The sequence below is a fragment of the Vigna unguiculata genome, chromosome 9 (genome assembly GCF_004118075.2).
Source record: "Vigna unguiculata cultivar IT97K-499-35 chromosome 9, ASM411807v1, whole genome shotgun sequence".
NCBI lineage: Eukaryota > Viridiplantae > Streptophyta > Magnoliopsida > Fabales > Fabaceae > Vigna > Vigna unguiculata.
The window spans coordinates 13,027,078-13,099,166 of NC_040287.1; the positions used below are offsets into that span (position 1 = coordinate 13,027,078).

General features: G+C 35.3%; 2 protein-coding genes across 2 annotated transcripts; both read left to right on the forward strand.

The window, feature by feature from the left end:
* Nucleotides 1-13,730: 13,730 nt before the first annotated feature.
* LOC114163466 lies at nt 13,731-15,978 on the forward strand. Its single transcript, XM_028047776.1, has 9 exons — nt 13,731-13,917; nt 14,009-14,099; nt 14,177-14,304; nt 14,379-14,478; nt 15,039-15,162; nt 15,243-15,413; nt 15,504-15,563; nt 15,663-15,722; nt 15,808-15,978. The coding sequence occupies exons 1-9, from the start codon at nt 13,731-13,733 to the stop codon at nt 15,976-15,978; spliced, it is 1,092 nt and encodes a 363-aa protein (XP_027903577.1).
* Nucleotides 15,979-18,394: 2,416 nt separating this feature from the next.
* Nucleotides 18,395-23,721, forward strand: LOC114163467. The gene is made up of 8 exons (XM_028047777.1): nt 18,395-18,830; nt 19,086-19,518; nt 19,599-20,512; nt 20,595-20,788; nt 20,855-21,815; nt 21,906-22,124; nt 22,196-23,056; nt 23,144-23,721. Exons 1-8 carry the CDS (start codon nt 18,395-18,397, stop codon nt 23,719-23,721), a joined length of 4,596 nt encoding a protein of 1,531 aa, XP_027903578.1.
* Nucleotides 23,722-72,089: the final 48,368 nt, after the last annotated feature.

Sequence of the window (72,089 nt, forward strand, 5' to 3'; positions counted from 1 at the left end):
GAAAAGAATATTGGTTGGAATGAATTATCATTATCTTATCTTGATCCTCGTACAAAAGAATATGAACTAGAAGTTCAAAGGATAATTCATTTACAAAATTAGTCAATCAATTACCAAATGTTCTTACTGATAGAAAGGGTAATCAAATCATATATACCAGTTGCTAATACTTCGAGTATATTTGATATTAATTAATAACACGCTTGAAGCGTGGTAGGCTTGTTAGTTCCAAAGACACGTTTGAAGCGTGGTAGGCCTATTGGTTCCAAAGATAAAAATTCTTGAATGAGAAAGGGATCTAAAATGCAAGATGACCTAATCGAAAAGGTTGAAATCCCAAAAGATTCATTTGACATAATTAATGACTTTATTCCAGAAGAACCTCAAGTACCTGAAATTGTTGAAAATAATGAGATCTTAATAAATTATATCATGAATCATATAATATGGAACCAAAATGAAGTCAACATTGACGAAACTTTTACATATAATATAGCGATGAATGACAGTGAAGATCAATAATCAATGATCATTGAAGATTGTCGATAAAGAAATGATCGGCCAAAATGAAAATATGCAAAGAAGCATAACTAGATTTGCTTGCTAAACGAAAGGTTTTTGGACTTATAGTTCGCACACCTTAAGGTGTCAAACCCGTTGGGTACGTATGGGTTTTTGCGCAAAAAAAATCAAATTAAGAATGATGAAATTATTAGATACAAAGCACAATTGGTTGCTCAAGGTTTTTCACAAAACCCGATATTGATTTGTGAAAAGACATATTCACTAGTATTGGATGCAACTGTTAGGAACAAGGCAATAAAGGAAAGAATAAAGAAGAGAAAAATAGACACAGAGAATTTAACGTGGTTTGGCGTACAATGTGTATGCCTATGTCCACGACTACACTAGGAAGTATTTTTATTTCTAGTGTATCTCAAAGCTTTACATAGGGTCTCTTATATAGTAAAATAGAGAACCACATCTCACAATTCTAAGCGATATGGGACTAAATCAAGCACCATAATACTAACAACAACAACATTGCAATATTTGGTTATCCTAGTTGCACAACAAGGTTTGCATTTACATCTAATGGATGATGTTACAACCTATATGAATGGTTCTTTTGTGAATCATATTTATATAAAAAATCCCTGAAGGATTTTATTTGCCCAACAAGATAAATTCTAAAGATGGTTTTCAATAAAATTGAATAAGCTCTTTTATTGATTAAAGCAATCGGGACGTGTTTGGTATAATTGTCTTATTGAGTAATTATTAAAAGAAGGATATAGAAATGATCATATTTGTTCTTGTATTTATATGAAAAGATCCGAGAATGAATTTTCCATAATTATTCATAAACATCGTTGGAACTCTTAATGAGCTAACAAAGGCAATTGATTACTCAAAGAAAGAATTTGAGATGAAGGATCTTTGGAGGGCATAGTCTTGTTTGAAATTAGAAATTGAGTATTTAAATAAAGGTTTTTGTATACATCAAGAGGCTTATATAATTAAGGTCTGTAAAAATGTTCTAAATGGACAAGTCACATCTATTATGCACTCTAATAGTTGTGAGGTCGTTAAATGCTCTTCTTAGACCTCAAGAAAATGATAGGATCTTATTGATCTAGAAGCACCATATCTTCGTTAGAGATGACAAAAATACCCGCGCCCAAAGATATCCGCGGATAAAATCCGCGATGGATAGTTACTACCTGCGGGTATTTATTACCCGCGGGTAGCGAGTATTTTAATACCCGCTTATAAACGGGTCGGGTACGGGTATCATACTATCCGTACCCGTAGGTACCCGTTACGCACAAAAAATTAAAATTAAAATTTAATTTATATTTTATTAAGTTAAATTTAATTTAAATTAAAATTAACAATATATTTTATTATGTCAAATTTAATTATAATTATAATTTAATTTAATATATATTTTATTTTTATAATTTTTATATTAAAAGATTTATAAAATATATTTTTTAAAAATATTTGCGTGTATCGGGTATCCACGGGTACCCGCGGGAATTAAAAATATCCGCGGATATTTTTTAAACGGATACTCGACAGGTAAACGGACAGGTAATAGGCAGATTTTTTTTTTGTAGGTCGGGTTGCGGGTAGGCACTATCCGTGCCCGACCCGTTGCCATCCTTAATCTTAGTGTTATAGAAACACTAATGTATCTTGCTAATTATACTCGACCTGATACTGCATTTGTTGTAAATTTGTTAAGCAATATATAGTTCTTCAACTACAAGAAGAAAATAGTTGGAGTAAAATATATACTTTGTTACCTTAAGGGTACTATGAATATGAGATTATTTCATCCAAATGATTCAGAATTAGACCTAATGGGTTATGTATATGCATGTTATTTTACATATTCTCACAATGTCACAATGGTTGATAAAAATAAGATGTTTGTTCACATGTGGTAGCATAATGGTTTCATGATGGTATATGAAACAAACCATAGTAGCAACATCGTCTAATCATACAAAATTATGAGAAAAGTTGTGAATATGTTTGGTCAAGGTTTATAATTCAACATGAGCATGAAACTTGTGGCTATCCTCGAAAAAGAGGGAATCAACAACCATACATAAAGACAATAGTGTATTGTTCAATTGAAAGAATGATATAGATATCCAAAAATTCATTCATGTGAAAATCTGACAAGTCTATTTATAAAGTCTTTGTCAAAAAGAACTTTTGAGCAAATGATTCACAAGTTCGGACTCCGTCACCTTAATGATGTAAGTTTACATGAGGGGATGAAATAGAATACGCGGTGAACAATATTGTATTAAAGAATACAAAATGTTGTACTCTTTTTTCTTTAATAATTTTTTATTCCAAAGGGTTTTTCCTAGTAAGGTTTTAACGAGGCACATTCTCTTATCAATGGACACTCAAGGGGGAGTGTTATGAATTAATGATTGTCCATTGATTTGATACATTTACTCATATGATTCATTACTCTTTATGTAAATATTTGTATTAACCAATTGATTTGTTTCCTTTATGGATTACATGTTATATCTATAAATAGTACTTTTCCTATCAGTAATGAAATACTCACACAAGTTGCTCCCTATTCTCTCATTGTTTATTCTTTCTTCTATTTTTTTCTTTTTTCTTCTCTTTTATTATTAGCTTTATTTTATAATACAAACGAGTATTTAAACCTAATTTTTATATGAATTTAGTTTTAAAAATTTAAAAAGATATTATACATTTAATATTTTTCTTTAATTTTGTAACGTCCCATTTAATTGTTAAACGAAATAAAAGGAAACGTCACGCGATAAAAGTATAGCAACGTAGTCTTGGGGTCCTTAACACAACCCCTACAACCTGGGCACACCACGGTGCCAGCATAAACCAGATACAATTCTAACAAAGAGTGTAGAGTAGGAAAGCATAAAACGATACAGAGGTCGTAGCCCTAATGAAATTGTGAATAAAATAACTCCAGCCCAGATGGCTAAGCAGCGGTTACGATGGATCAATTTTCCCTCACCACAAGGTTAGCCCTTAATGAATTTCAGGCCTCCTGCTACTCTCACCACAGGAGTCAGTCTGCTCTAAGTGAGACTAACTGGCTCCTTAGAGTGTCAGGATGCAACCTTAACTTGAATCCTTACTTAGTTATACAGATGAGGCACCACCATGAACACCCACTAACAGGGGCCATGGAATTGCGTCCCGACCACTGAAGCGCGGCCCTGAATGCCTCACTTAGAGACCCCCAAGGAGTTATTCACTGACACATACAAAACATGATCACGCAGCCAAAACAATACTCACCATGCACGTATATGTTAGTTGTGCCAACCTTTAAAGTCAACGCCTTTCATGTTCCAGGCCCAACCCATTTCAACTCGTCATACCATTCATGCTCATAGGATCTCAACCCATCTCATTTTCATGCCACTTTAACAATAACCAACTCACTTAGTTCACATGCCAACTTTCATACCAGACCCATCATCCACAATTCATGATTCAAGCCAAGCATGCATAATACTACATTATATACATATTTCTCATCACACAATTCACCCCCAAACCAATATCATTCATCCAAGAATAGACAGACACCCAAACAGCGGACTGCCTTGCCCAACCCCTCGCTCAGGCTGAAAGGTCTCGCTCAGGCGAGACGTGCTCGCTCAAGCGAACCTCCTTCGCCTAGGCGAGGGCTCGAAAAGGGAGGCAGGAGCACATGCGGGATCTCGCTTAGGCGAGAACCCTCTCGCTTGGGCGAGATGCTCGCTCGCTCAAAAAGCCGAGCTGGTCGCCTGGGCGACCTTTCGCACAAAAGTCCTAGGCGAGCTCCCTGTTCATCTCGCTTAGGCGAGACTGGCTCGCTTGGGCGAGATTAACAAGTCTCGCCACTGGTCTTCACTGTCCTCAACACAGTTCATGTCCAAACAACACCCAAATCATGCCATACACTCACAGTCACATATACACTCGAAAATTACAGAACACCATACAAAACTAACGACATTGCATCAGACAGTAGGGTTCTAGCTTCCCTTACCTGAAAATAGCTAGCAAAACGACCCGACGCGCCCTTTATACCGAACACACGAGCACAGCAACTCAAGGAGCGAATGGAAGAGCTGAAAAGATGGCGGGACAGAAGCACGATATAGTCACTAGGAACCCTAGCTGGGAAAAGAACGAAATGAACAATAGAGGCGAGTATGGGCTAGCCACAACACTTACATGGAGTAGGAAAACAACTTCGAACTAGCTCGAAGACGGCAGAACCCTAACCCTAGCAGAGCGTCCTGTGAGAGCAAGGGGTGACGGCTGGTTTTCTGAAAGTGAATGAAAATGTGGAATTAGGACAACACGAAGGGTTCTTATATCATGGGCCAGCCTTTAGGCCCACTGCTGCAGGGCATCCCTAAAGATTAAGGGCGCCTTCTCCCTGCACCTCCAAGAAATCTCCTGTACCCCCAAAATTGACGCTTATGCCCTTATTTAATATTATGTGAGAATGGGTGAAAGTGGGTAACGACGCAGTAAATTTCATTTACTGCGTCAACGCCCCTGCACCCCCAAACGTTACTATACTCTTGTACTCCGTTTCTTCTCCCATCATCCAGTTTCATTAAAAATTTTTGCCCAATTTCATCGTGGTCCTGAGAGCTGTGCTTCTTCAATCGTTCATTCTCTCTGTAGTGGTCCCTCTTGTCTTCATTCGTTCATTCTGTGTGTGGTGTGGTGGTCCCTGGTTTGTATGACTTTCATTTTTTTTTAAGGAATCCTGCTTTGTTTATTGTGTCACTCAGTATGCATTGTTGTATTATTGTGATTGAAGGTTAATTCTTTGAAGGAAGGTCTTGTGAGTAAGTGCCTTATCTCCTCTCCAAGTGGTACTTCCGTCAATCCAGGTTAGCCTTCATACCATTTAAGTTCTTTGTAAACAGAATTTGTTTGAAGGGATTGTCTGGGTTTCAAAACGCAATATTCAAAATGTATGGGAAACGGAATACAAAATCCGTTTCAAAATATTATGAAGCGGTTTCTGTAATCCGTTTCTAAAAAAATTTGCAAATTTTTTTATGAAATGGAATACAGAATCCGTTTCATAATATTTTGAAACGGATTCTGTATTCCGTTTCATAAAAAAATTTGCAATTTTTTTGAAACGGAATACAGAAACCGTTTCAAAACGTTATGAAACGGATTCTGTATTCCGTTTCATAAAAAAATTTGCAAATATTTGTTGCATACCAATAAACAATTATTGATGCTGATGAAGGCAATTTCCTGTACTGGTTTGTAAATTTTACATGCTAGACTTGGAAGAAATATTTGTTGAATTTAATGCTTAAATTGGTGACGGACCAACCATGAATCACCTCATTTTAATGCGAGCTACCTGTGTTCTCTCTTCTTTATACCCCTCTAACCATTCTTTCTTTTTCCATTTCACACACACACATAATGCTCCAAAGACTCAGCCCTTAATTACATTGAACAAGTAACTGCTAAAACGGATTTCACGAAAAAAACACCAAAAAAAACCCAAAACGGATACTAAAATCCGTTTCACCAAAATTCAAAAAAAAAAACAAGAAATGGAATGTGTATTCCGTTTCATACACCTCTGACACGAAATCCACAATCCGTTTCAGCAATATTAAAAAAAAAAAACAAAAAACGGAATGTGTATTCCGTTTCATACGCATCCGACATGGCATTCAAAAGCCGTTTCAATAAAATTGAAAAAAAAATTAAGAAACGGAATGTGTATTCCGTTTCATACACAAAATTATTTTCAATGGAAAGCGAGAACCTAACTTATCTGACTTAATAAAATTTCACTCGCACTAGTTTTAGTATTTAGCTTTGTAAATAATTAAAATTTATAGGTAAAATACTAAGTTACTTTTTTTTTTCAAAAGATATATAATATTTATGATTAACCAAACAAATTTTAATAATTTCTGGAGATTATGATTTATAATATAAAAAAAATCACACATAAAATGTCTTATAAACATAACATAATAAGTTTAATGTTCTAATTTTTATTCATTAGTAGAAATACTATATGATTATTATCTAAGTTTAAAAATTTACTTTATGTATTTCTCTCTTTCGCCCCAAACCTCAAGCAGTTATTATCCCCATCACATGAATTGGTGCAGTTCAATTAATACAGTAACTGAAATATAGGAGACAAGACATGTAGAAAGTGAAAGAAAAGGAAGAAAGTGGAGAGTGCATATACCATAAGAATTTTTCGATACTCAGAGATTAGGTATCTTCCGACACGGCTTACAAAAGCCGTTTCAGTTTGAAAAAAAAAATTCCAAACGGAATGTGTATTCCGTTTCTCACAGTTCACACGGCTTACAAAAGTCGTTTCAGTAACAATTGAAAAAAAAAGAACAAAATAGATGAACAAGATATGGGATAGTGAGAGATATAGAAGATGAGATGTGGGCATTTAGTGGTGTGAAAGAAAGCATAAATGCAGGAAAAGTAGGAAAAACAAAAGGAGGGTTTGCAGGGTTTGATGGCAGCTTAAGTTGCGGCATGGTGGGTGAAACTAATAATATCTTTCAACGTTTAGGGCTGCGTATATTAATTGGTGAGTTCTACTTTGGTGGCTGATTCATGCAGTGGCGGCTGCAACATGTGTGTGAAAAGTAAGTCTGAAGTATAAAGTATAAAAAACTTTGCAAATTTTTTTACGAAACGGATTACAGAATCCGTTTCATACACTGTGAAACGGATTCTGTAATCTGTTTCGTAAAAAAATTTGCAAATTTTTTTATGAAACGGATTACAGAATCCGTTTCACAAATTTTTTTTTTCAGAAACGGAATTTGTAATCCGTTTCAGAAAAGTTTAAAACGGATTCCAAAATCCGTTTCTTAAATTTTTAAGTTTTTTTATTAAACGGATTTCAAGATCCGTTTCCTACAGATGCATGACGCCCATGAAGTGGCAGACATGAACCACATTCACGATCTGCCTCATCACTGTCGCCGCCTCACGCTCTGAGTAGTTTCCTTTGGCAATGATGCGGTCGAAGAGTTCGCCTCCGCTGCAGAGCTCCATGACTAGGTGCACGTGGTTTCTGTCCTGTAAGGCCCTCTGAACTCCACGATGTTGGGTTGCCGCGACAGATGCTGCAGGATCATAACCTCTCTTCTCACGTCCTCAATCTCCTGCGCACTCACCAGCTTCGTCTTCGCAATGGACTTGCATGCGTACTCTCTCTGCGTCATCTTCTCCACGCACAGATAAGTCACACCCCATTGTCCGCTTCCTAGCTCTTTCTTCATCTCGTACATTTGCTCTATCTTTACGTACGGTTTTCCCAGAATAGCCCCCGATTGCGGCGTGCTCCTCTTCTTCTCAACAACACCATCTGATTTCCTTTTTCCACTATCTTCTTTCGAGCTATGCTCCGGAGAGGACTCCCATGACTCCTCGATTTCAATTTGACGGGCCTTGCTTGCTGCAGCAAAACAACGCCTTGAACAATCCCAACCCCATTTTTTTTTTATTTTCTGGTATCAGACCTTCTTTTTTATCTTGATCTTTCTGGGTACGTGGTGATAGTTCTGCTTTGCTTTGCTTTTTATATCAGACCAATTAACTATTCATTTCAATGGGGTTGATTACAATTGCCAATTTTTTTGGTGCTTTACTGTGTTGAAGGGTGTGGTTACAGATGATCGTGTGTTTGCCCATATCAAAACTTTCCAAACTTATTAAGTGTCCGAAGATACGTGCCTTGTTGTATTCAACTTTATATCTTTCATCTTTTATTTAATCCAATTTATTCGTTTTCCATATTATAATAATTTGGAATATGAAATTATGATGCTTAACGCGTGGAATAATGTGTAAAAGCCATATGGGACGTTTGGACCATGCAGAAAAAGAGAAAATCCATTGACTCACCATTCTAACTCCAACCATCATCTTCATAATATTCCTGCCAACTCCATCCCATGGCAGGTTCAAAGGATGTGAAGCACACTATATGGATATGGAATTTACGGCTGCTGCTGCACGAGTAAAGCAAACAGAAGAAAGAAGAAAGAAGAGAGAATGAGCTAGGTCAAATGGTTTTAAAATATTAGGGTGCATTGCAGGAGCAGGAGCAAGAGCAAGAGAGAAGTAGTGGTTTCGAAATATTGGAGGTGCAGGAGGTGGTCTGCTGGATCAAGTATAAAAAGAGAAAATTTACCGCTTAATATTTACATTTTACTGTAAGAACAAAACTGGAATTAAAAAACGTTTTGGGGTACAGGAGAAGCTATTGGAGATGGAGGGAGAAGCCTTCAAGATTAAGATGGCAAAAATAAAAGGGGCTTACAAATTTTGTGGCTGCAGTTACCAAGTATTTAAACAAGGATTAAGTTTATTATTTTAAAATAAAAAAAATAAATCAAACTTAACTAAAATACATCATCCTTTCTAAAAGTCTTTGGACTCCTACATGAGTGGTGACATGACATGAGTGATGTGTTTGCATTGTTATCCTCATGTTTTTGGCTAAAATTAATAATATTTTCTATTTAACAAATTTATAATATATTTAAATCATTATAAATCACTTCTTATAAAAAAATCATTTATGTTTCTTTAAGTAATTTCTATCAAGCCCCGATTAATATTCATTTATCTATCTGAATACTTATATTTTAAATCTAAAGAAAACAAACACTCTGAACAATTATTTTTCTTGAATTCTCCTATCTTCTTATATTATGCACTAATTTTCATATTTATAGTGTGTTTTCTTTCTTGTCCTCTCATTAGATATCTTTATCCATGCATCATTTTCCTATTGCATGTGTCAATTTATAAATAAAAGGTTGAAGGATAATAAAGGTTAATCAATAATAAAGCAGAGCCACGTGGACCATACTTGAATCATAAGAATATTAATGAGGGTGCTTCGTAGTCCAACTCATTTCCGTACACCTTTTCGAGAATGAACATCATATTGTTTTTTTTTTTTCAAATTATAAATCTCATGCCAAATATAATATAATAAATTGTTAAAAGTTGCAAATCTTTAAATAATTTTCGTGACAGATTGTTTTTTCTTGATCAATGATGTGTTGTCGTTCTTTATTTTCAGAAATTATTTACAAAAAAAAAACCGACATGTATCCATCAATATTTATGCGGTAATAAATAAATATAATATTAAAACATTTCTCTCATCGTTGATTTCATCCGATAAGTAGTTAAGATGGAACACAAATGTAGCGTAACATTGGTTTATATAGTAGACCAAAAACAAAACAAATGAAACATTTAAATCTATTTTTGTGTCCACTTTTCAAAATATCGATTTTACCCTTTAAATATAATAATTTATTAAATTTTTAAAAATTGACCGTAATTTTTACAAACTTTTTATAAAATCAGATATTTCTACTTCTTCTCTTCTTTTTTATTTATCAATGGTTATTCTTTTATTTATTCTGATATATTTCACTTTATTTTTAATATATAATTTATATATATATATATATATATATATATATATATATATATATATATATATATATATATTTAAAAAATACATACACACAGACGCGATAACGCCTGTGTTACACTAGTAAAAATTAAAGTGAATACGTTTCCAAATTTGAAATTTAGAGAATTAATAAAAGTAATTATATTAAAAAGATGAATATCACTTATAAATGAAAATATGAAAAAAAAATAGTGAAGCTAAATGGTTTATAAAAATTGTAATAATTTATTCTAGACGCAAGTAAATAAAATGCTTCCAATTATGTCTAAATGAATTTAAAGTAAATCTGGAATATGATCAGAATGAATTCTATGAGCTAATATAAATAAACAAACTTGAATAAAATAGATCATATTATATTTAGATAACAAATTAATTTTTTTAGCATCTAATCTAATAATAAGAAGTAATATTTTAATATTTATGAGTATATTTTAATTTTCTTAATATGATAATTTTTTTAAAATTTAATAATAAGTAAAATAAAATTATAGTATGCATAAAAGTAATTATTGAAATCATGTAATTTTTTTTTCAAAATTTAATAAGTTTATTTTATTCATTTAAAATTAAAATAATTAATTTAATATAAATCTGTAATATAAATAATCCAACCAAATTAATATTAATGTACAACCTAAATTGTTCACATTCTACTAATCCATTAAATTTTTATCTCAGTGAAATTTGAAATTTGTCTCTCTTCGAAACTTTAATTTAGTCTTATAACTTTATAAATATTTGAATTTAATCATTTTAACCAAATTTTATTAAGTTTATTTGATGTTTCAAACATGTTTCAAATGTGATTCTCAACTAATATTGAAGCGGTTAAATAGTATAAACAATTCCAATGCTATCATGGAGTGAGCAATTATCAACTAATATTGAAACGGAAATGTGTTAAACAATATAAACAACTTCAATGTTATCATGGGATAAACGATACTCAACTAATATTGAAGCGGAAATGTATTAAACAATATAAACAACTCCAATGCTATCATGGGGTGAGTTTAAAACGTTAAATAAATTTAACAAAATTTGATCAAACTAAATTCACGTATTTATAAAGATATGAGATTAAAGTGGTACAAAATTTCAAAAAAAAAAACTAATTTTAACTTTCGCTCAAAACTAAGAAAAAAAAATTTAACCTAATAAAAAAATAAAAAAATATGATATAAATTTTAAAATATTAAACTTTCAATTAAACCGATGATTCGAATCTGACCAATTCTAAAGGACTAATTCATATTAAAGTTATATAACCTTTGTTTTTACTCAAAAGATATATTGCTAACTGGACCCCAATTTGTGTTTTTGTTGAATTAGGAGCTTATGGAACTTTAATTACGTGGCTAGGTCTAATCTCTCAACCTATAAATTATTGATTAGACATGATGAGAAAGGTTTCTCTTCTCAAGGCACTCTAATTACAACTTTTGACTTGTTTGATAGTGGAATCAGAGGGACCAAAAGAATCTTCAAACTTTCCATCCTAATCAACCATCGAAACTTGTTCATAACCCCAACTTCAAGTTAACAATGAAAACAATGTAACAAGATTCATGTTTTCCTCAATAATCTCACACCAAAACAGATCACCATCCACTAATTCAAACAATCTTGTCAATTAATTGTAAAATAGATTTAAATATTACTTTTATAATTTTATCTTACGTGTTAATATATTGTACAGACATTGTTTCATAAAGATCTGAACCTAATCATCAACTTCCTAATGTATTGAATAAGTTATACATTTAGACTAATCACTTTCCTTGGATACGTAAGAATTATAATTAATATAATACTATAAATTAATCTAAGAATATTAATGTTTAATTATTTTTAATTTTGGTTTTAAAATCATATTTAAGAAATTTATAAGATTTTGATTATTTTATGTTTAAGATTAATATATATATATATATATATATATATATATATATATATATATATATGATAGATTATTTAAATTTTTCCGTTTTATTTTTTTATGACTATTTATAACCATAAAACAATATTCGTATAATCTTTTAATTATTTAAATTTTAAATATGTAAATGAAATTGATCATAGAAGAGTTTTTAATAGAGTTACAACGTCAATTTAGTACAAAATTATCAGAATTTTTAACTACATAAAATCAATTACATTTTATGAAATTAAAATATCAATATTTAGAACCATAAAGGAACTATATTTTAATTAATGAATGAAGAATTACGGGATGAATATATTTCACGGAGACACCAAAAATACTGTAATACTTCGAATTTAAGGTACTCATCCTTTTGGCTTTATGTTATCGTCTTCGTAGCATCATGTAGGGATATCTACTTTAAAATTAAGAAAACAAACTACTAGGGATGTTATCTTAATACCCCTATCTGATGCGCTGACACGTGTCCAATTAAATGGCTTTTTCGTCAATTTGGTTCCTTTTATGAATGGTTTGAGCAGCTGAAGACGGAATTCCAAATTTGTCCCTGTTTTCTGGTCCGTAGTTTAATTGGGTTAGGTTATTTCGTAATTTTGCATAGTTTTAAATGCATCTGAGACTGATTTGACGAGCTTTCATTTCCAGTGCAGGCCTTCTACTTGGTTTGAATGCGGAAGCTTGCTGTGGAAGGAAGTTTCACAGATAAATGTGGAGGAAGTTGTGTATTTATATTGTGTTTGTTGTTTTCCATTTCTTTCTTCGTTTACTGTCTTTGCCTTACTCCAGGTATTTCTGTATTTTTTCTGTGTTGCAGTGTTTATGTTCATCATGGAATATTGCTTGGACAGAAGTTTTCGTGATAAATATGAAGATGCTTTGTTTTTTCTCTGTATTTCTGTTTATTTTGGTTTGTTTAATGTTTATGGGTAATGATAGAATGTGTTCTGTTCAACTTTACGTGATAAATATCGAAGAAGTTTTTTGTGTTCTGTTCAAATTGTGTTTTTTTGTTTCACTTTTTTTCCAGTTTATTTTTTTGTGTTTGGATTGTTGTTTTTCTGTGTTTATGTTCATCATGGAATGATATTTGGAAAGAAGTTTATATTTTCTGTGCTCTGTGTTAAGATTGTTTTTTTTCCGGTCATTGTTTTCGTTTTGGTTTTAATTAGTTTGATAATTTTATTCTGTCGTTAATCGTTTCTATAGTTCTTTGTTGTTTTTTATTTAGTTTTATTTTTCTGATGTTAGTTTATTTACTCCAGTTTATATTTTTGTTCTTGAATTTCCAATTTATTTACTGTTTAAATTTTCCGTTTTGGTTTTTTGTATTTTCATATTTTTAATATGTAGTTAATGGTTGGTTTTTACGTAGGCTACATCATGAAGTTTGACTGATTTTATGGTGTTTTTAGGAAGTGCAATGGCGAAGAAGTTGGATATGATTAAAGATATTGATGGTAAGAGGGAAACTCTGAAGTTGGGAGTTAGAGTTGTTGATCATTGGTATGTTCAGTCCCGTGATTCTACTCTTCAATTGGAGATGATTCTGATGGATGAAAATGTAAGTATTTCTTCATTAAACATTTGAGTTAGTTTTTGGATGTCTTATGTATTTTAATTTGTTCTGTTGATTTTTTATTGTAGGCGGACAAAATACATTGCATTGTTCGCAGGGAAGAGTTTGATTTATGGGATAGCAAGTTGATTGAGGGAGAAACATATATCATGCACAATTTCAAGATACTGAAAAATGAAGGGCAGTATAGGGTATGTGAGCATCCTTACAAGTTACTGTTTATTGGTGCTACATCCGTGAAGTTGCAAGCTATTGCTAAACTTCCAATGAAAGCTTACAACTTTAAAAGTATAAAAGATATTGTTAGTGGCAATTTTATTCCTGACTTGCTTATAGGTATGACAAATATAATAACTGTTTTATTTTTATTTAGAAAAATTTCGTATGATTTTCATACTAATCATATTTTATATATTATGTCATTGAGACTTGATTGGTGTCGTTGAGAATGTGAGAATTAAGCCTCAGTTTAAAAGTGTAGAGTCAAAAAACGTGGTGTTTACTTTGGTGGATCTCAGGTAAATTAATATAATTGTACTGTATTATTATGTTAATATTTTGATTTATTTGAACTGAAAAATTTGTATTTTTGCAGTGGTGCTGCTATTTGTTGTACATTGTGGGATGAATATTGCAAGAAGTTTATACAGAGGTACAATGACGTAGCTAATTCGGAAAAGCTTGTGGTTGTCATTACTCAAGCAAAAATCAAACCAGCTGCAGGTATAAATCTTTATGAAATCTCTTCTTCGTTGATTGTGATTTTGATTTTTTCTAACATTGGTTTTCATATGTAGGTGAATGGCCAGTTTCTGTTTCTAATACGTGGAATGGTACAAAGTTGATAATGGAAAGTGATTTTCCTCAAATAGTTGATTTTAAGAAACGAATGAAGGAGTAAGTTATCCGAATATTAAGCCATCTTAATTATTTGTCTGGTAGTGGAGTTATTTTACATACTATCAAAAAACTATAGTTGATTTTGTATGTTTTATTTGACTTGCAGAATTGATCCAGATGAATTAATATTGAGTCAGTGTGCAAGTCAATTGACTTAGTCTTCCCAATATACTGATGCTGAACGTTTTGTATATAAATGTTTAGTAAAAAGTTTGTCTGAAATCCCATTAATGAAGAAGGTATGAAAGCAAGTGTTGTGAAATACTTTATTTCATTTGTTTTTTTTATTGTATTTTAACTTAAATTTTTCTTTTGATATAGGAAGTTGTATGTGTGACTGTTGCAACGACTGTTAAGTTTAACTTAGATAATGAAGGGTGGTATTATTTGGTTTGCAACAATTGTAACAAAAGGACTTATGAAGCAGTTTCTTTCAAGTGCACTTATTGTGATAGAGATAATACATTACCTGTTTTCAAGTTAGTATATTGTTTTATTGTATTTTTCATTTTGTGATGTATGTTAGTTGTTAATTGCAATTTTTCTGTACTTTGCAGGTATAGGCTCCAGGTCCAGGTCTGTGATGATTCAAACAATTATGCTAACTTTGTTGTATGGGACCAAGAATGTAGCAACATTATTGGGTTGTCTGCTGCTGATTTGCAGAAACAAATGATTGAGGTCTATAATTTTATACTTTCATCGTTTATATTTTCTGCTTTCAGTGTTGTTTATATTTGCATTGTTGTTAATTACAATAGGCTGGTGAAGATGATCCCCTTTGCTTTCCTGATGCATTGGATGTAATGCTAGGCTGTACCTTTGCTTTTAAAGTTCGAACGCAACCAAGAACTAAGTGTGCATCTGTCATTAAAGTTTCAAATGTTTCAGAAATAGTGGCACATGTTAAAAGTCTTATTCCTCCACTTCAAGTAAATATTATTTTGAAATGATTTATGTATTTCTTTCCATATGAAAATACATATAAATGTAAAATAATTTTATTTTATTTGTATATGTAGATTGGTGATGGTACTGATAAACGCAGTATGGATTTGGTTTCTGAGAGTTCCAGTGTTATGGTAAGTATATTAAGATGCAGTTTTGATTTTTGTTATTCTGAATCACAATTTTTAAGTATATATTACAGAAATTGATATGTGGTTTTATTTGTTTTGTAGGTTTCAGAATTACGTGGGAAAGCTATTTGTAATTTGGCTGCAGACATTGATACTGATATAGTATATTCTTATTCCATTATCTTTAATCATAATTAAAACCATAGAGTATTTTGACATGATCAATTTTCTATTCTTAATTTTGTAGATGAGTTTGAGCGCAACTGGTGATAATGAGTCGGATTATGTTGTAATTGGAACTCCAGGAAAGAGGTTATTGCCATGTAATGAAAATTGGAATGAATCTTCTCAGGACATCGATTCTGCTCAACTATCCAGCACTAAGATGAAGAAGCTTATTAAGAAGGAGAAAACTTAAATTAAGTTGTTCTGATTTGTAATGTTTGATGTATATAATTTTGGGTGCTTTGGAACAGTTATGGTTAAGCACTTTTTTAGCCATATATATTCTGTAAGTTGGGTTCAATTACATTGTCCTTCATATTTTGTGTGTTTTGTTTGATGTTAGACTCATTCTCGAATATATGAATGAACCATCTTTTATTATTATATAATGAGCGATTGATAAAATTATAGCTACCAATATTCAAACAAAGGATATACATGATTGATAATAAAGGAAATTAGATTAAGTAGATCTGCATACATACAGAAACATATAGTCTTGCAAAAAGCAAATAAAAAAAAGCCCGTAAACTATTATCAAACTTAAGTCATAAATATTCGTAGTTACATTAAGTGATTAAAACATGAATTGTCCTTGAACGGTTTTTGTCAACTCCAAACATCACTTTGTTTCCAGCTTCAACTCCATTATCAATGCAGAACTGGTTCCATCCTTGAGTGATGTAGCATCCCATACCCGATCTGTTACTCCATCTGATATTACATTCCCATAAATCACCATTTTCATTGCTGAGGTTATAGATTTTTTGACTCTTTACCAAGGCTACATCAGCAAATTGTGCATCCAAGTACTGTAAAAGAAATTCACAATATGTTAAGTAATTCTCTAAATTCATGTAACATATACATTTCAGAAGGAATGAAACTTACCAGTGATGATGAGCGGATATCGTATTCAGTCAATGTTTTTTCTGTTGAAAAGTAAAATGGATTTTCATCGTTGCTTTCCATTGTAGTACTACATTCATCAGTTGATTTGGTGATGTAAGTGATTTCATCACCAGCCAAATCAAATATCCTTACTATGAATTTGTTATCTCCCATGTAAGTTAGCCTCAGTACATGATCATTTTTTATATCATAGTATTTAATAAACTGTGGAATTCCCTTTGTAATAAAACGCATATGCAAGAATCCTCTTGAAATGATAATTTGATGGATGTTTCCTACTGGGTCAATCATCTCAAAGTTATCAGACGCAAATGTTGGACCCCAAAACCGTGAGAATGCATCAGCAAGGGTTATAGATTCCTGTACCATAAATAAATTATCTTTATGTTTATACTGAAATAATTATAAACCAGTTACATATGAATTATATGTATCGATAATGTTACCTGTTGTATGGATAATTTGACATTGAAACAGTTGAAGAATCTGGGCAATGGGATTTCTGGGTGGACATGTGTCGGATTTTTTGGGGCAGGGTATTGGATTTCAGTCATGTCAGTGTCAAAAATCCTTAAGTCAAATACTCTGTTTCCTAAGTATTTTATTGCAACAAAATAGTTTTCTTTGAACTTGTAAAAACTTGCTATTTCATAACCTCCACAAAAGAAGTTTTCAGGCACTGAAGTTTGACCTATGCGGATAACTATCTTATTTCCTCTTGGGTCCACTAAGTAGTTTAGATTGTGTCTAACTTCCTTTGACCAGTAAACAACGAAACCAGGGTCAAATTGAATGTATTCCTGCAATATGTATGAAGTAGAGGAATGAAAAATTATGGATGTACTACGCTCTGTGATTTTATTTGTGCAAATAATAAAATAGGAAAAAAACAATCTAAAGAATGGGTTCCAGTTTGTAATATTATGTCCACAGAATGCATATTATAATTGCTCCTATGCATAAATCGAACATATACTGAAGTTTTGCATTTGCTTTCTCATATCAATGGTTGAAAACAGATGGTACTAACTTTAAACCAAAAAAATTAAAAAACTTACCTTAGTTGGATTAAAGATTGAAACCCAAAATGGATGGCAGTACATCATAGCATTCCGGGAAGATGAAGCCATTGGAATAGATTTGAGAAATGCAGTGCAGAATGATTGGACAATGGAAAGTGAAGAAGTCGAAGGACATGACATAAATATTAAACTTTAAAAAAAAATTACCGTTTCAAATGACGGTTGGTAATGAAATGTCAGTGTAATTAATACTCTGACCTTTTAATTATTTAGTTTAAGTTTTAAATACGAAAAAAATACGAAGCACTCATTGCATATACTAATTTCATTAAAGTGACACGACAATATATGAAATAGATTTATGTGCAAAAAAATCCTATCTTTTTTTTATTTGGCGCCATTTTAATTGACTAATTGCAATAACTACAGCATAAACATCTAAGTTATGTGGTCTGCAATGAAGGGATGATAATTTGCAGTAGCAACAAAAATAATGAAACTACTCCAATGCCTACAAAAATAAAAAAGTTAAACTACACTGCGTTGAGGTTTGTTTATTGTTGTTCAAAACTATAGTTATACATTGTAGAATATGTTTTTATTATTTATTTGATTTGAATCCAATGGTGTGAAATGAATTCTGAAGTGATTGTGCTGTATGTTAAAAACGCAGGAATGGAGGCTGATAAAAAAATATTGAAGATTGCTTGTGCCCAAGCAAGATTGAAGCGAAAAATGATTTTGAAAGAAAACAGGATGAATAAGAAATGTGTTAAAGAGTGTGGTATATTTTCTAAAAGCCAACATGGTAGAACATTGTGTACTCCACTGTCTGATGTTACAACTCAATTTTTGTCTGGAGGAAGACTTAACACTTCTGGAAGAGTACAATGTCATAAAAATAGAGATGCAGTTCCAGATAGTAATGCTTCTCATCGACAAAACCTATTGCCTAGGTTTGAGATTGTTTTTTCAGAGCAGGAAAAAGATAATCAGTGCTCATTGAATAAGAGTAGTAGTCAACATTCTTCCTTAACTGCATCTCATTTTCATATGGGTGAAGAAATAAGTCAACCATGTACTAATGCAGACAATCCAGACAATGGCCAAGGTATTAATTAATTTATCTACTACCAAATGGATATATTGTTTAATTCTGACTGTTTTCAATTATCACAGTTCAACAGATGGCTAAAATGCAAAAAAATCAACATATAAAGCAAAAAACATATACAACTTCGGACTCTGACTATTCCATACAATTTGACGAATGATAAGATACTATTAATTACATCTTGACTTTACTATATTTAGTTTTTTTAAAAATGTTTACTAAAATCGAGATACACATTCAGTTGCTATGTAGATATAGGTGACCCAATTTATACGTGCCCCTATTGCAAAGCATGCATGTGGTATGAAGAAAGGATAGACAAGCATAAACATTCTGCAATTCCAAAGTTTAATTTGTGCTGTGGAAATGGAAAAGTGCAGTTACCTCTATTGAAGGATGCTCCTACTGTTTTGAAGCAATTATTGTTTGATTCCAATAGCAGAGAAGGAAAAAATTTCCAACAACATATTCGTACATATAATATGATGTTTGCTTTTACATCACCAGGTGCCAAAGTTGATAACAGCTATAACAATGGTCATGGTCCACCCAATCTGAGGATCCAAGGCCAAGCTTGCCATAGAATAGGTAGTTTGCTCCCGCCTGCAGGACAAATTCCTAAGTTTGCCCAACTATATATTTATGATACTGAAAATGAAACACACAACAGAATCCAATCCTTAAGGTACGTGAAGCTAAAGTTTGTTTAAAACAACAATTTGATATTTTGGATGCTGTATTAATTAAGATTCTATTAATTTTCAGCAATGACAACAAAATTGACGTGGATATTGTAGACAAATTAACAAAAATGTTAGATGAATTCAATGTTCATGCCAAATCATTCCGAGTTGCTAGAGACCGTTACAGAGAACAACCTTTCCATGATCTTAAATTAAGGCTAATTGCTGATAGGAATAAGGATGGAAGGTTATATAATATTCCTACCGTTTCAGAAGTAGCAGCACTAATTGTTGGTGACGTTGACAGTGCTTCCCCAAGAGATATCATAATGGAAAATAGAAGTGGAAAACTGCAGAGAATTAACGAACTTCACACGAGTTACCTAGGCTTCCAATATCCTTTACTATTTCCATATGGGGAAGATGGTTATAGGCATGATGTTAATCATCGAGTCACAAGTACTTCAAAAAACATGAAGAGAAATCGCTTGACAATAAGGGAATGGTTCTGCTTCCGGATTCAGAGTAGAGAATTAGAAGCACAGACACTACTAAGATCTAGGCGATTGTTCCAACAATTTGTTGTTGATGGATACACTATGCTAGAGTCTGAAAGGTTATCATTCATAAGAAATAACCAGTCCAAGCTTAGAGTGGACAAGTACGATAACCTCTTCCAATCAAAATCAAGTACTCAAGAAGAAGGATCTACAAAAGGCAAAAGAGTTGTACTACCTTCCACTTTTGTTGGTGGTACGCGATTTATGGAACAACTTTATTTTGATGGAATGGCCATTTGTAGTCATGTTGGTTTTCCAGATTTGTTTGTTACTTTTACATGCAATCCGAAGTGGCCTGAAATACACAGAATTTTATCACATCAAAATTTATCTGCATCTGATAGACCAGACTTGGTTGCAAGGGTTTTCCGAATCAAATTTGATCATCTTCTAGCAGATCTTACGAAGAATCATTTGTTGGGCAGGGTCATTGGATGTATATTCCCTTTTTCCTATTATTTGATAACGTAAATTTTTTTTGTTCGTTCATATACTAATGGAATGAATTTACAATGCAAACATGTATACTATTGAATTCCAAAAGCGTGGTCTACCTCATGCTCATCTGCTTCTCTTTTTGCACCAAAATGACAAATATCCAAGCGCTGATGATATTGATAAAGTAATATCAGCTGAAATTCCGTGCCCAATTGCAAATCCTAAACTATATGAATGTGTGAAGGATCATATGATTCATGGTCCCTGTGGAGTAGTAAATAAATCCCTTCCTTGCATGAAGAATGGTAAATGCTCACGCTTTTATCCTAAAAAATTTCAGAGTAGTACAACTATTTCAGAAGATGGATTTCCACAATATCGAAGAAGAGACAATGGAGTCTGCGTGGTCAAGAATCATGTTTCTTTAGACAATCGATCTGTGGTTCCATATAATCCTAAATTGTTACTTAAATATGAAGGTCACATCAATGTTGAATGGTGCAACAAAAGTACTTCAATTAAGTACTTATTCAAATACATCAACAAGGGTTATGACAGAATTACAGCGGCTATAGTTAATAATACCAATGCAACTCATCTTCATCACCAGTCAGGAGATGAAATTAAACAATATCTTGATTGTAGATACATATCACCATCTGAGGCATGTTGGAGAATATTTTCATTTCCTATTCATGGCAGGAATCCAGCTGTTGAACGTTTATTTTTTCATCTTCCCGGAGAACAATCAGTGTACTTTAAAGACGACGAGTTTATTGATGAAGTCATAGGAAAAGCAACTGTAGCAGAATCAATGTTTACAAGTTGGATGGAATGTAATAAAAAGTATGAATTGGCAAGAACTTTGACATACCCAGAGATTGTGTCAAAATTTGTCTATGTCAAGAAAGACAGATGTTGGAAACCCAGGAAAATAGGAAACACAATTGGAAGACTTATTTGGGTTCCACCATCAACAGGTGAATTATACTATCTAAGGAGGATGCTCACTGTTGTCAAAAGTCCTTTATGTTATGAAGATATCAGAACGGTGGATAATATATTATATTCAACCTTTAGAGAAGCATGTGAAACCTTGGGATTTTTGGCAGATGATAAGGAATATGTAGAAGCAATCAAAGAAGCCAAAGATTGGGGCAGTGGAAATTATCTAAGGAAACTTTTCGTGACAATGCTATTGTCCAATAGTGTCAACAAACCACTAGATCTATGGGAAAAAACTTGGAAATGGCTATCTGATGACATATTATATAGGGAAAGAATAAAAGCTGGCAATCCAGGTATGTCTGTCTTAAAATTATAAACTTATAAGAGAAATAAGTTACTGAAATAACATAAATGAATACTTAAGTAACTGAATTTTAATGCAGAACTGCAATTATCACTTGATATATTGCGAAACTTGACGTTATTCCATATTGAAGAGATACTACAAAGTAATAGAAGAAGCCTAAAACAATTCCCAACAATGCCATATCCAGATGGTTTTATTATAGCTCAATGTGGGAACAGATTGGTGTACTCAGAACTTGACTACAATCCTGTCACCCAAGCAAATCTATTTCAGCAAAATTATGATCGGATGACAGGTATAACCTAACTAAAAATTCATGAGTACATTTTTTGTTTTCAATAATTAATATCTGAATTACAATTGTAGGGGAACAAAAAGACATATTTCAAAAAGTTACTGAAGCTGTTATTAAAAATGTGGGAGGAATGTTCTTTTTGTATGGCTATGGGGGTACCGGAAAGACTTTCATGTGGACAACTATTTCTTCAGCATTGAGATCTAAGAGAAAAATTGTATTAACTGTTGCATCAAGTGGTATAGCATCTTTATTGTTGCCAGGAGGAAGGACAACACATTCAAAGTTCAGAATTCCAATTCCAACCATGGAAAACTCAATTTGTAACATAGAGCAAGGTTCTGAAGCTGCTGAGCTACTAAAATTAGCTGATCTCATTATTTGGGATGAAGCACTAATGGCACACAAATTTTGTTTCGAAACTCTAGACATGACCTTAAATGACATAATGAAAGACAAAATGAAACCAAATTTAGTATTTGGAGGAAAGGTAGTAGTTTTTGGAGGTGATTTCAGACAGATATTACCTGTCATTCCTAAAGGAACTAGATCAGACATTGTACATGCAACAATCAATGCTTCTTACCTATGGCAGCATTGTCAAGTTTTGACATTGACAAAGAACATGAGACTTCTACAACCAGGTTTACCAAGCACTTCAACATGCGAAATTCAGCAATTCTCCGATTGGATTGTAAAACTAGGTGATGGTATCTTGTGCGAACCCAATGATGGTGTTGTGGATATCGAAATACCTCCAGAATTTTTGATCTCTGATTTTAATGATCCAATTGAAGCTATTGTGTTAAGCACATATCCTGATCTATTGGAGAATTATAGAAATGATAATTTCCTGCAGAGCAGAGCTATACTGGCCAGTAGAATTGAAACAGTAGAAGAAATCAACAAATACATATTATCTTTAATTCTAGGTAATTATTAGGATATTGTTAGTCACATATGTTACATATTGAATATGAATTATATATGCAGTAACTAATACTATGACTATTTTGCAGGACAAGAACAAGAATACCTAAGTGTAGATACAATTGATAAGACAGATAATCCAATAAACGATGAATATGATGTTCTTACTCCAGAATTCCTGAATTCATTAACTACATCAGGTTTACCAAGTCATCAAATAACCCTCAAAATCGGAGCTCCTATAATGTTGCTAAGAAACTTGGATCAATCAGAGGGGTTGTGCAATGGAAGCAGATTAATTATTACAAGGTTGCAAAAACATGTAATAGCAGCAAAGATTCTTAGTGGAAACAGAAAGGGTAACGAAGTTTACATTCCACGTATGTCTATGTCTCCATCTCAATCTCCTTGGCCATTTAAACTAATCAGAAGGCAATTTCCAATAATGTTATCTTATGCAATGACAATTAACAAATCACAGGGACAATCTTTGTGTTCGGTTGGATTATATTTGCCAAAACCAGTATTTAGCCATGGTCAATTATATGTCGCAGTTTCTAGGGTTCAGAGTAAATCGGGATTAAAAATTTTAATCCATGATTTTGACAAAAAACCATTGTCTTCAACGACAAATGTTGTATTTAAGGAAGTCTTTCAAAATGTATAGAAATTCAGACTAATTAATTTCATTTTGATAACTGAGTGGGTTATATATTTTGTATAGACAGAGCAGATATGAGAACTAATGTGAAACTCCATGTCCATTATCTAATGAGTTTGAAGTTATACAGTTTCAGATACAAAGAAAGAGGATGATACCTGATAAAAGGAACAACTGCAGCATTGTATGAATTGTTGCATGAGCTAATTGCCTCAGAAATGGTTGACATAGTAATTCGAACTAAAAACTATGTCCTCATTTATTGCGAGACCAACCATGGTAGACACGTATTCATATTCAATAAAGAATGCATTTATGTACTGAACTCTTTTTCTTTTTACACTACCGCCACCTCCATTTAATGATTTCTTTCACCAACATAGTAATAAATTGAAATGAAACATAACCATATACACCAATTAATGAGCGTGAAACGTATTTACCTTGCAGAAACGCAATATTTGTTTTTTCACATTTTATCAACTATTAAAATATAGGTTATAAGTATTGTTCCATTTTGTTTTCTAAATCCACTTAATCACTTCAATCCATCCTATTTATTGGAAACAAATCTACTTTCTATATGGAACATTTATTGTTTCAACAAGACGTGATCGAAAATGAAGGTTTACCATTATGTAAACTGATTCCATTAGTCGTTAGCTGAATTAACAAAATTATTTAATATAGAAACCCATACTTCATCCATTTAAATAAAACGTTGGCATACATACCAAAATACAAGTGCCAACCAAAAAAATATGTCCTTGTGCGTAAACAGCACCAAAATATTACCACAGCATACATAAATTAAACATTCCAGTTAAATATTACAGCAACACACTAGATTTTCTGAACTACGATTAAATTGTCTTCGTTTTTCCTAACTTCTAACTTTATCCTATCACCAGCGCATAACTTATTTTCCGTGACAAATCTCCTCCATCCACACCCTAGATAGCATTCAGTGCGCGCCCTCTGAGCCCATCTAATTGAACACTGCCAGTACATTCCATTACCATTTGATAATAGGCATTCCTTCTTAGATGTCGAAAATGCATTGGCAACGAATGAAGCATTCAGATACTGAAATAGGAATTAAAAAGATTGTAAGTAACTACAAAGTTTTATAGAAGATCAAATAAATTTACTGTAATAAATAAAACTAAGTCATACCAGTGACGATGCACCAACATCATAAGCAGTCAAACATTTTATTAAGCAATTGTCACTATCATCTTCTGGAACATCTTCAAGGTTTTTTGCAGTACCAGAACAAGATGCTGCATTTAGAGTATAGGCAATCTCGATTCCTTCCACTGAAAATAACTTAATTAAGAAAACATTGAGTGATACATAACTCATATGCAAGTAGACTTCATCCTTCAGATTATAGTATTTGAACATTTTCCGAATCGGACCACGAAAAATCGTGGTTGCATTTGGGGTCACATGAAACTTAAACTTGAAAGTTTTAGAATTCGGATCAACAAACTCCATCTCCTGGTCAAAAACTATTTTCCTTTCCCAGAATAGGTGGAAATAAGGATCCAAGCTAATTGTAGGCTGCATTCCGAAAATCATACAATATTAGACTAAAATATGAAACAGTTATTTTTACACAAAACAAGAATGATAAATGCTACAGATTTACCTCTTTGGGAGTTAACAGAATCCTGAAAGAAGACAAGAACCTAGACCACACCAAATCTTCTTCTGCAATGTAACTATCAGCTATACCTCGGTATTCTATTTCAGTCCATTGTAAGTCGAAAATCCTCAGGCGAAAATATCGATCACCACAAAATACAGTGCAGACATAATGCAAGTCTCTCAGATCATAAAATTCTTCGAAATAAGGTGGTATTCGAAAAATTCCCTTTCTTATCAGATCTTCCTCAAACTCTAAGTTCATAACATTACCCATTGGGTCAGTAAAATAATTGGTCCCAAGAGTAAGTTTGTTTCCCCATTCCAGCATAAAACCATCTTCAAAATCCCCAAACCCCTGCAACGTAATATATGCCAGGAAACGACAATAAAAGACATGCATGTAAGACAAAATAACAAATAATACATGAATAATATTCCAAACATCAATACAAACAAAATACAAGTACCGATTACAAAATAAAAGCTGGTGAAAAAGGTATATAATATAATATCGCAAAATAAACTGCAAAAGTAAAATACTACTTACATCACCTGGATACAGCAAGCAGATGGAGTTTTGGAACAGATTTTTGAAGCTGTATTTACCCGAGAAAGACATCTTCTCCCACACCCACACAGCGAACCAGAGAAGCCAAGAACTGTCACTGAACTCAGAATGCAAGCAAACGTAAAGTCTAATGTTGTTCCTTCAAAAAACTGAATAAAATATACGTTTCCGGAAACATCTGATATATTAATCGCCTCCTTAAAATACAATTATATTATTTAAAACGAAAACAAAATACTATTATTGATTTTTAATACTTATTAATGCAAAATTATTATTTGAAGATGAAATTTATTATCCATAATTATATTAGGTTCCTTAATATATTTTTAAAAAGTAGGCAAAATGCAAAATATATGATAAGTTGAAATATACGCATTACCAATATTTCTTTCACTATACTTTAGTAATTACTATTATTTATTTTTATTACTTAAAAGTTATTACTTATTCGATTAATAACAAAATTATTATTTTCTATCTCTAAGTATTACTGATCTAAAATAAACCTTTTAAAAAAATTACAATTTTACGTACTATTTATCATTCAATGTTGTCTGTTGTCTTGAAATCCAAATATATATAGGAATCAAAATATCTAAATCCCTATATAACCAAATTTAAATTACATATTTTAAAACATAAATACGAAACTTAAATTCCCTTTGACGTATATATTTCATATATATTACTTTTGTCAACTATAATATTTTGTAACAATATTTATTGAAAAAAAAATACCCATCTACTTAAAAATTAATATTTTATTCTATCAAAAATACAACATTAAAAGAAAAAAAATCAGAAAGCACCACCCGTGCGTATGCACGGATATAGCACTAGTTCTTGAAGAAAATACTCCAACACTTAAGTTAACCAAATGTCTCACTTAACAATCAATGTTGTGATCAATGAAAAATGTAAATATTTAGCTTATCTGATGTGTTATTCATATTATTATATTTTTTAGGATTTTACCTAAATGGACATGGACTAAGAGATCCAATTACTTGCAGGGCCTTATTGTATTTGGGTTGGATATTTCAGTAGGCCCAATTTATGTGACTTAATACACAATTTACCTTAGTTGGATCAAAGGGACTTGGATACATGTTGGTCTAGTGGGCTAACATGTATACGACTAAAGTCAATTATGGCGGGTTCAATGACATGGTCATATAGAATACATTAACCCCCTAGTCTTTTGCATGACAAATGTTGAAGACTTTTGAAAATTAGCAATGTTAGATTTTAGGATTAGTATTTGGTGGTCAGCCTTTAGTTCCTGGTTGTCGACCTTTTTTTATTTTGCAACTAAAATTTGTTTCTTTAGTTATAGCCTTATAGGTATAGTAGCCTCCCAACCTTGAGAAACAAAACGACGAAGGGGGGGCGAGTCTAATGATGAAGTGATAGTTCTAACGGGGCACACTAATCTAGGAGGTATGAGAAGTTGCAGAGTAACGACTCTCCGTGCCTTTTGATGTGATGGTTGAACGAGGAGAAACGAGGAGGTGAAAGGTCATTGTGATTTGCTTATAAATAGGAGATTCATTTGTTGCATTTATGCATCAATGATCGAAGAGTGTTGGGAGTGTCGCTTACTACAACATATGTCTTATAGTGGTTCAAATATGGGTACCAAGGAAGGGGCAAACGAGAGTGGTAGTAGTAGGAATAGTCTTCTAGTGTCGTCCTCGGATGACATGTCGTCCAAGGCAATATGGGTGGTTATGGAGACGACTAGAGAGGTTAAGGTGGATCCTGTCAAAGAACATGCTGAGAGCGACTTACCATTGAGGGAAGGGTATGCATGGATAGATCCGTTGGTGAGGAAATGTTTTTCAAAGTTTAGGTGGTCTAGGATTTTGAAGTCATGGTTGAATAGTATATGTTGAGAATAAAGAAAATAGGGTTTGAGATTAATCTCCCCTGTGTATAAACCACACATAGGGTAATCTATTTATAATAGAGAGAGGTACAATTAAAAAGAGTAACTGAAAATAAATAGAGTAAATAGAAGATATTGTTTGATATTTTGATTAACAATATCTTAATAATATCAAATAATATCTAAACAATATCTAACACTATTCCTCAAGCTGAAGCATACAAATTGTATGTGCCAAGCTTGTTACAAATATAATCAATTCTAGTCCCCCCGTAAAGACTTAGTAAAAATATCTACTAACTGGTCATTAGAGTTAACAAACTTAGTCTTGATGTCTTTAGACATGATCTTTTCCCGAATGAAATGACAATCAATCTCAATGTGTTTGGTCCTCTCATGAAAGACAAGATTAGAGCTAATATGAAGAGCAGTTTGAATGTCACAACAAGTGTCATTTGAGTAATATCTCGAAATTGTAACTCTCTAAGCAATATCTTGAGCCAAACAAGTTCACAGGTAGCTGAGGCCATAACTCTATATTCTGCTTCTACACTGCATCTTGCTACAACACTTTGTTTCTTACTTTTTCACGAGATCAAATTACCACCAATGGAGATACAATACCTAGATGTAGATCTTCTATCAAAAGGAGATCCTGCCCAATCGGCATCAGAATAGCAAACAACTCTTGTATGGTTATTAAAGCCATATAATAATCCTTTTCTAGAGGATCTTTTAATATAGTTCAAGATACGAATGAATACATTCCAATGATCTTCACATGGGAAATTAAGAAATTGACTTACCACACTAACTGCAAAGGAAATGTCAGGACGAGTAACGGTAAGATAATTCAATTTCCCAACCAATCTTCTATACTGCTCATGATCAGATATAGGCTCCCTTTGATTTTGTAGAAGTTTTATATTAGAATCCATGGGTGTATCAACAAACTTTGAACTCACCAACCTAGTTTCCTCTAGAATATCCACGACATACTTTTTCTAAGATATAACAATACCATCATTGGACTGTGCCACCTCAATACCCAAGAAATATATGAGTTTGCCAAGAACTTTGGTCTGAAAAGGGTGACAAAGATGTTGTTTCAACTGAGAGATGCCATGGTTGTTACTCCCTATAAGAACGATGTCATCAGCATATACTATCAAGTAAACACATCCACCACTCAGGTGTTGATAAAAGACAAAATGATCTGCTTCACACCGAGTCATACCAAATTGTTGAACACATTGCTAAACTTTCCAAACCAAGCCCTAGGAGATTGTTTTAGGCCATATAGGGATTTGCGAAGACGACATACCATATGAGAACACTCCTACTGAGAAACAAACTTAGGAGGTTGCTCCATATAGATTTCTTCTTGCAAATCACCATTGAGGAAAGCATTTTTAACATCCAGTTGATAAAGAGGCCATTGTTGAAGAGTGGCCATGGTGATAAATAAACGAACAGAATCCATCTTTGCCACAGGGAAAAGGTATCGCCATAATCCAACCCAAAAATTTAAGTATAACCTTTGGCCACAAGACGAGCTTTGAGGCGATCAATAGTACAATCGGGTCCAACTTTGATAGCAAATACCCACTTGCAACCAACAACAAATTTCCCATACGGTAACAGGACCAGTTCCCAAGTTTCGTTGTTATGAAGAGCACTTAGTTCATCTGTCATGGCCTAACGCCAACCAGGATGGGCTAAAGCTTTACGGACAGTTTTTGGAATGGTCACAGAAGAAAGAGAGGAAAGACATGTATAAAACAGTAATGACAAGCGATGATAACTTAAAGCAATATAATGGGGAGAGGGATTACGGGTAGAATGCATACCTTTTCGAAAGGCAATGGGAAGGTCAGACTCATGTGTCAGAGCCGGAAGAGACAAAGTAGTTAGCACTTGAGTGGAGTCACATGGTGGTAGTTGTGATCGGTTTCAGCGACTATAAACCTGAAGAGGTGGTTGAGTAGAAGCTGACCGTGGTGCAGGAACTGATGGTGAAGAAGACACAGTAAGAAGGTCACAAACAATAAGAACATTAAAGGTACTATGAGAGTTGTCAGGATTGGATGGAGTCAGAGGTGAAGATTGACTCTTAAAATAAAGGGAGAACTCATCAAAGGTGACTTCTGTGGACACAAAATAACGATTAAGAAAAGGAGAAAAATATTTGTATCCTTTTTGTGATCTTGTAAACACTAAGAAAACACACTTATGTGATCTAGGAGAAAGCTTGTCAAGACCAAGACTGAAATTATGAACAAAACATGTAGACCCGAAAACTCTTAGAGGTAAAGGATGAAGATGTTCATGAGGGAATAAAATTGAATGATGTATGTTATTCTTTAAAATCGAAGAAGGCATGTGATTAATGAGATAACAAGCACTAAGAATAGCATCACCCAAAAAATGTCCAAGAACCTCTCCATGAATTAAAAGAGTGCGAGTTGTTTCAATAAGATGTCTATTTTTACGTTCAGCTACACCATTTTGTTGAGGGGTATAAGTACAAGAAGTTTGATGCAGAATACCATGAGAAGACATAAATTATTTAAAAGAATGAGAAAGATATTCACGGTCATTATCATTGTGCAAAACTGTAATAGAAACACCAAACTGAGTTTTAATTTCATTAAAAAAAGATTGAAAGATATGAAATAATTTTGAACGATGTTTCATTAAAAATAACCAAGTGCATCTGGAATAATCATCAATTAAAGTAACAAAGTATTGAAAACCTAGAGTAGACTTAATGTAGCTAGGACCCCAAATGTCAGAGTGAACCAAGGTAAAAGGGGACAAAGCATCACATGTGACACTATGAGGAAAGGAAGTACAACTATGCTTGCCTAATTGACACGACTCACACACCAAACGAGATAAATTGGACAAGGCAGGGACAAGCTGCTATAACTTGGCAAGGCTTGGATGACCTAACTAAGCATGAAGAAGAGAGGGAGACTCCATAACTACACCAACGTGTGTAGAGGGACAAAGATGATAAAGACCATGAGACTCACATCCTGTGCCAATCACCTGTTTCAAACTCTGGTCCTATAAACACACAAAATTGTGGATAAAAGAAACAAAACAATCAAGAGAACGAGTTAGATGACTGATGGACAACAAGTTAAACAGAGACCTAAGGACATAAAGAACATTATCAATATGGTTAAAGAGGGAAAAAGTTAAATAGTGCCAACACCATGAGATGAGATTCTAGAACCATCAGATAGTGTAATAGTAGGTAAAGGATTAGGAGAGGATAAATAAGAGAACAAAGATTTGTTACTAGTAATGTGATTAATGGCTCTTGAATCAAAAACCCAAGGACCATGAGAAAAAGATCGAGTTAGACCAACGAAAGATGTACATGTGTTAGCGATAGATGCAATGGAACTAGAAGACTGTTGATCCTTATACCATTTGAGAAATTTGTTGAACTTATTTCCTCTAAACATCAAGACTTTATGATTGATCATATAGGCAAAATTCATGCTCTTTTCCATGAGTTCAATGAGTTATTGCCTCATTCCCCCGATCCTGCCACACAGATCGAGTAACACTCAAAGTTTTTCATGCTCGAAGCATTACACGGGCTTGCTGATAAATATTCACATATTCGTGATCAAATTTTGGGTTTCCCGATTATCCCCACCTTGACTTCAACTTGCTCCGATACCATGTTGAGAATAAAGAAAATAGAGTTTGAAATTAATCTTCCTTGTATATAAATGACACATATCTATTTATAACAGAGATAGATATAATTAAAAAGAATAACTTAAAATAAATAAAGTAAATAAAAAATATTGTTTGATATTGTGATTAACAATATTTAACAATATCATAATAATATCAAACAAAATATATATATATATATATATATATATATACATATATATACATATATATATATATATATATATATATATATATATATATATATATGTATATATATGTATATATACATATATATATATATATATATGTATATATATATATGTATATATAGGTATATATATATATATATATATATATATATATATATATATATATATATATATATATATAACATATATGTGTATATATATACATATATGTATATATCTATATATATATATATATATATATATATATATATAAATAACACTATGTTCCAGCACATCCTTTATTAAATATATATATTCAACAAAAGGGTGTGTTAGACATAGTGTAAGATCCAAAAAAATTAAACAAATAAATAAATATTTTTTTAATATAAATGCGAGTAATGAAATCTTTATAATATTTAATGCGGGAAGTTATGATAAAGAACAGTGCGAGCTCAAGTAATTAAGAGTACTTGGTTATTATGAAAGGACTTGGGTTTGAATCGTGTGCATATCATTATTATGACATTTTAATTGTTTGATTTAAGTTATGTGCGTGTATGAACATCTGACATAATGTTAGATGCGTGAATTGGCATGAAACATGTGATGGTGTGTTAGTTTATGCATTTGCTTAATTGGTAATTGGGTGGTATGCGTTCATTTTATTTTGGCTGTGAGGGGAGATGCTTAGAAACCGGGAAACCCTCAAGTTAATGACAATTGATGGTTATTTACCTATCTCTTTTAATTTATTTTTTTTAGTGAGGTACTGAAATACTTGGGTTAATATTAAAATAGGGAGAAAATAGTAGGGTTCTAGTGGTGACTCATTTGTGGACTGTAAGAGGAAGAATTTTCTGAGCACATACCTAAACCTAAGGAGAGCTAGTGTGTGTTTTGGGTGGAGACAAGAGTAGTAATCTTTGTTGATCAAAAAACAACTCTAGAAAAGCTTTGGTGCGGGGAATCAAGGTTAGGGGAGTTGAGAGTCTTAATGATTGTATTTAAATTAATTTCGTGATGTATGAACTATTTGTGTGCCATTCTTTCTGCATTTCTGGATTTTTCATGTTTTGGAATTTTTCCAGAAACCACTTGGTGACTTTGAAGGCCTGCCAGGCGACTCATGCAATTTTTGCCTAACTTTATGGGTTCTTCTAGGAACTACCTGTCGGCGATGAAGGGCCGCCAGGTGACACGTGGTAGTTTTGGCTGGTGTAGGGGTTCATTTGAGTTCTTAGGAATGTTCCTGTGTTTCAGGTTGCGTGAGTAATAGCTCAATGTGATGAATTGTTCCTTGGTGATGTTATAAGGATGAATTTTGTGGGAATTTACATATGAGTATGTTAGGGTTTGGGGAAAGAATAGAAAACATGATATTTTATGTGTGATTGGGGGTAAATTGAAGTTGTATGACAAACTGGAGATGTTAATTATTGGAAGCATGAATAGGTGTGGTTCACGAGAAATGGTTAATTATGCAAGTGGCTGTGCATTTTTGGGATTTCTAGTAGGTGCAAGAGACTTTGGAATTTTCCCAGAAACTGATGCACTGCCTGGCATGATTTAACTTGCCTCCAGGTGGCAGCCTAGAACACAGGTGTTCTAGATGGGATGGGCACGAGTTTGGATTCTATTTTAGGTTTGTTAGAAGTGGGCTTTAAGCCTAACTCAACCCCACAAAACCAACTTGTAAGGTAAGGTTTGCACTTGACTTATATATTATGAATTGACCTTATCTCTAGTCGATGTGGGACTTCCAACACACCCCCTCACGCTGAGGTATATTCATCTCGTGCGTGGACAAGAAATTAGTTGGTGGTCCGTTAGCGGCCCGATATCGGATGGAATAAAATGTCCAAGAAAGTTCGCTAGGATAGGCTCTAACCTGGCTTTGATACCATGTTAGAAGTGGGCTTTAAGCCTAACTCAACCCCAGAAAATCGGCTTGTAAGGTAAGGTTTGCACCTCACTTATATATTATGAATTGACCTTATCTCTAGTCGATGTGGAACTTCCAACAGGATTCAAGAGGGGATATTTATGTAACAATAGGAGAAAAATGGATCATTAGTACCTTGGATGTTGGAGAGAAAACATGATTAAGGGATTTGAGCACTAGAAGTGGAATTGGATAAGGACTGAATGAATTAGTGCAAGTTGGTTGTTGTAGTGGGTGGTGTGGTATGAGTTATAAAATGTTGCAGTGGTTGGTCTAGGTTTAGCCATAAGCATGGTCTTCTCTTCCTAGTTTCAACTTGTAAGTAATGGGATCCTATGCATGAATGAATGAGCATGTGGTATACTTAAGTGTAATGTAGTATGTTGTAATGGATTCAATGGAATGGCAACATTGTTGGGGATCAAGAAATGAAATATGAATAATTGAGTGAGTATTGTATGAGTGATATATCATGGTTGTCCGCAATTAAATCTAAGCATTGATATAGTTTAAGTGGGTGCACATATGGAGACATAAATCTGTTGTAAGGCATAGGTACTATGCAATGCCTTTATGAGGATTGCAAGGATTAAAACTTTTTTTGTAGGGAATAAACTAGTAAAATTTGTGTTATTGGTGCAGCACCTGGTGGTGGGAATTGAACCGCTAGGCGAGAGCTACAAACTAGAGGGGTTCTAGAGTGCATAGTGTCTAGCGGTGGGGATCAATTCGCCATGCGACAACTGTGTGGGCAAGGGCCACTGGAACGAGTGGCGCCTGGTGGTGAGAATGATTCCGCCAGGCTATACTTGAAAATCTAGAGACTTCTAGAGCGAGTGGCGCCTGGCGGTGAGTGGCTTCCGCCAAGCGATCTTCAACGCACTACTGCCTAGCAGCACTAAGGCAGTACCAGGCGATAACGCAAGGGACATGGGTTGTTCCATTTGAATTGGGCATGGTCTACAATGTTTTGGATGATACCTTGAGTATGGAACTTGCATAGGACATTCCTGGAATTGTGGTTCGGAATAGAGGGTAAACACGTGGCGATCTTGGGTTGTGGCCTAGTGATATGAAAAATCTGGTGTAAGCATGCGAGTTGTGGCTTGTATGGTTTGGATCCATTTGATTGGCAATCACAGGTAGTGGCTAGTGATGTTACAAATCTTGTATTGGAGAGCTCCACTTGGCGTTACGGATGGTGGTCCGTAACAGGATAGTTCCCCGTGTAACTTGTTACACGAGAGCAGATTGTGTTTCAGGTGGAGCTAGTGAGGTATAGTGCCGAAGTGGGGGCCATAGATTGGGGTTCTTTGAAAACCTGTTTTACTATTTTATAGCTTTATGGTTTAAATAGTATTGGAACTCTTTTTGTAATAATTTACTTCGGATATTGAAGTTATAGCATGATTAATAAATGTTTATAATTTCTCCGCGTTTTGGGGAAACAGATTGATTAATTACTTCTGGTTTATTTCTTTTTTTATTTAAATTAGTAATATCCAATCAGGATGTTGTTGGAGAGGGTGTGTGACATAGACAATGTTTGTCATGGTCGAGAAGGGTATAGTGAAGAGTTTTTCTATGTTTAAATGTGTTTGTTTCTGCAACTCCATGTTCGATTGTCCGTTGATGAGTTTACAATGGGACTTTTACGTATGCTAAACGCCTTCATAGCTTCATCCAAATGGTTAGTGTAAGACCCGAGAAAATTAAATAATTAATTAAATAATCATTTAATAAATGCAGGTTGTAGGAGCCTTTAAGGCATTTAATGCAGAGTGTTATGACATGGAAAAGTACTAGCTCAAATGGTTGAGAGTACTTTATTATGTGAAAGGACTTGGGTTCGAGTTCTATGTATGCCAATTGTATGTTATTTTAACTGGTGCATTATTTTAATGATATATTTGAATGTGAGTCGTGATAATGTAATCCTAAAATTATAGGAATTATCACGAAACATGATTGGTTGAATTGGTTGTGCACTTGCTTTGTGACTGAATAGTTGTGTGTTCAAACCTTGCTCATTAATGAAATTAACCTTTTTATTTTTGCTAATATAATTGTGGCCTGAATGTGAAAGGGTGGGAAAACCTTAGAGGCAATGGGCAGCCAAAGGAGTTGGTAAAAACAACCCATAATGGTTTATGAAAGGCAATTATAGACATTAAAAGGGTGTTTTCGTTTTTTTTTTCATTAACCCCAAATAAAGACCATATAAAAAGAAAAATAAAGCAATTAGAAGGGTTTTTGAGGCTGAAAACTGAGAGAGTGGTGAGGAGCACGAGTTCTGAGTGAAAAAAAGGTTTTGCAGAAAACTTGTGTGTGCCTGAGACGTGTGAGAGCTAAACTGTGGTGGGTAACCAAAAAAGGGAGGCTCTGGGAATCTTAAAGCAAAGGTTCGAAGATCATTGGGAGCAAGGAATTTCCAAGTAAGGGGAGCTATTTTCGTGTATGTTGTTATGCGCATGTTGAGAGCCCTAGTGTCCTAATTTTATGCTTTACTGACATGGAATTTTCGTGCCTGTGTGCTATGGTCTGTGAATTGCTGTTTTGGTAATGTTGGAAAAGCCTTTTATGCATTTGGGTATGAATATGATGGGGGTAATTGCATTATGTGGTGGTTGTTGTTGTTCAAATTTAATTGTGATGGTTCAAATAGGTCTAAAGCATGTCCATAGGAATTATTGTTGTCTAAGAACTTATTGATAATGTTTGGGTTGGGGTTTTGGCTTAAAAATTCTGGTTTCTGTGCACATAAACATAGAGAACGTCTGCTATTCTCGCTCAGGCGAGCAAGGCTCGCCTAGGCGAAAATAGCAGAAACTCAAAACCTGGTGTTGTTCGAGCATCTCGCTCAGGCGAGAGCATCTCACCTAAACGAGAAATCAAAAAGTGTTGAGGTTGTGCTCGAAGGTCTCGCTCAGGCGAGTAGCCCATGGATTGGGCGACAGAGCACCTCGCTCAAGCGAGAGGTACTCGCCTAAGCGAGAAATTGTGACTTGATAAGTGTGTTTCTACTGACTCGTCGCCTAGGCGAGAGATGTTTGTGTTAGGCGAAGGGAGATCTCGCCCAAGCGAGATGAGCTCGCCTAAGCGAGGCTTCGCAAGCAAGCCATGGTAGCACGCTCGCTCAAGCGAGAAAGCTTAGCCTAAGCGAGACAGGCTTGGTTGCTTAAGCTAAGGCTTCTAGCTCAAGCGAGTTTAGTGCAGTTTGTGTGCGTTGTTTGTGCGCATTGACGCGAACGTGGATCAGGGGATGCTGTGCCATGAGCGGGTAGGTTCATGGATGGTGGTTAACATATGATGGTATGAGTGGGGAGGTTCATACTCAGTTACTTTCATGTGGGGATACGAGCGAGGTAGGGTCGTATGTTCCGTGCTCACATTTGAGAGATGTTGTGTGCGAGGAGGTACGTAGATGATGGATCACATGTGTTGGATTACGGGCGGGTAGTTCCATAGAGTAGGACTACGAGCGGGGAGGATCGTAGAGGCAGGACCACGAGCGGGCAGGTTTGTATGAGCATCATAAATCCCAAGTCAATGGCTAACTTGGTTATTTGAATTGAAGGCTGAAAAGCCTTGAGGATATTATGGACTTGGCCAAGGTTTAATTTTAATAATATAACTGGTGTATTTATTTTGTTTAATTGATGTGTTTTCCGTTTATTATTTGAGTTCACCCTTTCTGTTTGTGCTTGACGATGATCATGTAATTCTTTACACAGGAGCAATTGATGATACAAGTGGTGTTGCTAATACTTGAGACGGAGAGAGGGGCTAGCTTAGGATTCGAGATAGGAACTTATTGTTTTTTTTGTTATCTTTATTTGATTTTGGAAATTGTAATAAGACTATATTTCTTTTTATATAACTTTAATTGATCTTTAGCGCTTGAATAATTTATGAATTTTCTCGCCTTTGTAGAATAATAAAAGTTTGATGTTCTTTTCTTAATTATTTAACTTAAATATATATATATATATATATATATATATATATATATATATATATATAGTAGGGATGTTACAATTAGGGTTGCTTAAAGATGTTTAGTTTGTTGTGCTAGACTCTATATCGATCACTCTCACCAGAGTGTTTCTTATATTTTTACATAACTCGCCCAAAAGATCCCATTACATGACTGTCTTTGGTAAGTAGATTGGTAGCATGTGTCCTTTACACATACTCACAATCTTTCAAGAAGTTCAAAGATGGTTTCTTTAGGGCGATGAACGAGGTAGGTCGATCACACTTTTCTAACCAGGAGGGGAAACTAAAGTGATCGTTCTACTGGACAATAATCCAGTGAGATATAAGGAATGGTCGAAAGATATGTTGTCTTAGAAGAATAGGAGGATTGTCAATGTCTAGCCCATACAACATCTTAATGGTAACATGAATATGATTTAAAGCATTTACACTCACTCTAGATTCTTGAAGGAATAAGAATAGAGATTTCTAACACAATACCATGAATAGGGTCTATAGCGCATTAGGTTCATCGATTCAACTTTTTTATTGCCATTTGGAATACAAACTTCATCTGGTTCGAGTATACATCATATTAACTTAAACAAATCTAAAGGACCTATGATTTTGCAGATCTTCAAGGCGTCTAGTCCCTTCCCATTTGTACATCAACCTCTGTATCGTCTGTCCAATGTAACACATGTTAATAGCAAGACAAAGCCAACAAATACACAAAAAAGAAGGTAAGCTAATCATAAAATAAGCAATGTCACTTTATTAAGCATGCATCAGGCCATATATTTTCATATATTGATAATTTATCAGTTAAACATCTCTAACCAGTAATACATGAATCATGGATCTCTTTATATATATATATATATATATATATATATATATATATATATATATATATATATATATATATATATATATTAAAAAATTTGTTAAAAAATAATCTAATGTTAACTATTTATCATGAATCAAAATATAATTTATATAATTATATTTATACTAATATATGATTTTATTTTAAAATTTCATTTATTATAAAATTGAGTTATAATAGTGAGATATATTTTCCACCTTTTTATAATAACTAACTTATAAGCATATAAAAAAAATTAACTTTATATTTCTTACAATATTTTTTTTAAATAAACTAATTCATTATTTTTGTGAATAAAATGATTTTAACTTTTATTTAGTTCAAACTCAAATAATGTGTTTTTGGGTCATCTTAGGAGTTATGGGTAAGGATGTGAAAGTGATCTAATCCAATTCATATGGGTTGACTCATCACAAATTGAACGAAAAGTGAATACGTACCACACCAAGCCAACTTAACGAAATAATAGTAAAACGATCACCATACCTATACGCCAAAACATTCAGGTAACCGGCCTAGGCTAAGCCGGTCTAAGCCTAGCCGGCCTGAACCGATAACATAAATATCCAGAAGAATAACTCGCCTAAGACAACATATCAAAGGAAGTAGTCAGTTTAGGCCGAGTACCTTAATACGCCTACCAAAACCTCCCTTATGTTCAATAAGCCCACAATAATCAAATCTAATGGCCTGGGTTTGGACCAGGCCCACTTACAGCCCAAACTAGAGCCCAAGCCAAGGCCCGGCCCATGGCATGACCAAACATAATTAATACTCTATAAATACACGTGGACCCCAGTAATTAAAGGTACGCATTCATTACTCCATTAATCACCTGATTTGACCTTTTGAGAGCTTTGACTCACTTGAGCTTCGGAGTCCCTTCTGCAGGTAACACCTCCTAGGTCCAAGCTGACATGTATCAACCAGGAAGAGCCCAACTGAGGAGATAGCAGACTACATGGGTAAGGTGACGTTTGTGCCTAACTTATCTTGTTTGTTCTCTGCAGGAACAATTGGCGCCCACCGTGGGGCACGAGACAAACACCTTAGTACCCGCTTTTCTCTGAAGATGGTTTCAACCCGTAACAGAGTTGGAGCTAACAAACATGCTGACGCTGATCCCTCAGGACCAGCTAACATCACGCTTGACCTGGCCGCCATCTTGGACAGCTAGGCTAAAATGTAACAAGAATTGGCAGATCTAAAGAAATGCAGCACTGATGAGATGGAGGCGCTGCGGCAAGAGAATTCTCGCCTCAGGCGAAAGATCGAAGCTGATCCCACCTTGAAAGGAAAGGGTAAGGAGGCGTTTGAGGCTGCAAGGTCCCCGGCCTTCCAGCCCACAGAAGAAGAGAGTGAATACAACCCCACCCCTCACACCTTCACCACCACCCAACAAACACCCATTCCCTCCACCCATCCCACTCACTCCCCATCCACCCAACCAGGGCACACCGTAGCCCATACCCCTGCTACTACCCTCCCCACCACCCAGATCCCCTACAATATACCCACCACCCTACACACTACACATGTTCCGCCTTACAACCCACAATACCTCCCGATAACCCACATCCCCCCTCACAACTTTACCTCCACCTTCCCCACTATGATCAACCATCCCATTCCTCCTCATCCGCTCCCACCCCACCAGCCCAGACGTCATCACACCTTCACTGACTTTATCGCCAACACTCCCCTTCCTGCCCAGTGGGAACCCTTCATACTAGACCGTTATACCGGTGAAACTGACCTTGATGAATACCTCAAAGTCTACATCACCCATGTCGCCCTGTACACGTCCCAAGACGCTGTCTTCTACAAAGCTTTCCTCACCACCCTCAAGGGCCCTGCTTTAGAATGGTTCACAACTCTTTCACCCTACTCCATCGACAACTTCGACGCTCTCTCCCATATGTTCTCCACCCATTTCGTTGGCAACCGCCCACATCAAACTACCACAATCTCCCTCCTGGGCATTAGACAAGAATAAGGCGAACAACGTCTATCTCCACCCACCTACCTCTATGCACGAACTTAAATTGCGTGCGGCCGACTATGTCTGCATGGAGGAAATGCAGACCCTCCATACCAAATTCTGTAATGACTACGCAGCCACCACCGCCAACCCTACCCCACAACCTCCCCGCCCCGATACCCGCCCACACGAGCCCCGCCAACCCCGCTTCACCAGATATGCCCCTCTTACTGTAACCCGATCCCGCATCCTTGATGAGGCCCTACAAGCTGACCTCATCCCTCCACCACACAAGACAACCACTCCTCCTAATGCTGATATGACCAAGTATTGCCACTACCACCGCAATCATGGCCACACCACAGAAGACTGCAAAGCACTCCAGGATAAAATAGAAGAACTGGTCTCTGCTGGTCACTTTCTCCGTTTCATCCGTAGAGATGATCATTCCTCTCGATCCTGCCACCCCCTCGATCCAACCACAGACGCCCTACACACGACTCTCGCCACGATAGATGCCCACCCCAACCCGCTAACCAGGAACCCAACCGGCCCGCACCGACATCACCCCCGCCGATCCTCCCCTACGTGGCACTATCAACACCATCTCTGGTGGCTTCGCTAGTGGAGGATCCACCTCTTCTGCCAGAAAGAAACACCTCTGCCATATTCAATCCATCAATCATATCACCCATTCCCACCACAGACGCCGCATGCCTCCCATCATTTTCACAGACGACGACTTTCACGGCCTCGACCATCTATAAGACGACCCCATGGTCATCACAGTTGAAATCGAAAACTACGCCGTTAAGAAAGTCCTTGTCGACTAGGGCAACTCTGTTGACATTCTCTACTAGGCCACCTATCAAAAACTCCAGCTCCCGGACACTGCTATGGTCCCGTATGACGAACCAATCTATGACTTTTCTGGCGAACAAGTATCCACCCGCGACTTCATCGACCTTCACACCGTGTTTCGTGATGGAACCCAAACCAAAACCATTTCCATTCGCTTCCTTATCGTCGACGCGCCAACATCCTACAATGTCCTCCTAGGCCGTCCTTCCCTCAACACCCTCGGCGCTGTCGTCTCCACCCCCCATTTGGCCATGAAGTTCCCTTCTCCTTCCGGCGACATCCTCACCGTCCACTGTGACGAACGCCTGGCACACGAATACTACATGGCCAGCTTGCACCCACAACTCCCAATTCAACAAACCAACCACATTGAGCGACCACCTGGCTCCGGCATCACCCTATCAGGCAAAGATCTAGACCCCAGAGTAGGCTGGGATGTTCGTCTCGAACTAGTTGAGGAGACCTCCCCTCTAGAGCTTCCCAATGACCACTCCATCAACATAGGCACCGGTTTGAACTCTGACGAGCGTGCCATCATCACACATATCCTTGTAAGCAAGACAGACCTTTTCGCCTGGTCAGCCGCGGACTTACTTGGGGTGGACCCTCTAGTCGCCTCCCACAAGTTATCCTTCTACAAAGAAGCCCGATACATCTCCCAAAAAAAGCACAAACTTGGTGAAGAACGCCGCCTAGCGGCTAAAGTTGAGGCCGACAAGTTACTGAGCGCAAGATTCATCAAAGAAGCTCAATACACCACTTGGCTTTCTAATGTAGTCTTGGTGAAAAAAGCCAATGGCAAATGACGGATGTGTGTCGACTACACGGATCTAAACAAGGCCTGCCCTCGCGATGCCTACCCCTTACCCAATATCGACCGACTTGTTGACGGCGCGACAGGGAATAAAGTGCTTAGTTTTTTGGATGCATATTCTGGATACAACCAAATCCCTATGACCGCATCTGACATGAACAAGACCGCCTTCATCACAAACGATGCCAACTACTTTTAGAGAGTTATGCCTTTTGGTCTTAAGAACGCTGGAGCAACCTACCAACAACTGATAGACAAAGTTTTCAGCCATCTAATGGGACAATGTGTCGAAGTGTATGTTGACGACATGGTTGTCAAGTCTCCAAGCCACCACCAACATGCCGAGGACCTTTCGGCGGTCTTCTCCGCGTTACGTCAATACAACCTTCGTCTCAACCCTGACAAGTGTGTATTCTGTGTCGACCGTGGTAAATTTCTCGGATTTATGTTGACCCAGCGCGGCATAGAGGCCAATCCCGAAAAATGCAAGGCAATTATCGAAATGCACAGTCCCGCTACCGTCAAAGAGGTCCAACGCCTCATAGGCCGCCTTACAGCCATTTCCCGATTCCTGGTCAAATTGGCTGAACAAACAAGATAAGTTAGGCACAAACGTCACCTTACCCATGTAGTCCGCTATCTCCTCAGTTGGCCTCTTCCCGGTTGATACATATCGGCTTGGACCCAGGAGGGGTTACCTGCAGAAGGGACTCCGAAGCTCAAGTGAGTCAAAGCTCTCAAAAGGTCAAATCAGGTGATTAATGGAGTAATGAATGCGTACCTTTAATTACTGGGGTCCACGTGTATTTATAGAGTATTAATTATGTCTGGTCATGCCATGGGCCGGGCCCTGGCTTGGGCTCTAGTTTGGGCTGTAAGTGGGCCTGGTCCAAACCCAGGCCCTTATATTTGATTATTGTGGGCTTATTGAACATAAGGGAGGTTTTGGTAGGCGTATTAAGGTACTCGGCCTAAACCGACTACTTCCTTTGATAGTTTGTGTTGCTCATATGCTGTCTTAGGCGAGTTATTCTTCTGGATATTTATGTTATCGATTCAGGTCGGCTAGGCTTAGACCGGCTTAGCCTATGCTGGTTACCTGAATGTTTTGGCGTATAAGTATGGTGATCGTTTTACTATTATTTCGTTAAGTTGACTTGGTGTGGTACAAATCGAATTTTTAAGATAATTTTGAACATTTGTACATTTTAAAATTGTTTTTTCTATCTTTATGAACATAATAATCGGTTATGTTAAATTTATAGTGGATTATAAAAAACTCGACCAAACTTTGATTTTCACCAATTCTGTAAATTATGAACATTGAATATGTGATTATGAATAATGAATAATCAATTATGAACAATGAATACTGATTAGGTTAGGTTTTTTGAGAAAAGCTCATTCTTTAAAAAATAATCGATAAAATTAAAATACAATTTGTTAAAATTGTCTTGAAGTGCTTTATGGATTTATGGACAAACAAATTAATCATTTAAAAGAAAGATAAAAGTCTTGAACGAAGGTAGAAAAGAGAATAAAATGACGAATTTTTATTTTAATAGAATAACTAAATAAAATAATAATACTACACTAAACATACTTTTACTATTTCTCTTCATTTCTTTTGTACTACAAAATCTTGAATTTTTAGTTTTTCTCTACTAAACGGAAAACAAAGCCAGAAAGAAAGGGTCTAATCATTTGAGGAAGGATAAAAGAAAGGAAAGGGTTTTCCAGAGCTATCATTTCACCATTATTATCACTTAAAAAGAAAGCTTTAAAGTTGTCTCTGATTGGAACCATTCGAAAAGGACAATTGTTTTTTAAGGGAAAAGAAGAAGAAAGAAAAATCAATACCCCAAGATGTTCATATTTTTTGTTTCTCTCTGATTTTTAGTTCCTCTGATATATTCTAAAATTCTCTTAAAAATAAGATGCTTATATAAAATTTACGATTTATGCAATTAATTAGCCTCGATATGTTAGTAGAATGAGGATTAAGATTGTTATATTTTAATGATTAAATATTAGGTTATTGTTAATACGAAAAGAATATTAAATTATTGCTTAAAGTAACCTGCATGCATTAATGCTTATGACCTACATATTGTCACATCCTCTAGTAGGACAAAGAAGATTATGCTAAATTATATTCATGTTGTTGCATTTGCTTGTAAAACTCTGGATTCTAATGGTGTAATGTACAATATAATGACAATAACAATGTTTTTTCTTTTAAATCACTAGTAAATTAATCTTATATGAGGCATTGATAAAGTTACACAAATGAACCAAATTATCTATAATATAATATCTAATAAAAAATAAAAAAGATAAAATGATGGATGGATACTTTAAAATGAGACTAAAGACATTTTTACACCATGTAAGGCCCAATTGGTTCTGCCCTTTTATTTTATAGGTTGTTCAATCTTATGGGTCTAAGGGGGTTGGCCCAATTCGATTTCTGACCTAAAGTGCCCAAATCCTAACTTGTGCTTACTTTTCGTAAAAACAGATCCCTCACTCTTCGTTGAGCTGCTGCTGCCGTTTCTGCTAGGGTTCCATAGTGTACCCAGTCTCACGTTCAGCTTGACCATTTTGGCTCACGTAAGTATTCCCAACCTACACTTATCAATCTTTGGTCTTGCTCCCATGAGTAGTGTTAGAGCTTCGGTATTAAACACCCTTTATTCACTTTTCCAGCTCCGTAATCTTCTCCTAAGGTTATGGTGTTCCGTTGTTCGGTGTCGAGGTCTTAAAACTAGCTCATTCCAAGTAAGGGAAGCTAGGGATTTTCGTTCAAGTTTGTTTCTTGCATGTTTTGCCATTGTTTTATGCTTTGTACGAGTATGGTGCCTTTGCAAAATATTAAATGTATGTATGCTGCCGTTTAGGGTGTGGTTGGATGACTGTGCAGGGTGATCGGTGACGAGACCTGACGATCTCGCCCAGGTGACCAGGCCTCGCCCAGGCCAGACTTGCAGAAACAGACCCAGACTCGCGCTCGAGCTCTCGCTCAAGCGGAGAGCTTTCGTTTGAGCGAGACACCATCTCGCTCAGGCGAGAGGGGCTCGCCTAAGCGAGGACGCGTGGGGGTTTGAGGGTTGTTGTTGTAGGTGTGGCTTAGGCGAGGAAGCCTTTCTTTTGGGCGAGGGACATGCTCGCCCAGGCGAGTAGCGGCTCGCTTAAGCGAGAATCCGTGAGCCTCGCAGGGTTTCCCTTATGACAGTCTCGCCTAAGCGAGACCCTATGGCTTGAGCGAGACTGGCATGAGATTTCTTTATGCAACTGTATCTTTTATGTTTTTGGGGCCTTAATTGTATGTTTGGCTTGTTATGCTTTACCTTGAGTATGAACTGTATGAATTGAGTGACCTTGTATGAGGGAGAGGAAATTATGATTCATGAGTTTTAATATGAGGTGAGCATGTTGTTTATATGAGGTGATTCATGGAATTTGAAACGATGGGTTTAGTATGGCTTTGACATGAGATATGAGGGAATGTGGATCAATGAATGTGGCATGGTGTTGGTAGGAAATACACTACTACCTTTGTAACTTGTGAAGGATGAGTGGGATGGATTCAATATGAAATACAAGTGAGAATGGAATTGTGAAGGTTGGCATGATATATATAAATATATGTATATACCTGTGCATGTTAAATAGTATTGGTTTGATTATGATTGGTACGTGTTAGTGTGTAATTCCTTGGAGCCTCTTGGTGAGACTTTCAGGGTCACACTTCAGTGGTCGGGACGTAATTCCATGCCCCTGTTAGTGGGTGTTCATGGTGGTGCCCCATCTATATGGTTTGGTAAGGATTCAAGGTAAGGTTGCATCCTGACACTCTAAGGAGTCAGTTAGTCTCACTTAGAGCGATCTGACTCTTGTGGTGAGAGTAGCAGGAGGCCTGAAACTCATTAAGGGCTAACCTTGTGCGTGAGGGAATTGATTCATTGTAACACTTGTAACACATAGCTCGGGGGTGAGCAGAGGTATCCTCCACAAGTGCAAGCATTCGTTGAATCCGACTAGACTATATGTATCCGGATGAGTCGAGTTAGAGTCAAGTGTATTGTTTGAAAATTCAGAACATGTTTGGATGATATATGAAATGCTTGGATTGTGTATTGACATGTAACTACTTGATGAACTGTTTTACTCTAGCTTACCCTGTTTGTTGTCTGGTTGTCTTGTATGTGGCTCTTCTCTTTTGCGATGATCATCAATTTAATTGATAGGAGCAGATGTGTGAGGTCCTTGCGGTCAACAGGGGAACGGTGACTCCGCTACTTAGTCATCAGGGCTGGATTTTCTATTATGAGCTTTCTTTTGGGGCCACAGCCCATGTATTGGCTGTCCTTTAAACTTCCATTTCATTTCAGTTAAATTCCTGTATCTGTTTAGTTTGATATCGTTGTATGCCTTGGTTCATCGTAAGGCGTTTTGTGGAAACTCTAAGACTGCGCTACTATACTATTTTGTTGTGACATTTCCTTTAATTACGGCTATTAATTAAATGGGGTGTTACACACCACAATATAAAATATTTTTTAGTGTTATATTTCTAAAAATATTATTAAATGTTGTGTCAATATTAAATTAATATTTAGTTATAAATGTAAAATTATTTAATATTTAAAAGTTTAATTTATTTTCAAAATATTGTTGTAAAACATAGCGTAATTTGTTACCTAATTGTAATTCAAATAAAAATAATATTAGTATATATTTAAATTTGTCGATGGGATTGTTTTAAATATTGTATATGGAAAAAAATTAATTTAAAAGAGTACTAATTATTGATGTCAAGTGAATGTTCCAACAATATTGATGTTGAGGAATATCATGCACAAATTCATTACAATATTTGTTGAATTTGAAGATTCAAGTGGAGATGACAAGAGGTGAAGATGTTGTTGTTGAAGATGTATTAGAGTTTCACTTTTTTTATTGGTTATTTGTATTCTTCACACAAGATATTCATAAAGAATTTTTAATGTTTAGAGAAACCTAAAAGAAATTGAAAAGAAAACATTTTTATAAAGTTAAGACTAAGTATAAAAGGTTTTACATAATTTGAATCATATTGAGATCAACAGACTAATTTTACATAGTTCAAAGCATTCAAGAATAAAAAGTTTTGTTGAATTGTTAATTCTTTGTGTGTTCTACTATGTTAAGTAAACTCTTTTCAACTTTATTGTTGTTGATTTTTATCAGTGTTATGAATCAAGAGTTGGTAAAACATATATCGTCTTGTATGTTCAAGAGTGGATAAATGCTTGATACCTCTTGGGGTAGGTTCAATAGTTGATTGTTTTCTTGAGTTTGTAATTATTGTCTTTCTTTGTACATACATTTATTTGATAGTGGAAGTAACTTTTCATGAGAGGATAGCTAGAAAATAGATGTAGGATTGATTCAATGCAAACCAAAATAATTTTGTTGTATAATATTTCTATTACTTGATCTCTTCCTTTGTATTATTTTTTAATTCTTGTACCAATTGGATTCTCAAATTAATTAGTTTTTGATTTTCAAACTAAATTATATTTAAAAGGAACTTAAAGAAAGTGATTCTTTAAAAATAAAAGTTAAAACCAATTCACCTACCTTCTTGGTTTAACAAAGTCATCCTCTGTTTTTGTTACAAGATCGTTTTCCATACAAACACAACAATAATAATAGTGTAATAAGTTTAAACTAACGGTAGAAGGTAATCAAAGGAAAAAACATAATTTAGACATCAAAGTAACTTGATTCGATTGAAGTCTTATTGAACTTTAACATAAGTTCACAACAAAATTCAGTATAAAAAATTTTATAACTCGAACTTTCCCTCTTACAATAAATCCTTGCTTAACTTGCTCTCTTAATTAGTGTATGAATTGATCAACAACTCTCAAATTTTCATCTACCATTACAAAATTTTATATAGAGCGCATAACTATCATAAATAACTTTTGTAAATACATGTAGCCTAACATTTAAGCTACATGTATAGTTCTTACAAACTAAACGATCACATTAATAACAATAGATGTTCTAGTCTCAATAGCTACTATAAGAATTATATGAACTACAAACACTATCATCTTCTAGTTTCGATAGGACACATGTCTTCAACTGGACAATCTTAGGAAGTTAGATGGTCTAAGAAATCTTTTGATCAAATTTTATTGAATCAATCTTCACAAATATTTACTTTGGTTCAACTCAAATATTTTTAGCAAGTCATTTCACTTGCCAATAAGCTCATTACTAGCTTAATCACCAATTAACTAGATCAAATCTAAACAAGAAAGAAACTGGCTAGCTAGTAAAACCTTTTTAATTATTTATGGATATTATAATTTGTTAAACCTCCATATCACCTTCACTGATCCACCACTAGTGCAGATTTGGGATTTTACCTCGCCTTATAGGCCTCGGTTATAGCGGAACCGAAGCCTATAAGGAGGCGGTGGCAATTTTGAAATTAAAGGCAACTTATAGGCCTCGGTTCAGTGAAAAACCGGTGCCAAATGCCGCTTTAGGCCTCGGTTCTTAAGAAACCGGTGCCAAAGAGGGGTTATAGGCCTCGGTTAAGGAGGCCCGAAGCCAAAAGGTTGCCAGAAATTCACCTATAGGCTTCGGTTAGAGAAAAGCCGGTGCCAAAGAGGGGTTATAGGCCTCGGGTGTTAGGAAACCGAGGCCAAAGAGGGGTTATATGCCTCGGTTCTGCGTGGAACCGAGGCCATATTGTTTAATTAGGGCTCAAAAACAGAACCCCTTCTTCCTCGCGCGCGCAGCTGCCATTTCTCTCTGCAAATTCCGGCGACGCTGTTTCTTCTTCTCTCCGCGACTTCCGGCGAGCCCACCACTCGAGACCACCACGCGAGCCTCCTGCCACCACCGCCGTCTCGTCTCGCATCCAGCCACCGCAGTCTCGTCGCGCCTCCAGCCACCACCACGCGAGACCACCACGCGAGCTCTTGCCCGTCTCGTCTGGCGTCCGTCCACCACCACGCGAGACCACTGCCGCTGTCTCGTCCCTCTCTCTGTCTCTCTGCAAGTGTTCCGGCGTCCCTCTACCACCACGCGAACACTTTCGTTCTTTTGCCGCAATTGTCGCGCTGCGGTTTTCTTTAAGGTAAATTTCGAACGCGTTTTTGTTTGATTTTCTGTTTTTGTGTATGTTAATTTTAAATTTTAGTTATTGTGAGTGTTAATTTGGATTGAGATAGAAATTGTTTGGAGTGTTTTGATTAATTTTGTGGAAGGATTGAGTCTCAATTTAAGAGCATTGTGTCTTCAGACGTAGAGCATTAAGTCTGAATTTAATTTAAGAGAATTGTAAAACACTATAATTAAATAGGTAATATATGATGTTAAGGAAATTGTTGTTTTTGCTTTTATTTGTTACTTATGACTTTCTCTTGTGTTTTTTGTTATCTCTTGTAGCTTTCGAACGCGTTGAATTGCATCATCTTCCAGTGTCATCTGCTCTTTTTACGCGCTCCCAGGTTCCTAATTCTAATATTTTCCTATTATGCCAATCTGTTGTTTGCTTTATATATTTTATTAATTATTTGTTAAAACATGTTGTTTGTTTTTTCTTATATGTGAGTTAGCCTTAGTTTCCCGTTTGAGATTCAATACGTAAATTATGTATTGTCCCCGAGTTTTCATTTTGAAAAAATTACATTTTTTTAAAATTAGATATAAGGGGATACAATACTAATAATTTAAATGTATTAAATCTTGAATTGTCCGATTGGACAGTTTAAGAAGATTAATCACTTTCTAGTAATTTATTAGTGCATATATATTTAAAATACATATCTTAAAATTCATGAATATTTGTCAATTGTGTTTTGTATTGATCTTCGGGTGCATATTTGATTGTGGTTTATAATCACTTTCATTTCGTGTATCCTGAAGGCCAATGCGAAATGCTGGCAAAATTTCGTGAAATTTAATATATGTATTTTAAAAGTAATATGTACCAATAAAATAAGGAAAGTGAATCTTCTTAAATGGGATAGGGTCACACCTTGATTACGACGTGAGCATTGATTCAAAGATTACTGAAATTGTTCACGTAATTTCAGTATGGATCGAGATTGGATTAATTTACCACGTATTAGCGCTGAGTATGAGAATGGAGTAGAAAAATTTATAAAATTTGCGCAACGTTATGAGGGGAGAAGTGATGATGAAGTGAAGTTCAGATGTCCGTGTGTCAACTGTTTGAATGGAAGAAAATTGAATGCAACTCAAGTTAGGGAACATCTTATTTGTGATGGTTTCCTTAAAAGTTATACAATATGGACATGGCACGGCGAATTAATACACATTCCAACTATTTCTCGATCTGAATATCTTGCCAATTCCTCCATGAAAGAGCGACGAGAAGAGCGACGGGAAGAGCGATGTGAAGAGCGATGTGAAGAGCGAGTAGAAGAAGACAATATAGAGGACATGATACGGGATGTTGGCGCAGAAGCTTTTGCACAAGCGCATGTGTATGAGACGATGTCTGCTGATGCGGAAACTCCGTTGTATGTTGGTTCAACTAAGTTCACGCGATTATCAGCAGTTTTAAGACATGAATTTGAAAGCGACCAATGGTTGGACAGATAAAAGCTTCACAGAATTGCTCGTGCTCTTGAATGAAATTCTTCCCGAAGGAAATACTCTACCCACTCGAAACTATGATGCCAAGAAAATTCTTTGTCCGATGGGTATGGAGTATAAAAGGATACACGCATGTCCTAATGATTGCATATTATACAGAAAAGAATTTGAAGATTTGAAAAAATGTCCAAAGTGTGGGTCATCACGGTACAAGCAGAAAAGAAACAGTGAAGATAATGGTCAAAAAGAGAAGGAAGGATCTGCTTTGAAAGTAGTCTGGTACCTTCCAATCGTGCCTAGACTTAAGCGTTTGTTTGCAAATCCTAAAGACGCTAAAAACCTTAGATGGCATGCAACTGAGAGAAGATGTGACGGACTCCTTCGTCATCCAGCTGATTCAATGCAATGGAAAAATATTGATCAGGAATTTCCCAAGTTCGGTGAAGAATGTAGAAATATTCGTTTTGGCTTAGCTACCGATGGAATGAATCCATTTGGTAATTTAAGTACAAATCACAGTTGTTGGCCTGTTATATTATTCATTTACAACTTATCTCCTGGACTCTGCATGAAGAGAAAATACATGATGTTGTCTATGATGATATCTGGTCCAAAGCAGCCTGGAAATGACATAGATGTATATCTCAATCCTCTAGTTGAAGACTTGAAGGTGTTGTGGGTTGATGGTGTTGAAGTATTTGATGTTGTTGCTTCTGAAACTTTCATGATGCATGCAATGTTATTTTGCACCATTAATGACTTTCCAGCTTATGGTAATTTGTCAGCGTACAGTGTCAAGGGTCATAAAGCATGTCCTATATGTGAAGAAAACACTGCATCTCATCAATTGAAAAATGGAAGGAAGACCGTGTATCTGCGCCATCGAAGGTTTTTACAAGCTAATCATCCTTATCGAAGGTTAAAGAAAGCATTCAATGGACATCAAGAGAATGACAAAGCACCAACTCCATTAACTGGCATTGAAATTCATGAAAAAGTTAATAAAGTACATCATGTATTTGGTAAAACGTCCAAGAAGTCATCTGCATCGAGCCCTTGGAAGAAAAAATCAATATTCTTTGACCTTCCATATTGGTCGAAGTTAGAAGTTAGGCATTGCATAGATGTCATGCATGTAGAGAAGAATGTGTGTGATAGCTTGATTGGTACACTACTCAACATTCAGGGAAAGACAAAAGATGGAGTAAATGCTCGTTTGGATTTGGTTGAAATGAAGATCCGAGAAGACTTGGCACCAAGAGAGGTTGGTAGGCGCACTTATTTGCCCCCTGCATGTTACACTATGTCCAAACAAGAGAAGATAAGTTTTTGCTTATGTTTAAAGAGTGTCAAGGTACCTCAAGGATACTCTTCAAATATTCAGAGTTTAGTGTCCATGCAAGACTTGAAGCTTGTTGGCCTCAAGTCTCACGATTGCCACATCTTAATGCAACAACTGTTACCTGTAGCTATTCGTGGAATTTTACCCAAAAATGTTAGACAAACTATAACGCGTTTGTGTGCATTCTTCTCTTCAATTTGTAGCAAAGTCATTGATCCTTTAAAGTTAGATGAACTTCAAGCCGAAATTGTTATCATCTTGTGTCAGCTAGAGATGTTTTTCCCTCCATCATTTTTTGACATCATGGTACATTTACTTGTTCATGTGGTGAGAGAAATCAAGTTTTATGGACCAGTATACTTAAGATGGATGTATCCCATTGAACGTTACATGAAGATTTTGAAAGGGTATGTGAAAAATCAATATCGTCCAGAAGCTTCAATGATCGAAAGATATATTGCTGAAGAAAGTGTCGAGTTCTGTTCAGATTACATGGCAAAAGCAAAACCGATAGGAGTTCCTCACAGATCATGGTTGAACAAGTGTTCTATAAGTAACAGCATACGAGGTGTGAGTGTGGTTACCAAAAATCACGAAGAGTTGATGCAAGCACACCTATACATTTTGAACAACACAAATGAGGTAATGCCTTACTTATCTGCACACAAAGTCATTGTGAAAGAGAACAATCCAAGACAATCAGAGAAATGGCATTTGATGGAACATAATAGAACATTCATGCCTTGGTTTAAATCTGAGGTTTTGAAAGATGCGCAATGCTCTGAGACTTTGATGTGGTTAGCAAATGGGTTGAAATTTGATGTCATCTGTTGTACAGGTTATGAAATCAATAATTGCACATTCTATACAAAGTGTCTTGATGATAAAAGCACAGTACAAAATAGTGGAGTCAGTCTTGAAGCCGAGTCGCTACAATTTTCTACATCTAAAGATCAAAATCCCGTAGTAGGATCAATGACATACTATGGTGTAATACAAGAGATATGGGAGGTTGATTATACCATGTTTACTATTCCACTGTTCAAATGTAAGTGGATTGACAATAAGAGTGGTGTCAAAATAGATGAATCATGAATGACTCTAGTGGATTTTCGAAAGGTGGGTTATCGAGACGAGCCATTTATCATGGCACAACAAGCATCTCAGGTTTTCTATGTTAAAGATCCTGCGTCTGAACATTGGTTTGTCGCTCTTCATGGAAAAAAACAAATTGATCCTAATGAAGAGAATATGAGTGATCTTAATATTGCTGTCACCCACCCATTTAGAAGAACGACAAATGTTGATGAAATCCATCTAGTTGATGATGTACATGCAATTCGAGAAGATCACGATGAAGGAATATACATATGACCAATCAATAACTTTATGTATGAATTTCATATTCTTGTTAACATTTAGGTGTTTTGCTAAATAATGTTTTATATATTAATTTGTCAGTTGCTTATTAATTTTTTTTATGTTTTTATTTCACAGATACATGGCTGAACATACTTCATCAGAGGATGAAGCACCTACTAAGAGACCCACTAGAGGAGCCACTAGGTTGAGAGAGCTCTTAATTAGAAGAGCTAAAGGTCAGAAAACACATGTTGATATTAACGTCGACACTGGTGAACCTAGTGGTCGTTATGGGGACGTCTTCAAAAGCTATTTAGGAATGATGGCACGAGAGAGAATATCAATCCTTACGCCTTCTTTTGATCATGTCACTGAAGTTGATCGGGAAATGATATGGCAAGATTTATTGGTAACTAATATTAATGTTATTAAAGTTATACTTTGACTTTGTTGATAATATGATAAATATTGTTGATGACATTTTCTATATTGCAGCTAACATTTGATATTCCAAATGTGCCGACCTTAAGACAAAAATGTTTGTCATCGGTGGCTGAGAAATTTCGTGGTTTTAAGACCAAGTTGACGTCAAGGTATGTCTTTGGACATAAAAAGAATGAAAATCCATTGTTGAAATACACTTGGATTGATGAAGACACATGGCGTCAGTTTCTTGAGCTTCGGACATCTGAGGGATGGCAGGTATGTTTATTTGAAATCATCAATAGCACAATTGATAATTATGCAAAATTTTAACTAATTCATAAAATGGGTTTTATATGTTACAGGTCAAGAGGAAAAAGGCTCAAAGCATAAGTGCTCAAAATAAAAACCCGCACATATTATCTCGTGGTGGGTATAGAAAACTTGAAGAGAAGATAATAACAGAAAAGAAAAAATCTAGGCCCCCACCTTCTGAGGGTGAAGATACTGAGCCTCCTTCACCACCATCACGTCATCAGAAGTGGAAGTTAGCCCGTTTACGCTCATCGGGCAACTACACTTCTGACTCTGCACGAGAAATCTCTGAGAAAATTGTAAGATACAATTCTTATCTAAATTGCTCGTTCATGTTTTATATTGTATTTTGATTTATAAATGTTTTTGTTACCTTGTAGGATTCGTTGGTTGAGCAGACCTCCCAAGGAGGATTCATTCCAGAAGGTCGTCATGACATACTTGCTGCTGCAATTGGACGACCTGAGCACCCTGGACGTGTGCGTGGTGCTGGATCAGGAGTCGGCATACGCCAATTTTTTGGTTCCTCCTCTCGTCAGTCTTTATGCAGTCATGGTGCTGATTATGAACAAAGACTAAAGGAAATGATCACGGCGCAAGTGAGAGAAGAACTAATGCGCCAATTTGAGCATTATGGCATTCGTTCGCCAGTGGATCATCCGCCAGAACTAGACCCATTTGTGCCTCCCACGGGTAAATTTGTTTTCTATAAGTTATGAATTGAATAAATGATATTTAATAAAGTAATTGAATAACATTAATAAATCATTGGCTCTAACAGGTAGAAGCGGAAAGGGGAGTTGTTCAGCTCCACCCGGGGATGACATGGATGACACTCATCCATGTCAGCTATATATTTGGGATGGTACAGAGAAGACACTAGTGGCTCGTGGAAAAGTATTTGAGGCAGCCACAGTTCTTCATGGCATGGAGTTATCAGAGGATGAGGTTAAGGTCACGGTAGAGGAGGTTCTCATGCCGTATGCTTTAGTTCCTGTGCCAACAGATGAGGTGTATACTGTGGCACAGGCATTCCAGTGTTTCCTCGCCTGGCCTAGAGATTTGGTTGATACTGACCCCCTGGTACAGACTCTTAAACCCACAAATATACTACATTTTTAAGTTTACATGTTTATTATATTCAAACTTAAATTATATTCCATTTTAACTGAAATTGCCTCAATATAGGAAAAACCTCAATCAAAGAAGATTCTTCTCTCTTTGGATGATCCTCTTGGTGCATTGCTCCAACTTGCAGAAATCATAGCTGATAAGCCGATGCAGGTTCCTTGGGATGCTAACATTTTTGGGAGAGATCTTGACATCCCACTTTACTTGCATTCCCAAGATGTCTTGGAGCTTGCACGAGGACAAGAAGAACTCAATATTACCATTATTCAATTATGGATGATGTAAGTCTTTTAGTCATTATATATAGTTATTTGATATATTTATGTATTTACTTATATCAAATCAATTTTTGGTTTAGGTATCTGTCTGGTGTCACTGAAACTATGGGGCTGAATGATGTATATGGGTTTATAGACCCCCAACTCACCCATGAAGGCAACAAGTTTGATGACATCCAAGCATATGTGACCAAATGCTTTCAACGTGGAAAAGAAATTTATTTTGTCCCTTATCTTGCTGGGTAAATCATTTTTGTTAACTTATGAATATAATAAGTCATTTTAATGCATAACAATGAATTTATTTTCTTATCAGGCGTCATTGGCAGTTACTTGTGGTTTCCCTAAGGGAGAACCTTGCTGTGTGGTTTTGCTCTTTGCATCGCCCTCCCCCAACCATCTTAGACAAGTGATAGATTGGTAAGAACCTCAATATCAATCTTATGAATATGACATGTTATATAAAAATATCCTAACTTATTCCCTATATCATAGTTCAATTGCTGCACATAACATGTTGTTAGGGAGATCAACGGCTAAGGCAAAAGGTCTTGTATGGTGTTCTCTCCAGGTTTGATATTTCTATCCATATCTTCATGATTGTTTGCTTGATTTTCTTCATTAATTAATTGTAACGTTGTTAATATAATGTAGTGTAATAGACAAACCGGCTCATATGAGTGCGGTTACTATATAATGCAATGGATGACAACCACTGTGCGTGCTCGTATTACAACAAATTGGGAAACGGTAATATATATTTGAATTAAAATGAATACTTTGCAATATTTCCTTTTTATATACTAACTTAACTTAATCTATTATTTTGTAGACATTCAAGAGTCCTGCAGCAATTCCCGCAAAGTCCATCAAGTTTGGTAGGATAGCATGTGCCAAATATATAATTGAAATGTACCATAGTATTGATTAGAACATGTATGTTGATTACAAAAGATTTGTAATTGTCTTTTAAATGAATTTGAATTGTAGATGTGTTTTAAAATATTCTGTTCTGCTCTATTCTGGTCTGTGCTGGGTGCTGAATAAAATTTGCAGGTTCAAATGTGGGAATAACACCAAATCAAAAACTGCATTAAAAAAAAACAACGTATTAGGCCTCGGTTCATACCAAAACCGAGGCCAAAAAGGGTATCGAATTTAAAAAAAAAGAAGCCCATATGGCCTCGGTTCACACCAGAACCGAAGCAAAAAGCAAGCTTTTGGCCTCGGGTGCAACCAAAACCGAGGCCAAAAAGGGTATCGAATTAAAAAAAAAAAAAAAAAGAAGCCCATATGGCCTCGGGTGCAACATAAACCGAGGCCAAAAGGGTATCGAATTTAAAAAAAAAAAAAAAAGGTCATATGGCCTCGGGTGGCACAGAAAACCGAGGCCAAAAGGTGGGCTCTATGGCCTCGGGTTTGTCTGAACCGAGGCAGAAGGGCACTCTATGGCTTCGGTTCTTAACCGAGGCCAAAAGCTGTGCTCTTTTGGCCTCGCCCCAATATGCTTCGGTTCCCGAACCGGTGCAGAATATGATAAACAACCGCTACCAAAGGCCCTTCCTGCACTGGTGCACAAGCAATACAATCTTTTATAAAATTCATCTTAATGTTAATATACTTCATTATTTCATGATAAACTTAGTTTTTTTTATGACAATATGAAAGATTGTTATTGCCATCGTAGACAATGAAAGCATTGTCTTGCACCCTTTGCTCTCCAACTAGAGCAGGTAACCATATAAGGGTTTTCTTTATTGCTTTAGTAATGATAATGTACTCTCCTGAAATGGTTGACAATGACACTACCTTTGTAGATAGCTTAAAAATAACACATGCAATAAACACATAACTTGGGAGAGATTTTGTAGTCTCCAACTACCTATTGTAGTCCAAATCAACAAATTATTATATCAAAGCGTTTCTAGCATATCATCTAGTTACACCATAAATTAAAAATCTACTAAGTCATCTCTTCAGGCATTGAAGAATCCATTAAAGAGCTTGCTAGTGAATTTGTCCAGGATTTGATGTGAACCTACTAACAATGTTCACAATTTAGGCTATGTATTACCTACATCAAAGAACTAACAATGTTCACAATTTAGGCTATGTAAGGGTGAATGCAAAAGATTACCTACATCAAAGAACTAACAATGTTTGCATATGGAATTACATCCATATAGTTTTACTCTTCCATTGTCTTATGAGATTGTGCAACACTTAGCTTGCAATGCAAAGAAAAAGGTGTGGAAACAAGTTTCAAGTTTGTGATTCCAAACTATTCAAGGATTTTTATAAGGTAGGTCTCCTGAGACACATATAGATGCTTCAAGTCATAGACACATATAGATGCTTCAAGTCATGTTGTCTAATGATTCATGTTATAAAACCTTAGTTGTAGACATTAAGGAGAATGTATTAAGCTCTGCATATCCATATTGTTGCAAGTGACATCAATTGTCTCTTGATGGCGGTCAAGTGGGACGAGTCACACTAAAATTGTGGCATTTGGGCTACTACATTCTTAGGTAGAAATAGTTGCATCCTGATTATCAAATATAGTTTTTGTCCTGACGATAAGTGCTAGATAAAGCTAGGTTACGAGTTCGATTCCCAATAAGGTAATTATTGAGGGAGAGATAATTGTAGTCACAATCGAATCATGGTGCTTTGACCGATACACTCTTAATATCCTGACTATCAACTACAGCTTTTGGTCTAATGGTAAGCGCTTGATCCAACACATACCTCTCCAAAACACTAATCATTATTGTAGTACTATTTTTGCAATGTTGTGACTATGGTTAACTCATTATCTTCATCAAAAGCGTCATATTTATGTTCTACCATATTTGTCTTCTCACTAGCACCGCTACACAAACACACATTCACATTTTAAAACTTTTGGCTTAAAAGTCATTTTAGTTTTATTGAAGAAGACATCTTTACAGATGATACACCTATTTAATCCCGACTCAAGACAACATGGATAATATGATTTCACACCTATTGGATATCCTAGAAACACTCATTTAACAAGTCTTTCTAGTTTTCCCTGTCTTATGTGAGAATTAGTAAATATAACTAAAAATTCTTAGGTTTTTAGGGTTGCAACATGCTCTAATCGAATTTACTTAGGAGTCTTAATATCAAGTTCAATTGAAGGATATTTATTGATCAAGTAAGCAACAATAAAAATATCTTCAACTCAAACCTTTGAAATTCTATCACTATACAACATCATCTCAATCATTCCATAATAATTATATTTTGATAAAAACATATGGCTTAGTTCAAGAGATGGAGGATTGAACTTTGTTAACAATTTATTTTATTTGAATGAATTTTCATAAAGAATCTTTAGTATTGGGTTCAATCATTCAGTCAACTAATATTGTTTTTAGTTGACTAATGAACTTGATCATTTGAATATCATAACAAATTGAATTTTACAGAAATACCATATTACCTATTTATTAAAGTTATTGATTGTTGGAATTAAACTGAATTCTTAAACTAAAACTTGAGTTACTTCTTAGAACAAATTGAACTCAATTACGCTTAGTATTGTTATATGCAATTTCAAAGAAACCATGAAGAATAAAGAACAAGATTTACACTAGTTAACTCTTTCGAGCTACATCCAATCTACTTTGTGTTAAAACAGATTTGTCTAAAATATCTTAACCAAGAAGGGGATTTGAATTGGTTATTGAGTCTTTCACTTTAGTTAAATTTAATCTTGATAGTTTCTTTAACCCTTATGAGCCAATTAACCAATTTTACCGTTCCGTGTTAATGGACTGTGTAAAGCAATCAAGGAAGTTGTGAAACGAAGAGAGAAACCAAGAACACAACAGTTTATACTGGTTCGATTCAAGATGAATCTACGTCCAGTCTTCTCCTAAGTAAACCCACTTAGGATGATTCCACTAACTCAATAGAGATCCAAGAATTACAAGAGCATCTATATAATTCAAGACCCTAAAGACTAAGGAGCTTGATCTACAAATCAAGAACTCCCCCTAGGTGCAATGCATCCACACAATTGCACCTAGACCTTCACTTCACACAGTGAATCAACTATGAACAGAAATACAATAAGAAAGAACCAAGAAACGAATACACCTAGTAGTTGTGCAGATTTGTCACTTCACTCCTAGATCCAAGCTTGACCCATCAAGGTTGAATTCACCATCAATATTCTTGAATCTTTACTTGAATGATCTCTCAAGAATGCTTAGGAACTCTGTAAATCTCAGAGGGCAATTTCTCAGAATGTTTCTCAGGAATTCTGTCCTTTTTCTCACTCTTAAAACTGATTTCAGAAACTGGTTTTATACAGAGTTCTCTGCAGTCATTAGTGGATTAGAAATTTACCTAATAGATTATCGTGAGTGTGTTTTCACTGCATTAGTGCAGTACCCCCAACTAATCTATTAGTTAAGTAGCTAATCGATTTACTAATGCACATGCAAGAGTTTGATGGTTAATAGAACTCAATGCAAGCTTGTTTTACATATGATATTTTTGCTCTAACACCCTAATGCACAAGCTAACAAAGCAAGACTAATTCTAAACTAGTAATTCACATGATGTGTAGACTTGGACATCATCAAAACCATCTTCATATGAGTTGAAGTAGCTCCCCCTTTCAACACTTTGCAACTTGAGCAAAGTGTTCCACTAATTTAGAATATTACAATGTTTCTTACCAAACAAAATCAAATATTACAAACACATTTATTGAACACTAGAAGAAGACTACCCAAATACGCAAAACCCTATTGCTTACACAAAGAAACTTTCCAGATTTATCAAGAACTAACAAGACATATTATGAACAACAAAACCTAATAATAGGTACACCAATCCTATTACATTATGTGTTTTATGGCTTTCAAAATTTTTAGAAACTTGTTCAAGATATTCTCATGAACTTGTTTGTTTTTTATATTTTCAATAACACAACACGAAATCAACTCTAAGAATAAGTGTTAAAACAATATTTCCAAAATCTATATTTTCATTAGGCATTAATTGTTTTTTTTAGATATATCCTCTAATATATTCAATCGATTAAGTATAACAAATAATCGATTGATTTCACTTAATTAATGAAATCAGTTGATTAGCAATTATTTTGATCGATTAAATTGTTCATAGTATATATTCTTGAGAAAAAGATATTTTAATCTGTTAAAACATCACTTTAACTTGTTAAAACATCACTTTAACAAACTACATTATCAACCTGAAATCAAACTTTGATAAACAAGATATTTAAACAAATTAAAACTATAGCTAATCAATTCAAATATTCTTGTAAAACATTTTAAAAGATTTGATTACACTTTGAGCTCATTAAAATGTACTTAACTATCAATTATGTTTTAAAAACAATCTATCACAAATTTAGAACCTCACAGACTAATGCATTGAAACTACTAAATTGAGCATTTCTTGCTTAGTTGACTTAACCTTGTATACATTATTATAGTCTTGCATAAAATAGTCTTCAAAACAAAAAAAAAACATTGATCTACATAATATGACACCATGCAAAGCATACAAATAACTTTTACTTATACCTTTCATCACTATTATGGATCCCTTCACCACCTTTATCATTCCATGCTCACCATTAAACATACGTCCTTTCTTTTTAAGCTCACTAATGGATATAAAATTGTGCTTTAATTTAGGTACAAACCTAACTTCATTAAGAACTCTCTCGATTATAGTGTGTAGATAGAACTCAATGGTTTCAACTCTAATGATCTTATAACACTTATTATCACCAAGGAGAATTAAAGCTCATTCAAGTGTTGTAAACTCCTAGAACGATATAGATAAATATGTTTCATTTTGTATGAGAAAATAGAATCCATAATCCACTCACAGTAATCAATACTATTTGACACCATAAGGGCTTTGGCAATTCAAATAAACATCTTCCACCATAGTTGTCTCATTAAACGAAGATGACCCACCAAAACAAGATGGTCTACTAGATTATACGCTGTCAAGGTTGTTAGTTGATAAGTCTTACTTTTGTGATTTTTTTTTCTAAACCATTTGTCTTTTTAGGATTGTTCTAGTGTTTAATTCTTAATTTTTATAGTAGATTTAGTTTAAAGGGTTATTTTTATGATTTTTTTTTATAAATGTGTGAGAATTATCTATTGTTAGACCATTTTTAGTTTAGTTTATTTTTTAGTTAGACAAATTCTAGTAGTATGGAATAGTTTGTCTACTTTTCATTTCAAATTTATTTTGCAATTTAAACCTTAGAATTAGTTTCTGATTTCATTTTAGAATTTTGCATTCCGTTGTTATACAATTTTTAGTTTCACTAGTTTAGCCTTGTTACTTTTAAATAAGTTTGTAGTTGATATTAGAATAGGTTGATAATTTGTTTTCATAGTAAATATAGATTATATACTTGGTTCTTAAGTAGATTTTATCTTACAATTCCATTTGATTTCATTTTAGTTACTTGGATATCTTTTTAATTGTGCAACCTAGTACTATAACTTAGTAATATGTTGGTCAAATGCAAATCATTTAAACAAGATTAATTCATTAGAGGTGCTTGATGAATGAAGATACTAATTGAAGAAGTTAGCAATTGAGCTTGTCACTTTGGTAATCTGAATTAATCTCTCCACACAATTGTGGAAGTGCTAAAAGGTTTGTTGCACATTGAAAAGAGACCTACACCAGAGGAGCAGACCCAGAATTGGCTGAAGCAATTCATATAAAAGCACAACTACAACTTACGTGCGTGTGATGCCATGGTAGAACTTACTTGTACCTCGTTGGATTTGAACATGTGATGTGTAACCTGTAGTTGCTAGCATGCTAACTTGTAACAACCAATTGAGAATTCCAAGGGGCAGATTAGATGAGTTGGTTGGCCTCTATCGACTAGTGACAATTGTTGGGAGCTGACCTAGAGACCTACCACCTAAATAAGCTAGAACAAAAATGCATTGGTGTAAATGGTTGCAATGAAGATCACTTGATGTTGCCATTAGATTGACCTCTTCTAGGAGGTGTTTTAGCAGTTATAAGTTGCTTATAAAGTCCAGATTCGAGAACAATCACACCAACAAGTATATTGGTTTGATTATAGTACCAAGTGTCATATCTGTAGGGATTTGATCAACTTCTTATAAAAAACTCATGATATATTTATGATTTGGGAAAGATAAATGTTTGGTTTAAAGTAGCAATGACCCATAACTTAAAATCATGATAAAAATGTGAGATGGACAAAATAAAGAGTGTTGGAATTAGATTTCACTATCCTATTTTTATGCACAGTTATTGTTCAATTGATTTATCAATAACCATTCATTGTTCCTAGAATTTCATTAGTTTCATTCATTGAGCCTTTGGATTGATCGTTTTGTCTTCCTCATTCTCACACCTTTTATGTAGAGGTCTTTCATCCAGATTGGGATCAATTTTCTCCCACTTCGAAGAGCAACAACATCCATTGAACCAGTTTTTTCTATTAGGCATTTCCATTTCTGCCTATCCTCAAAACCTGCTCTCAATGGGGGTATGTACTTTACTGCTTTCATAGTATCCCCTCGTTGCCTTCCCTCGTGTCCACCTTTCTTTCTTGTCTCAATGCCTTGTCGCGACTCCCCTTTTTCTACTTGTAACCTGTAATTTTTTCTCTATTGCCTTGTTATCAAAAATCGCCTCCATGCATTGTCTTTCTAAATTCCTTCTACCTCTGCTAAAGCCTCCATCAATTTCCCAATCTTTATGTTATAATTGGTTTCAACTTCATCACAACTCTGAGCTACATCTTTCATCTCTCCATATGTATATGCATTTTAAACTATCCTTGAGATTAATTGCTTTGCTTCCTCTAGGTCTTATCCATAAACGCCCATCCACTTGAGACATTTATCAACAACCTATTTTTTTGATTTAAGTTCTCATAAAATCGTTGTATCAACATTTTTTCTGTGAGTTGATGGTCAGGACAACTTTGACATTTCTAGACAAATTGTTCCTAATAGTCACCTAAGCTCTTTGCAATTCTGTATCATACTAAAATCTCTCTCCACACACCTGCAATCTTGCTGGCTAGGAAGAATTTCTACAGGAACCTTCTCTTCACATCCTCTCAATCGGTAATAGGCTTGGTTTGTCTAAATAATAAGTGCCTAGCTTCACCAGCTAGGGACAAGGGAAATACCCTCAACTTAACAACGCCTTCAAACACATTTGTTGGCTTCATGAGCATGCATATCAATGTGAATTGACGTAAGTGATCATAAGGGTTTTCATTAATCCTTCCCTAGAATTGTGGAAATTATTTTAGAAATGTAGTTCTCAACTCAAAAGCACTTTCCACTCTCATTACAATATCAACCAAGCCATAAATTGTTGTTCACCACAATTGTTGGCCAGTTCCCCAAGTGTTTGTTCTCTTTCGATACCTATGCTAAAGAAAACAATGACACAACCATAAATTATAATTCACAAAATAATTCACAAAATCAATCAAATCTTGCCTATCCCCAACAACGACTACATTTGATAAACCTCTTATTGCATATAGATTCAATCAAACTCGATTTCCTCACTAATACTACTTAGTATAGCAAAATGTTCAACCAAGGATCAATCCAAAGGATAGGCAAGGGAAAATGAGTGATTTAGTGAACTTATCTTGTGGAAATGAGGAAATAAAAAAATATTCAAACCAAAGCTGAAACAAAATTAATATACTATGCAAAATGCAAAAATGCAACGGTTTGATGTAGTATTTTAATGAAGCAATTCATTTTTTTTGAAGAATTTAGATTTCTTAGTAATGAAATGCTTTGTTTGGATAGAGAAATTAAAAAGCATTTAAAATGTAAGTATTTTTTGAATTATTTCAATTACCTAAATTAGTAGAAATTAAAATACCCTTAAAATAAGGGAATTTGAAATTCTTCTCACTCAACCTCAAAGTCTGAATTCTTAAGTAGAGTTCTAAATTTTGCCTAGTCCACAGGTAGGCTTGATGAGCCAGACGAGTTGGGTGGGATTAACAACTCGAACGGATTGTGCTAGCCCAACGACACAAATGGGTCGGGCTGGCTTGACAACGCACTTGGGCCAGGAGGGCCTAACGAACCAAACGTACTGGGTTGATCTGATGACACAAACAAATCAGGCGGACCCGATGAACCAAACGGGTATGATGACCCAAACAAGTCGGGCGGGCTTGATGACCTAACCGTTTCGGGTAGGCCCAACGACTTTTAAGGGCCCGACCAGACCGACAACCTGTACGGGTTCGACCGGTCTGTCGACCTAGATAGACTTGAGGACCCAAATAGGCTCGACGACCTAAATAGACCCGACCAGCCCGACGACCCAGGTAGTACCAACTGGCCCGATGACTTAGTCGGGTCAGATCGGCCCAACAACACAAACTAGTCGAGTGGGCCCGATGACCTAGTGAGGCCAAGCTGGGCAAATGACCTAGACGGGTCGAGTCGGGTCGTGTTGACAAGCTTGACGGGCACAATCGGCCTGTATGGGTTGGTCAGGCTTATCTAGATCGTTAGGCCTGCCCAATCATCTATTTGGATTTCCTGGTTGGTTCGGCCCGTCCTGGTCGTCGAATCGGACCAACACGACTAAGTAGTAGGTTCGTCTCGACCCATCTGGGTCGTCGAGCCTATTTCCAAATTTATCATGAACTCAACATAATTAAGCCTAAAAGAAATATTGTTCAAATGAAATTTTATTTCTCAAGAAATTCAAATGTTTATCCAAACAAGAAACTTAAATGTAAGGTATTTTAATTTCTTAATCCAAACAATTTATTTTGAAAATGAAGGGAATTTAATTGCAAATAATTGAAATACAATGCATTTCAATTTCTCAACATTGTTGAAATGCTTCATCCAAACACAAGGTAAGTGAATTAAGATGCACTTAAGGTGTTTGATGAAAAGTTACACCTAGCTATGTATGCCAATGTAATATGCAATACAATGCTCATAAATTCAAACCAAATGTGCAGAATGCTGCTAACAACTAAATGAAACCTAAATGAACTACTGAAATTGAATCCATACTCAAATACAGAAATCAACAATCTGAAATTTTCCTGAGAGCACCTCATGCGCATAGACACAGGGCAATGTTTGAATTCAATTTCTAGTGCATGAATCAAAGATGTATTGATGCAGAATGTATAGGAATATCTTTATTGAACATAGCAACAAGAATCACGAAAAAATGTTAAGCATAACTCAAGACCCTAAATGATGAACCCTTATTAACGATTTTAACGAACTTATGAACAATCATGGAATTCAATGCAATGAATGGTGAATTGGATTCAGGAACGATGCAGAAACATTGCGTATAGTATAATGACTAAGATACAAACATGAAACAAACACAAACAACACTGAATCAAAGAGTTCAAAATCGAAATGCAAATGGAACAATAGCGCGAAAGCACGAATTTGAAGAAAGTGATTCAAGGTGCTTGGTTTGTGCATAATTGATCATAAATCGAAAGACATTCGATATCTAGGTAGATGACCATGCATCTCTAAAATTCAAGAAGAGTTCATCCGAATTTTAGTGTTGATATCGCTTAAGATTTGCACTATTGAATCATAAACATAAATCAGCCAAAGAAATGGAACTTCATAACAAATGAATGGTGGAATTGAAAAGAATTCATGAATCTATTGAGTAGAAACGTCTTACAACCAAAATGTACGGTGGAATTGAACCAAGTCCTTGTGGAATAGCTCCACAAATCAACAAAATAGTGGCAAAAATTATGCAGAAATAGTGCAGAAAATGTAGCAGATGTGGTTTTATGGTGGTGAGTGGAGTGCTTGAGAGATAATGGAGGAAGTTTCTATGATGTAGATGGTGAATTATGGTGTGATTGTGTTTGAACCATGAACTGGCACCAATGTTAACAAAATTCAGAAGTTGTTGCTACTTTTACAAGTTGCTACAACTAATTAACTACCACTATATGACTACACTACTTAGGTGGCAAGTTTCCCAATGATTGGCACAACTTGCTTAAGGTCATTTGCGTGTATTTGGTGTTGTTTCAATATCGACATGACTTGCCACAATGGGTGAATGAATCCAGTTGGCTCATAGCCACTCCAAATCCATTCACCCAATGACCTTCCACATGTTAACTTTGCATGGTTTGGACTCCAATTCATCTCTCCATCTCAATAATAACTTTCCTCATTCAAATTCCTTCTAAAAACTTCAATTTTTATCACTAGCTATGCTACAACTAAGAAAACAAGTTAGAAGACACCAAATCAAAATATGTTATATCTACAACTCACTTAAAAGAACTAAACATGCAAAAATGAGAATTAAGAGTGTTATGCATCTATGGATAACTTTTCAGCCATCTTAGGATAAAAACAAGTGTATTTTAATTTCCTAAAGCTTTCCCAAAAGGTGCCATCTCATTTGGAATTGAAAATAAAATAGTTAACTTTTAGTCAAACTTTGGTCAACATTTGCACCAAAAGTCAACTCTGTCACTTGTGATCAATTTGCCTGGATCAGCTTGCTCCCATGGTTTCCGATTTGGATATTTGCATCCTTCCTTCATCTTCATATTTACATAGAACTCAAAAACCTCAAATGTGGATGTTAAGCACAACAAAACTTATTCAAAAACTCTTAAAACTAGACTAAGACTAGGTTAATTCTACTTCTAAGCTTTCCAAGCTAAACTAAGACTAGACTCAAAGGATACTACCTTTTTATGAACCTATTTCATGCACTGAATTAAGACTAAATATTGGTACTCCAAATGACTATGCTAAAGAATTCACTAAAAACACCTAATTACACCTTTGGTAATTACTGATGAATATATCATTTGGTAATTATCGACGAACACATAGGTAATTACCGACGAACACATTCTTTTGTAATTATCGACGGATATATCTGGTGGTAATGTTCCATACATGGTACATGATATTAGCAACGAATTTATAAAGCGATATGTGTATAAAAGTGTCATGAAACATGTGATGGCTTTTTTGGAATTGGGTGAATGAGAGTTTGAACCTTGGTTAAAGCAAAATAGCTCTTTATACGTTTAAAGCATTTTTGCTACGTTGGTAAGTGATCAGAAACCCTAGACGTCCTTGAGGACTAGAGGTGTAGCAGTTATGGAGCTGAAAGGATACAAAAAACCTCCAAGTTAATGGAAATGATGGCAATTAAACTATTAATTTCGTTTTTATTATTTAATTAATTTTAGGCTAGAAATTAAGGAGAGAGAGGGGTGTTAGTGAGGAAAGAGGAGACATTTTGGTGTGGCAGCTTAAAGGCATTTTCAGAGCACTAAGTTTGGGTCTAAGGGAGAGTAAGACCCTAGGAAGAGTGTTGCAACGGCTAGAGGTCAAGAGTGGATCAATTTGGACCAAGAAGGAACATTAGGGGTGCATTGGAACAAAAATTCTAGGTAAGGGGAGTTGCTCATTTGTGTGTAGTTTATAGAGTATGTGTTTTTCGTCTATATATTGAAATTGTCCATCTCTTCCATTCGTAACTTCTCTGCCTAGAAACCGCTTGGCGGCATTCATGAACCGCCAAGCGACACATTCATTATGTGCCTATTTTTATGCATTTGGCTGTGAACTGCTTGGCGGTAGTTACGAACTGCCAGGTGACGTGAACTAGGTTATCTAGTTTTGTAATTTTGTTGATTCCAATGGCATGTTTTGGTTTTCTGAGAATTTATGTAATATCAATGAAGGTGTGCGTTTATAAATTGCGTGAATTGCCTCTGTTGAAGATACTTTGATAAGTGAATGTTGCATAAAGATTGGGGATGTGCAATGGGAATGTGGGATGAGTTGAAGTATGATGTTGAGATGACAAAATTTTGTGATAATATGTGCAATTGTGTTGCAATTAATTTTATGTGGAATTAGATGCACGATTGACTACTGGTATGTGAAAGTGGAAGAAGGGAATGGGTTTGGGGAAAATTGGGATTCTCGCAGGTGCAAGAGAACCTAGTTTCTTTCCTAGAACTAATACAAAACCTGGTGAGACATAGCTTGCCACCAGACAACAACCAATAACCATCAGTTTTATGGTTGGCTGAGTGGGGCACGAGTTGGGGAATTATGTGGGGTTTTGTTAGGGTTAATTTTGACTCATGAATATGGTATGATGGTAAAAATATGCAAAAGTATACGGTTGAGTGATTTAAATGCATGAATCATGGACATGAATGAAGGTGCTAAACTTGAATGATTGAAATAATGGGAATGAAGAATATGTATCCGGTGTTGTTGAATTAGAACATGTTCTATGCATGAGTTAAAAGCATTATTTGGTTTGGCCCTTAAAGTATACTACGAATATGATGGATTCTTGATAAAGTTTAAGTGATGGCATAATCTTAACTTGTGAATTAATTATGCATAGGATGTATTGTAGTGTGATTAAATCATGTTAGTATAATTGGATAGGCATTTTTGGGGTTCTAAATTGCGTGTGGGGTGATTAGGTTCACTAGAACCTGTTATAAAGTGCCAAAATCCAGTAACTTCATGTTACTCGTGTGGCGCCTCGCAGCACGGGGCACACCACTAGGCCATAATAGGAACCAAGAAGTCTTGGAACACGGGTGGCACCAGGCGACACCTTTGAATCACTAGGTGAAGTGAAACCAATAACCTGACGCCTAGTAGGACAGATTGAGCCGCTAGGCGGTCGTGGAAAACAAGTGGTCTAGACCAATTCTAATGGGTTGACGCCTAGCGGTGCTGAAGGATCGATTAGGTAGTCTGCAACTTGATTTTTCCTAGCGACACAGTTGTTGCACCAAGCGATGTTCCAGGTTCAAGTGGCTGTCTTCAGTATTTGCACACGACTAGTGGCAATGGCCTTTGGTATAGGATATGTTGAGACCATTTTACAAGCGGGAGGTTCGTAATAGAGAATGAACACATGGTGATTACAAGCGGGAGGTCATTGATGGATGGAATCTTGTGTGAGAATACGAGCGGGTGATTCGTATTGGCTAGCTCCACTTGATTGTTGCGAGTGCGAGGTTCGTAACGAGATGGTTCCACGAGTGTTAAACTACGAGCGGGAGGTTCGTAGAGGTTGGACCACAAGTGGCAGGTTCGTGGAACCATGTGATATCCTTAAGGCCATGGAGAAGTTGTGTAAAAATATTGAGGGAGAGGGTAGGAGACCTTGTTTCCTAATGCATAATGAGAAAGGCTTTAAGAAGGGGTAAATGGTTATGTTAGTGTGTTTGGGTAAGGGTTTATGATATGATATATTATGTGTGTTTATTTTCATTGAGCTCATATTTTCTGTTTGTGTTTAGCGATGATCGTGTGGCTTATCACACGAGAGCAGATGTTATTTAAAATGATGTTGGTGATGCTTAGAGACGGAGTGAGGGCTAGCTATTGGGATTTTATTTAAAGACTTGTTTTGGTTATTTTGTGATTTTAATTAAGTTGGTTGTGAATTTGGAATTTGTAACGATTTACATTCTACATTTTGATTTTGGCGCATTGAACGAATTTTAAATATTTCACATTTTCATATTAATGATATCGTTTGAATTGAAGTGAATTTAATTATTTTATTAAATTAAGTAATATCCGCCTAAGGTTTTACACAATCGCCATCAAATTTATTTGTTGGTTTAATACCGTTTTCCTCAATAGGATCATACATGTCTCTACAAAATAACAAAGCTTCCATGCGATATTTCCATATTGAATACTTTGTAGAATCCAAATTAATCATGGTTCATGCACCATCATTATCTACCATTTTCAGAGAACAAACCAAAACCCCTAATTGAAGCTCTGATACCAATTGTTGGTAAGAGCTCAAAATTATCAAATAAACAAGCAGAAACAAAACCCATATCAAATCTTCCCTAAATAAATAATATGCAAAATAATAAAATGCATAAAACAGATAAGAGAGGAACCAGTAGACACCAAAACTTTTAACATGGAAAAACCTCAATATTGAAGAAAAAACCAAGAGACCTAGTCCAGTAAAATCTTATCTCCCCCTCAAGTATGAGTCCCTTCACATTGGTACTTCCCTCTCGAGCTAACTACCAAATACCCCTTTTCTGTACCATCGTTCTTCTTAACAGGAGATGCTTATCTGACTCACACTATTGGGTCTTTCGAGAGAGGATCACTAAGGAAATACAACAATGAGACATGAGTCCAACCAACACATAAGGGATTGACACTCTTAACCCAAAACCTTAAGACGATATATGATGCTTAACTTTCTCATTTTTACTCAACGTGAAACTTAGACTCATACTTAAATTTCCAATGATACTGAAGGATTGTGTTTTCATTTTGAGCTTAAACCAAACAAAATTCTAATTTACGTTGAATAGTAATAAAAATAAATCCGTAAAATTTTAGATAAAAAGAGAAATAAATATAAAATAATCAGAACTATCTAAAAGTTGTTTTTGGGTGTGGAAAGAAAAGTCATAACCGTACATAATATTATCAGTGTACTTTAACAAAAAAATTAAAATGATGTACCATGAAATCTGTCATTCATTAAAAAAAATACACTGTAAATGATAATTATTTGTTGTTACGAATGATCCGTATCCCTTTTGTACAAACTTTTGAAAGGACTTGATGTGTTTGAAAATTAGGGTATGTTTGATTGGATGGGACGAAAGTGAAGTAAAAAGAAAAGAAAATTGACAGGGGATATATCTACCCTCATATATGTGTGAATGATAATTTAATTTACATCTTCATACCCGCAATTTTCTTATGTATACAATCAATAAAAAAATCAAGAAAATATTACAAAATTTTACTCTTCAATAGCAGGATATAATTGATCTTTAATGTTATACATATTTTTAGGTTGTTGAACATCTTCTGCAAAACTTACATGAACTAATTTATTATTATTATTTAATACTAGCAAAAATATAAACTTACATCCACAAATACTCAACAAAAAGCATTATCACTCAAAATGCATTTTTTTGTGGATCAAAATGGCAAACCCTTCATAGTGCAATTTTTTGGGGAAAAACTACAAACCTTCTAATGACACACAACTACCCAAGCCTCCATACACCCAACCGATTGAGTTGTAGTGCTAACTCTTAAATCTACTCATCACTTTTATAGTAGTTTCCTACTTTTTCTTTCTTCACTTTAGTCAATGTGGGACTTTGGTGAATACCCACCTGAGAACAACATATTCCTCCTTCACCAAAAGTCTCACATATTAAAAGATCATCTTCATGATTGACTACATTTATAGAATCAGTACTCTTAGATTTCCCCATCATTTCCTTCAGGTGCTGCAAGTCCTCTTTGAATGCTCGACATTTAA

Excerpts from the sequence above, each read along its gene's own strand:
- LOC114163466 (XM_028047776.1), top strand. The coding sequence starts at position 13,731 with ATGCACAATTTCAAGATACTGAAAAATGAAGGGCAGTATAGGGTATGT. Across the intron at positions 14,479-15,038 it reads TTTAAGAAACGAATGAAGGA|GTATAGGCTCCAGGTCCAGG; the intron begins GTAAGTTATCCG and ends TGTACTTTGCAG. Across the intron at positions 15,163-15,242 it reads TGCAGAAACAAATGATTGAG|GCTGGTGAAGATGATCCCCT; the intron begins GTCTATAATTTT and ends TAATTACAATAG.
- LOC114163467 (XM_028047777.1), top strand. The coding sequence starts at position 18,395 with ATGGAGGCTGATAAAAAAATATTGAAGATTGCTTGTGCCCAAGCAAGA. Across the intron at positions 22,125-22,195 it reads AAATTATGATCGGATGACAG|GGGAACAAAAAGACATATTT; the intron begins GTATAACCTAAC and ends TTACAATTGTAG. Across the intron at positions 23,057-23,143 it reads CATATTATCTTTAATTCTAG|GACAAGAACAAGAATACCTA; the intron begins GTAATTATTAGG and ends ACTATTTTGCAG.